This window comes from Elaeis guineensis, chromosome 1 (genome assembly GCF_000442705.2).
Source record: "Elaeis guineensis isolate ETL-2024a chromosome 1, EG11, whole genome shotgun sequence".
Classification (NCBI taxonomy): Eukaryota; Viridiplantae; Streptophyta; class Magnoliopsida; order Arecales; family Arecaceae; genus Elaeis; species Elaeis guineensis.
This window is the reverse complement of record NC_025993.2, coordinates 50,768,063-50,840,151: the sequence shown is the minus strand read 5'-3', so window position 1 is coordinate 50,840,151 and position 72,089 is coordinate 50,768,063.

Below are 72,089 nucleotides of genomic sequence, written 5' to 3'. Positions count from 1 at the left end.
AAACGGGACCAAACTGAGTCCCTTCAGCTAGCTGCCTTTGAAGGTGGGCAACCTCGTCAGTTGCCATCCTGAGCTTCCCCCTGTATTCGTCCACCTGCCTGCACCAGCCGACCCGATATGCATCATAGCTCACCTCAGCATCCTGGAGCTGTTGCTGAAGGTCGGAGAACTTCTTCGACCATTTTCGATCGCAGTCGGCCCGAGTCGGAAGTCGGGACGAGCTTCCTTCCAACTGGCTAATTCTCTCCTGTGCAGCCGACAACTCCACTCTGAGAGAACTGATCTTGGCAGCTTGAGCCCAAGATCGATCGCTGGCATGCTTCTTGTGTTCCTCGAGCTCCTTCTTGAAGTTTGCTTTCCTCTGACTGTACTTCATGATCTCCTTCACGTAGAGGTTTCGAAAGCGGGTGGCCTTCGCGATGGCTTCAGAGTGGTGCTCCCTCAACCTGCGAAGCTCGCTATCCATCTCCTTCAACCTTTTTGTTAAATGATGAACTTTCTTCTTCAGACGTTGGATCATGGACTTCAGCAGAATCCCCTGTGGTAGGGGAAGTGCTTTGGCAGGACACTGCCATCCGGAGATAAAAGCATCAAGGCGCATCTCATTGCATAAAGCAAAACAAAAAAAAAAGGGGGAGCAGAGTGGAGAAGCCCTCCAAAAGAAGAAACCCAATTTTATTAATTGAATGTTTCTTAAAGATAAGAGGAAAAAAAAATTACAATAAAAGAAAAATACAAAGTCAGAGGTCTCAGACCTCTGAAGTAGGAGTCGGAGAGCTCGGTGTTCTTGGAAGGGGTGCTACGGTGGCAGTGGCAGTGGGAGAGGGCCCGACTTCATCTTCAGATGCCTCGTCCAAGAAGCTGAGATCGAGCTCAGAAAATTTTTTGACCACCTTCTCCTGACAGAGCTCGAATCCTTTGATGAATGCTTCTTGGCCGAACTTGATGTTCAGGTCCCACATCTCCGCAGAGGCCTTGAACTCCTCCACCACTAGAACCCTGGCCTCCGAGACCAGGACCGGGATCTGCTCCGCCAAATTTGCGACCTCGGCCTCCGCCTTCCTCACCGTCTCCTCCGAGGTCTGCTTTCCTTTCTCTAGGGCCTGCTTTTCCTTCTTCAGGGCCTCTTGGAGGGTGGCTACCTTGGCTGCCTTTTCTTTGAGGTGAGCAACTTCAGTCCGACGACTCTCCTCCACCTGGATGGCATCCCTCCTCACCTGATTCATCGCCTCGATATTGGCAAGGAGCTGGTGCCCGATCTGCAAGGGCGGCTAGGAGGTCAGAACGAAGGTTGAGAATTAATAAAATGAAGGAGCGAGGAGAAGGGGAAAGGTGAATCTGTTTACCTCGAGAAAGGACCCTAGGGAGTCCCAAACCCGCTGTTCGAGATCGACGCGATCAATCCTCTGGACGACTTCGAGCAGGATGCAGTCGTCGATCAGTTGCTTTATCAGGTCTCTGTCATTAAAGGGATTCTCTCCCGGCTCTCCTTCAGAACCGAGGGACTCTTCGATGGCGGCTCGGTGGCTACTCACCCTGTGGGCCACCGACTTCCTTCTCCTCCCCCTCTCAACCCCTGGCACCTCCTCGAAGCAGACCCCCAAAGCGGGAGCCTCAGTGGGGGAACTCCTTGAAGAGGCTCGGGGAGCCAGAGGTTCGGCATCTGAAGGAACGTCGACCACGAGGGCCGCCTGGGCAGGCATGGCCGAGCTCGTCTCCTCCATTCTGGCCTTCTTTGCCGATCCGAAGGCCGCGGCGCCTTTTCTTTTGTGAGCCTTGAGGCCCCTGGCGAGCATCCGTGCTGCTTCGGCATCCATTCCTAAAAAAAAAAAAGAAAAAAGAAGAGAGAGGAGAAGAGATCAGTAATGAAAAAAAAAAAGAGAAGAAAAAAGAGAGAGAGAGAAGAAGAGCAGGAGAAAAGAAAAGGAAGGGAAAGATAGGATACTCGCAGGGTCCAGGGGGCTCAAGCCGATGTTGAACAAAAATTGCTCCTTCAGAAGGTTGGGAAGGGAAGGAGTTGCATAACTAAGAAGTTTTCGGATGGCCTGAAGGTCGTCCTCCCCCAAGCTAGGAGCCCTGCGGATAGAGTCCCTTAGGGAGCCTCAAGGGGGCAATCCCAGCCTCAAAGTCGGGCATTGGGCAAAGAGGTACTTCCCCTTCCAATTGTGGATTGAAGAGGGAGCACCTTTCAGCAACCCCTTCTTGCCAAACTGAGGGGAGAAATACCATCAGTCCTTCACCGAGGGGTGGCGCTTGAAGGTGTAAAAATACCTAAACAAAGAAAGAGCTGGCTGAACTTCGACTACATGGCAAAGGGAGAGGAACCCTATCAAAAACCTAAAGGAATTCGGCGCAATCGAAGCTAAAGAAATGTCTAAAAAATGGAAGAGGGCGACGACGAAGGGCGAAAGCGGAAGCCAGAGTCCAACGCGGAAAGCCTCCTATACAGGCAGAAACAGCCAGGTGGGGGGGTGCTAGTCTGGTCGGTGGGATCAGGAAGCTCCAGATCGTACTCCGGAGGAACTCCATACTGAACCCTTATCAGTAAAAGTTCATCCGGAGTCAGGAAACAGGGAATGGCACCCGGTGCAAAAATCGAGCGAGGCCTAGCCCTAGATGTGGGTTCATCTATAGTATGGGGGTTCTGGGGGGCTGAGGCGGACGAACTCCTGGAACCACTAGAGGCGGAGGAGCCGGAGGATATTTCAAACAAAGACCCTAAAGATCCTGGAGAAATCAGGTGGGACAAGAGGCGAAAGGTTTGCAGGGGATCAAACCAGAGGAATGCGGTAGAAGAAAAATGGAGGAGAAAGGGCACCTAGAAGGCAAGAAGAGAAATGAAAGTTTCGGGACTAACCTAGATCACTCCGAAGGATGCAGAGGGGCGAGGACAGGGATGACTTGAAGAATGCTTAGGGCCAAGGTGGACACCAAAGAGGGTCAGAGCTCTCGGAGAGAAGGCAGATACCGACAAAACTCTCAAGCGGAATGAGACTCCTGAAGGCGGAAAGGCGGGTTTAAATAGACCCTGGGATCCGGCGCTATAATGATCGCGGATCTTCCAAGGCTGACCCACGCTCGCCACGTGTCCCACTCGCCATCACAGGCGGCTAAAAGTGGCTGACAGCTGACAGAGCCATTACTACACCGTGCCTGGCCCAACGCTCCAGCGAGAATTCTGAAAGGTCCCTTCGGATCGCCCCGATTTGAAAAGACTCCAGCACGTGCGCATTAAATACCAGAATTCTGAGGGCGATCATGCACAGGATTCAAGGGGACAACTTCGGCTGTGAAAATTTCTCTGTACTTCTTCATTCGAAACTCGAACTCGAAAGTAGGGGGACTGGTGTTGGGTATAAAATACCCCTAGCCGAAGTTCATGACAGGAGTGACCCTTCGGGGATTCTACCAACTTCCGACCTTCGGCGACACCTCTCCAAACCTCTCTGGCGGTCGAGCCTCCGCAATACTCCCAAGTTTTGCCGACGGATAAGCCCCCACCAGCGTCGATCGGATTCTTTGCGACGGACGGACTCCACCCAAGTTTTCACGATGATCGACCACCTTCTAGATTTCATCCGGACTCCTACGGGAGTCGGACTTCATCCCCGACTTCGACTGCAGGTAGACTTCATCTGGACTCCTACGGGAGCCAGACTTCATCCCTGACTTCAACTGCAGGTGGACTTCATCCGGACTCCTACGGGAGCCAGACTTCATCCCCGACTTCTACTGAGGTAGACTTCATCCGGACTCCTATGAGAGCCGAACTTCATCCCACTTCAACGGAAGGAAGACTTCATCCGGACTCCTATGGGAGACGGACTTCATCTCCGACTTCAATTGAAGGAAGACTTCATCCGGACTCCTACGGGAGCCGAACTTCATCCCCAACTTCTACTGCAGGTAGACTTCATCCGGACTCCTACGGGAGCCGGACTTCGTCCCCGACTTCGATTGCAGGTAGACTTCATCCGGACTCTTATGGGAGCCAGACTTCATCCCCGACTTCAACTGCAGGTGGATTTCATCCGGACTCCTACGGGAGCCAGACTTCATCCCCGACTTCAACTGAAAGAAGATTTCATCCGGACTCCTACGGGAGTCAAACTTCATCCCCAACTTTGACTGCAGGTAGACTTCATCCGGACTCCTACGGGAGCCGGACTTCATCCCCGACTTCAACTGCAGGTGGACTTCATCCGAACTCCTACGGGAGCCAGACTTCGTCCCCGACTTCAACTGCACAGGTAGACTTCATCTGAACTCCTAAGGGAGCCAGACTTCGTCCCCGACTTCAACTGAAGGAAGACTTCATCTGGACTCCTATGGGAGCCGGACTTCATCCCCGACTCCTGCTGCAGGTAGACCTCACCCCGAACTCCTACGAGAGCCGGACTCCGAGCTCCTACCGCAAGCGACCCACTCCGAGCTTTCGCTACATAACGATCTACTTCAAGTTTCTACCATGAGCGGTCCATGCCGAATTCCCACCGTAGGTCTTCGTCCGAGCCTCCATTGCGGACGAACCTCCCCAGCACCATCCAACATCCACTGCCAGTCGGCCCTCTGTCGAAGTCTGTAAGAAATCAGACTGCGTCTGCAGAAAGCCTCTGACCGAACTCCTATGACAAGTAATCCTCGCCTGCCGCCTTAGCGCCCAAGGCACCCAACAGGATTTGCAGCATCCGAGCTCCTTTCAGATGGACAGCTACCTCTCTCCACCAGGCACCTTAACCGAACTTCGGCCGACAGGCCTGGACCCCTGGCAGGCCACAGTAACGGCCACGACTCTGCTCCACTTCCTGCGACGGATCCCGTGCGGCTCCATCACCCCCTGGCAGGCCACGATAATGGCCACTACTCTGCTCTAGTTCCTGTGATGGATCCTGCGTGGCTCCATTACTCCCTGGCAGGCCACAGTAACGGCCACGACTCTGCGCCACTTCCTGCAATGGATACCGTGTGGCTCCTCCACCCTCTGGCAAGTCACGACAACGGACGCTGCTTCACTCCGCGCAATAGACTCCACGTGGCAGATCGCAGTAATGGCCACGATTCCACTCCACTACATTTCATAACAAACTCCTCCTGGCCCCGAACAACCCACTGCCAGACGGTTACAAACGTCGCTATCATCTATTGCACCCTCCGCCTATAAAAAGGGGACCCCAGATACGTTATTCTCTAAGCTCTAATTTCTATCCCAAAAACTTTGCTAAAATTTTCGTTCGAGCACTCAATTCTTGTTGAGGCAGAGAACTGACTTGAGCGTCAAAGGGTCTTGCCGGAGAACCCCCACCTCCGATTTAGACTTCTATTGCAGGTCCCGACGACGACCGCGGCTCCCTCGACTCCAGCTTCTCCGACGCAGGCAGATTTTTGCACCAACAATAAGATACACAAATCCAAACCTACATAAATATTAGTGAATGTAATAAAATAAGAGTATCCTCCTCTGATTTTTATTGTCATATGATCATATACATCTGTATGTACAAGTCCTAATAACCTACTTGTCCTTTCTCCAAGTCCACTAAATAGAGTCTTGGTCATTTTTTCTATAAGACAAAACTCATAAGTTCCTAATGATTCATAATCATAAAGATCAAAGAACTCTTCTTTTTATAACTTATTAATCCTTGTCTCACTTATATGACCAAGTCGATAATACCAAAGTAAAGTATTATTTATTTTTTTTCTCTTTTACTTTTTGCTTTCATCAATATGAAAAATATTATCATTAGACAGAATCAGAAGATCATTATTAACAACATCATGATAAAAAATTTTATTAGAAAAAAAAATTGAGCAACTATTGCTCTTTCCATTAATTTCAAAATCTCGTTGCAATAGCAATGGTACAAAAATAAGATTTTTAATGATCTTAGGCATATAATAACTATTTTCTAGCTCTAAGATCTTTTCAGAAGGCAACTTCAACATATATCCTTACAGCCTCCGCCTGGATGGACTCTCCTCCAGCACCATAGAGTTCGAAGTCATCCTTCCTCAACACTTTAATATTCTATAGCCCCTGTAATGACTTGTATATATGAGAACTGTAGGCAATATCCAATATCCAAGAGTTTGAATTGAAAGAACTTAATGATAAAATTGTACGTATCTCATACATACCTTTTGGTGCGTCACTTGCACTAGCCTTTACAGTTGCAAGATATAACTTGTAATTTTTTTCCAGTGTCCTCCCTTGTCGCAGTGAAAGTAGGTATCTTGTTCGAAGACTTTCTTCCTCTTCTTCTTCATCTTGCTACCCTTAGGATTCAATGCTTTCTTTGAACCCTTAAAGTCTGATTTTTTCTTAGAGATTTTACCCATAAGAAGAAGTGGAGCTTTTTCTTTCTTTGTGTAGCTCTCTGCTGTTTTAAGCATGTTCAATAGCTCAGGCAAGGAGGTATTTAATTTGTTAATGTGATAATTCATGACAAACTAAGTGAATGAGTCAGAGAGAGGTTGCAGGATCAAATTCTGACTTAATTCTCCATCCATTACGAAATCCAATTGACCCAATTTGATGATCAGGTCAATGATCTTCTGGACATGGTTTTGTACAGATGACCCCTCAGTCATTCTAGCATGGAATAACTGCTTAGATATCTCATATCTAGCAGTCCTACTCTGTTCTCCATACAATTCTTTAAGATTAAGGGTATGGATTGAGTATCCATGCTCTCATGCTGCCTCTGCAATTCATTGCTCATAGAGGCCGTATGATATATTTGACAGTTAAACTGTCATTCTTTCACATTCTGTATGTGGATACTTTCTCCTCAGTGGCATCATCCCCAACCTCTTGTGGTTCAGAGACATCAAGAATATAGGAGAGCTTCTCCTGAGTGAGTATAATCTTTAAATTTTCCAATCAGTCTACATAATTGAGACTGGTCAACTTGTTAAAATCTAAGATTCCTCACAATGATAATGAAGATGCCATTTATTGAATTTAATCTACAATAAATAAAGAATATTACATAAGCAAACAACTCATATTGACTTACACAATTAAATAAGATCTTTAGATTTAACTGTGCCTCCCACTATTTTATCAAACATCATAACCCTCTACTATGATGAACAAGATATATTGCATATTTATCTTAGTGGGATTGAGACCCTAATTTCTCATAATGATCTTATGTTAACACAATAAACCCTTATGAGTTCATTGGTAGAAAACTCTTTCTAATTATATCTCATGCAATTCTCAATATTATATCTTAGCCTCTAAAATATTATTAGTCTTGTGGTAATACAACCAGCTATAATATTTTAGTTAAGTAAGACCTTTTATTTCAATATAGTCAAATTCGAATATAACTGCTCTTGTGATAACACAACAAAGCAATACATCTAAAATTACTGTAAGCATCTTTTATGCACAAGGATTATATTATATCAGTGTAGGAACCGGATCTAGGGTTTCAGGGTTAGATCTTGAAACTTTTTCAAGATCATACAGCGGAAGACTAAAATAAATCAAAATTTATTTTCTAAAATCAGAGAATCTCTAGATCTAAGATCCTATTACATGATTATTACATAGCATTAAATCAAAAATTAAAATATATAAATATAGCATGAACTACATGTTGATCATATCAATATGTTTCTATACCACATCTAATGTATGTATTAAACAATAGATCAGATCTATTACCTTGCAAGTTAGACACTCTAACCTTGCTGATCCGGGCTTAAGGATGATGTTGCAAGCCGCACATGCATCCGGCCTCTAGGAGTCATCCACACGAGCCCACAAATCTCGATCAGAAGTCCTGCTTCAGGAAATCAGCAAAGTATGCTAGTACTGCGCTGATCCTTCTTTGATGGTTGATCAGGTACCTCCTTCTTCTTGATTTGGACTCTTCCAAAGATGGAAAGTAAAAAGGAGGAGTTTCATATCTGAGACGCTCTCAGGAAACTCAAGATGGAAGGAGGAAAGATATAAAAACAAAAAACCCTAGAAGAAGACCCTCTTCTTCTTCATATTTTTCTCTCTAGACACCCTAACTTGCATCTTTTATATCTCCATGACCCAAAAGTATTTCTCCCTGATGTTTGGATGGCACAAAGGTCTCTCAAATCTCTATCTCCTCCTAAAATTTTATAAAGAAAATCATTTTATACAGAGAGATATGATAGAGTTCTTGTCTAGGTCAAATACCTAGTCAAGGCTTATCCAAACATGGCAAGTTAAGGGGCGCCCAACTCTTGAGCACCTCCTCCATATTTTCATACATAGATCACCAAAAAATAATGCACAATGTGTACCCTAAAATCCATAAAAATTCCAAAAAAAAATTTGGATAAATTCAGTATAAAATTGAAAGAGTTTTGGATTTCTAAAACTATATCTCATAGAATTCGAAATCCAAACTTATTCCTTTTTGATTTGATCCAAACCACCTTCCATGTAAGAAAGAAGAGAGGAAACCTTTTGTGAACGTGGGAGAGACCTGGGAGAGGGCTTTTGTCACACAAAATAAGTGGAGATTGGCGTTAAATAAGAGAGAGGGCGTGGGGAAGGCTTATGTGGCGCAAGGTGGAATCCTAGTCTTACTAGGGTTCTATCTTATGACTTGTTTTAATTTGGTTTCCCAAACTAAATCAAACCAAAATTAGATCAACCTAATTAAAATAGGTCTTAACCTAATTAAGAATCTAATTTAATCAGATTAAATTAGATTTAAATCTGATTTAATTTTTTAATCAAATTAAAAATTAGATTGATCCAAGTCCTAGTTGAACTAGGACTAGTTTTTTCTTGCACTTGGCTTATCCAATAAACCAATTGGACTGGATCCAATCAAGCCCAAACTAAATCTAATTAAATTATATTTAATTAGACTTAATCTCAGCCCATTGACTTAATCAAATTAAGCCCATTAGCAATCAAATTGCTAATCGATCCTCCTGCAACACTTGCATTGGGTTAAATGTCAATCGTATTGATCATTTAACCCTAGAATGATTTTTAATCGTTGATCAACCATCCGATCGGATCATGAACTCTAATGTATGTGACCTCATAGGTTCGAACCTAAATCGATAGTACAGAAATAAATTTTTGTACCAATCAAAGTGACCATCTAGCAATGGTACCCGATGATCGGATAGGTCGAATGTATAGAAAAACATCCTTAGAACCCATGCGGATATAGTTTTCATATAATTCATCCCCTTGACCAAAATGATCATAGGACACCCCAGAGTTCAACTGTCAACTCTGATCAAGTTGTCCACATTGTATTTCAAGATATCAAATCCATCTGATGGATTACCCTGGCCAAGGTTTTGCTAAATTGAAATACAGCGACTCATTCTTCTCCAACTCTTGGAGTGGTCAATCTCATCTCGATCACACTCTGACTTTGCAAGTACTTGACTGTGCCCAGAAGCCTTCCATCCCTAAATTAGAAATTCAGTTAGTCCAGTACCAAAGCACAGTGAGTTGTTTGCAAGTCACTGAGGTGATCTCAAGTCTAAGGGACACTTATACCTATATCCCATCAGAGACATTCTCGACAGCAGAATACTTTGGAGTTGGTCACGTTCAATGATGATGTACCCTTATATCTCACCTGTATGCCATACCAGTATCTCCACACTCCTTGGTTAAGAGGACAACCAACCCATATGGCCTACAGTGACCTATGCTCGATAGAAGCTGTCGTCCTTATTAACAGCTTATCATTTGGTCGTGAACAGTTTTAAGGACTAATCGATAAATCCTCTCTTTATCGAACTGAAATAGTCCTAAGGACTTTATCATAACAACGGAGTTCATTAGAAGATGAAAGCTTATGATGAAGATGCCAAATATTTTATTTATTAACAAATCAATTACAATACTTGGTTGCTCAACCGTCAACAGCTTGATGATTGGCTTTTTGGGACACATTTCCCAACAATCAGTCCTTATGACAAGCCTTGTGGTAACACAACAAGCTCACCATAATTCATGATGTAATACTAACCTAGCATGAAGGAAGGCCCATAGTAGTGTTTTCAACATTCGGGTTTTTCAATATCAAGATCGCTTAACCAAATTGGCAAGGTATGTAGGTGGGGGTCCTCCTTTTGCTTTTCCTAGACACCAATAAATTGGCCAAGCCAGTCAATGGAATTAATTAAAGAACCACCTTTAGCACTTTTCTAGACACCAATTGATCAATTGATCAAGAATTGGTTAATCAATTGTTACTTATCACTACCACTTAATATAATTTTTATGAAGACTTTTTTGATCTCATATATATTCTAACTATATAATACTAATTCATACTAATATATATCAGCATTAAAAAATTTTATATGTGCCAGTGTAACATATGGACATTCATCATCCAAGGATAATCTTGTAGCATAACCCCTGAAAGAATAATGCCCTACAAACCAATCGCATATGGGATGCGATAGGATGTTTATTATAATTTATCTTCCAAACTTACTGATATTTATATTATTAATAAAATAGATATTTTTAATTCATTATATGCTGCATCTTATTATTTTTAAGATTATAATGAACCCCATAGGTTCGGATAATGATTTTAGGGCCATGATGAGATCATGCCAGTGTGATCTAAATCTTTGATAGCCATGATCTAAAATATTTTTAATCGTTGGTTCATTGAGTCAGAGATCAATAATACCGGTAAGACTGGCATGTCTTATGTATGCTCAAAAATGAAGGTGGTTGATCTCACAACCACTTGTGTGGTGACACTAATACAAGGTTATGGGTGCTTATTAGAGAATGAGTTTACTGAATAGACCTATGAGAGAATATCAGATGGAGTCTTATTTATATGTCAACTGATGATTCTCTAATAGGAGTTGTGAAAGTGATCCTTTGACCTTAGATCACCATGGTACCTTGTGTACATGGATCCATATTTTGTTTCACTTCCTAACTTAATTTTTTGATCCTTGCATGGGGTGTTTTGGATGTGGTGAAGTGAGCATGAAGGTTGTGAGTGATCAATAGGGGATCAATCACTCCTAATGAGAGGAGCAAACATCCTATGTGATCTCATAGATTGATGATTTCAGAAGTCTTTGGCCAAAGTAGGATGATAATTAGAAAAGAGTTTTTAATGTATCATCAACTGAATCATCACCTTCAGATCAAGATACATAAAGATAAGTGATTAGGTTTGACATATTTTCATGCCCACAGCTCATCTGGGATGTTGTTTGACTGAAGGATTGAATTACATGGTAACTTACCACTGAAGGATATTTTGATAATTTTTTTTCAAAATTTTAAATCTTCTGGGTAGTCATAACACATTACTAGATATCAATCTTGACTTGTAGACTCATCAAAATTAAAAAAATTTAATTTTAAAATCAATTTGGAAGAGTCCAAATTGATTGAGACTCTTCGGGTGACCAAATCTAATCGGATTAGGGTTACATCGAAAGTCTTAATCCACTGCTTGCTAGATTTGGAACTAATGAGTCATACACTTTGAGATTTAACTTTGATCTAATTTAATTAGAGTTTAATATAAATTCTATGGGTTAATTTGATATGCTGACATATTGTATTAACCCAAGTTCCTAAATTGATTTAGATCAAAGTGTTTGAGCTAACCTAGACCAGTTATTTTTGACCTAATGGGATTGGGTCTATCTTAATTAGTTTCCTACCGAACATGAAATAGTTTCAAATAGAGAAGAACTCCTCTGTGCCCACTAGAAGCCACACCTAAAAATAAATGCCACCCCACTCATTTTACCATGTGAAGATGGAGAGTCCTTCTTCACGAAGACTCTTATCTTTATGCATTGCCTTAAATGATAAATCAGAAGTCCTTTGATTTGTCACCAAAATTAAATGGGATTTTCATGGGATCTAGAAGAGGGAGAGTCTTTCAATGTGAAGCTCTCTTGCACCATAATTCCACATGGTGAATTTATTCACTGCATGAGATGTTGGAGCACCAAAGGTTGGCACCCCTTGGTCCCTTGACACATCCCTTGGTTCCTTATTTAAGGGGATGTCCCACATTGTTTTGCTACTATGTTTTTGGGTTGAAACTAGAGATAAGGGGTGTAGAAATCATAAAAAAAAAATTTGAAAAAAAATTGAGAAAAAGGCAAGGGAAAATTGAGTGGCAAAAGTTGCAAGAAGGGTGGTGAGATTTTTAGCAAGTGTTGCTAGTGTGCCCTAGGGTTTGGTTTTTCCATATGTTGAAGCCAAAAATCAAATCCTAAGTTCTAAGATATCTGAAGAGTATCATCTTGGCATGATTCTAGTGGTAAGCTCAGAAGCTACTGGACTTTGATGCGATCATTCCTAGAGTTCGAAGCTGACAATCTTCTTGAGAAGAAAAGACTGCGGCAGCACACCGGTTAGGAAGGACCTTGGCTAACTTCCATGTGGATCACCGTTGAAGGGCTTCTACTTTGGAGTCTCATGGAGAACACCAACATGCTACTTCATCTTTTTTGATGAAAGTAAAAATTATATTCCTTTTTGCATGCTTGTTTTGTTTGATCGATATTGGCAAGGTGATTCTAGGGTTTTGGGTTCAGCTCAATAGTTTTCATAGTTGAAGCTATTGACTTGATTGATTTTAAAAATTTTAAAAATTACTTTCCACTACATGATCGAAATTCAGCAGAGGTATTAGAGCCATCCTTGTCTGATTCGATCAAACAAGTACAAAATAGTTGCATAGAATTGTTATTGATCATATATTGCCAAAAATATTGCATTGATTTTTAGCATTGATCTTTAATCTCAAAAAATATTTTTGACTTTATATGTATAATGATTTTAAATTTTAATTATTAGAATTATAAATTTTTGATAATTTAAAATTTATTTTATCATGGTAGCTTCATGCTTAAATCGATGTATGGTTAAGGGTGTTATGCATGCCTAATATGATTAGGGGTTGCTTTATTTTTCAATATGCTTGTCATATGTTATGACATCAATTGCACCCTTATATAAATTTTTGGCATGATTATATGATTGCTATTGTGATTTGCGTTTACATGCTATATTGTATAATATGTAAAGTATATTTTATGTAATCATAGCTAGGATGTATCGAGATCAGTTAAAAATCTCTCTTAAAAATTATATTAAGTTGTAATGTCAGGATTTACTTTCAATTCAAAAGTTGAATTCTTTAGATCAATTAGTGTCGAGGATAGTGTGATAGGTGATTTTTTAATTAGGTCCATATGCTGGCTTGGCAAACTATGTTGGTGTCTAAAAAAAGCTATGGGGGGCCTCCCACCTACTGACTTAGCCAATTTGATCTTATTGAATTTCGGACTTAGATTGATTAGTGATGTAGACACTACAAGGGCCTTCCTTCGAACTTGGTCAATAAAGTATATCAAGATCTTAGTGAGCTTGTTATGCTATCCACAAGGCTTACTATAAAAATTGATATGATGTTGATCAAGTGCATATTGATGGTTATGGCATATTTTGAATAGTGTTTCTTTGTTATGCTATCCACAAGGACAGCATTATTTAAGTATGACCATATGGGATTGAAGGGTCAACTTAACTAGAACACTATAGTTTGTTGTGCTATCCACAAGGATATATGTGATCTAGAGGCCAAATAGAAAAATATTAAAAATTATAAAGGTACAATTGATAAAGAGTTACCTACTCTTGAATTCATGAATACTTGTTGTGCTATCGACAAGGTGTTTGTGATGAATAGGGATCTCAACCTCACTAAAAAACATTAGTATGTTTCTTAATTTTCATAGATGAGGGCTATGAAGTCCGATAAAATAATGAAAGACATAATTAGACAAGTCCTAATCTAGTTGTGAATGTCATCATGAGTCATCCGCTTATATTGTATTCTTGTTATTGTAGATTAACTACACACATGGCATCCTCACTATCACTTAGAGGCATCTTAGATGGAAACAAATTGACCGGACCTAATTATGTGGACTAGTTAAGAAACTTGAAAATTATTCTCGCTCAGGAGAAAGTCTCCTACATTCTGGACACACCTGCACCAGATTTTCTTGGGGAAGATGCTTTCGAGAAGGAAAGGGCTACATACACGATGTGGAAAGATGATAGTATGACTGTCAAATGCATCATACTTTCCTCCATGAGCAACGAGCTTCAAGGGCAGCATGAGGACATGGATGTTCCCTTTATACTCTTTAATTTTAAGGAGTTATATGGAGAACAAAGTCGAACTACTTGATATGAGATATCAAAGTAGTTGTTCCATGCCCGTATGACTGAAGGCATCTTCGTGCAAATGCATGTCCTGAAGATGATTGATTTGATCACTCATTTGGGACAGCTGGGTTTTGCCATGGATGGTGAACTGAGCCAGGAATTGATCCTGCAGTCTCTTCCAGACTCTTTTTCTTAGTTTGTTATAAATTATCATATGAACAAACTGAACATCAGCCTAACAGAGCTACTGAACATGTTGAAAATAGCAGAGAGCCATTTTAAGGATGAAAAGGCTTCGATTCTTCTTGTCGATAAGATTAATAAGAAGAAAGGAAAGAAGGGTTCTAAAAAAAAGATGAATCCTAAGACTGGCATCTCCAAGAAGAAGACAAAGAAGGTCTCTGCCTAAGTTACTTGCTATCACTATGGCAAGAAGGGCCACTGGAAGAGGAATTGCAAGGAGTACCTTGCAACCATGAAATCGATAAATGTTGTCAAAGGTTTGTATATGATACAAACTAACTTATCATTAGGTACTTTATTTTTAGATTCTTGAGTACTAGATACTACCTGTGGCTCACACCTTTGTAAATCATTACAGGGTCTACTTGAAATAAAGAGTCTGAATAAAGATGACTTCGACCTGTTCGGCACTGGTGGAGAGTCCATTCAGACCAAATCCATAGGAACCAGGGTTTTGAAGTTACCTTCGAATAAAGTTTTGGAACTAAAGACCTGTTATTATATCCCTAATATTGTTAAAAATATTATTTGTGTATCATTATTATTGGAACAAGATTTTAAAATAAATGTGAAGAATAATAATTATTCTATATATTTTTTTAATAAATATTATGAAAGTACTTTTATTGATAATAGTCTTTTATTTCTTTCACTTAATGATAATGTATTTCATATTGATAATATGAAGAAATGAAAGAGAGAGGATGTGAATGTCACATACCTCTGGAACTACCAACTTGACCATATAAATGAGTCAAGAATTAACAAGTTATTGAAAGATAAATTCTTTGATCCTTATGATTATGAATTATATAGAACTTGTGAATCTTGCCTCATCAGAAAAATGACCAAGACTCTATTTACTGGACATGGAGAAAGGGCAAGTGACATTTTGGACCTTGTACATACTAATTTTTGTAGTCCAATATCGACTCAGACCAGAGGTGGATACTCTTATTTTATCACATTTACTGATAATAGATCTGTAGGAACCAGATCTAGGGTTTCAGGGTTAGATCTTGAAACTTTTTCAAGATCATACAGCGGAAGACTAAAATAAATCAAAATTTATTTTTTAAAACTAGAGAATCTTTAGATCTAAGATCCTATTACATGATTATTACATAGCATTAAATCAAAAATTAAAATATTTAAATATAGCATGAGCTACATGTTGATCATATCAACATATTTCTATACTACATCTAATGTATGTATTAAATAATAGATCAGATCTATTACCTTGCAAGTTAGATGTTCTAACCTTGCTGATCCAGGCTTGAGGATGATGTTGCAAGCCGCATATGCATCCGGTCTCTAGGAGTCATCCACACGAGCCCACGAATCTCGATCAGAAGTCCTGCTTCAGGAAATCAGCACAGTATGCTAGTACTGCGCTGATCCTTCTTTGATGGTTGATCAGGTGCCTCCTTCTTCTTGATTTGGAATCTTCTAAAGATAGAAAGTAGAAGGAGGAGTTTTAGATCTGAGACACTCTCAGAAAATTCAAGATGGAGGGAATAAAGATATGAAAACAAACAACCCTAGAAGAAGACCCTCTTCTTCTTCCCGTTTCTCTCTCTAGATACCCTAACTTGTGTCTTTTATATCTCCACGACTCAAATATCTTCATCTCTTATTTTTGGATGGCTCAAAGGGCTCTCAAATCTCTATCTTTTTCAAAAATTTCATGAAGAAACTCATTTTATACAGAGAGATATGATAGAGTCCTTGTCTAGGTCAAATACCTAGTCAAGGCTTATCCAAACATGGCAAGATAAGGGGTGCCCAACTCTTGAGCACCTTCTCCTTATTTTTTTACATGGATCATCAAAAAAGGGTGCACAATATGTACCCTAAAAGCCACAAAAATTTCAAAAAAAAATTGAATAAATTCGGTGCAAAATTGAAATAGTTTTGGATTTCTAAAACTCTATCTCATAGAATTCGAAATCCAAACTTATTCCTTTTTGATTTGATCCAAACCACCTTCCATGTAAGAAAGAAAAGAGGAGACCTTTTGTGAATGTGGGAGATACCTGGGAGAGGGCTTTTGTCACACAAAATAAGAGGAGATTGGCATTGAATGAGAGAGAGGGCGTGGGGAAGGCTTATGTGGTGCAAGGTGGAATCCTAGTCTTACTAGGATTCTATCTTATGACTTGTTTTAATTTGGTTTCTCAAACCAAATCAAACCAAAATTAGATCAATCCAATTAAAATAGGTCTTAACCCAATTAAAAACCTAATTTAATTAGATTAAATTAGATTTAAATCTGATTTAATTTTTTAATCAAATTAGAAATTAGATTGACCCAAGTCCTAGTTGAACTAGGACTAGTTTTTCCTTGCACTTGGCTTATCCAATAAACTAATTGGACATGATCCAATCAAGCCCAAACCAAATCTAATTAAATTATATTTAATTATACTTAATCTCAGCCCATTGACTTAATCAAATTAAGCCAATTAGGAATCAAATTGCTAATCGATCCTCCTGCAACACTTGCACTGGATTAAATGTCAATCGTATTGATCATTTAACCCTAGAACGATTCTTAATCATTGATCAACCATCCGATCGGATCATGAACTCTAATGTGTGTGACCTCATAGGTCCGAACCTAAATCGATAGAATAGGAACAAATTCCTGTACCAATCGAAGTGACCATCTAGCAATGGTACCCGACGATCGGATAGGTCGAATGTGTAGAACAATATCCTTAGAACCCATGCGGATATAGTTTTCATATAATTCATCCCCTTGACCAAAATGATCATAGGACACTCCAGAGTTCAACTATCAACTCTAATCAGGTTGTCCACATTGTATTTCAAAATATCAAATCTATCTGATGGATTACCCTGGCCAAGGTTTTGCTAAATTGAAATACAGTGACTCATTCTTCTCCAACTCTTGGAGTGGTCAATCCCATCTCGATCATACTCTGACTTCGTAAGTACTTGATTGTGCCCAGAAGCCTTCCGTCCCTGAATTAAAAATTCAGTTAGTCCAATACCAAAGCACAGTGAGTTGCTTGCAAGTCACTGAGGCGATCTCAGGTCTAAGGGACACTTATACCTATATCCCATCAGAGACATTCTCGATAGCAGAATACTCTGGAGTTGGCACGTTCAATGATGATGTACCAGTATATCTCATCTGTATGCCATACCAGTGTCTCCACACTCTTTGGTTAAGAGGACAACCAACCCATATGGCCTACAGCGACCTATGCTCGATAGAAGCTGTCGTCCTTATTAACAGCCTATCATTTGGTCGTGAGCTGTTTTAAGGACTAATCGATAAATCCTCTCTTTATCGAATCTAAATAGTCCTAAGGACTTCATCATAACAACGGAGTTCATTAGAAGATGAAAGCTTATGATGAAAATACCAAATATATTTTATTTATTAACAAATCAATTACAATACTTGGTTGCTCAACCGTCAACAGCTTGACGATTGGCTTTTTGGGACACATTTCCCAATAACTCCCACTTGTCCTAAAGCCACTCGGCACAGTATCTAATACCCATCTTTGACTTGTGATTGTCGAACTCCTTTATCGCCAGGGCTTTAGTGAAGGGGTCGGTCAGGTTCTCCTTTCTGTCGATCTTCTGAAGGTCGATGTCACCTCGATCCACGATCTCTTGGACCAGGTGGAAGCGGTGCAAGATGTGCTTCGTTCGCTGATGTGCTTTGGGTTCCTTCGCCTGAGCTATGGCACCAGTGCTGTCGCAGTAGAGCAGGACTGGACCATCGAGGGAAGGTGCTACTCCAAGCTCGTTGATGAATTTTCTCAACCACACAGCTTCCTTCGTGGCATCCGATGCTGCGATGTACTCTGCTTCACAAATAGAGTCTGCCACAGTATGCTACTTGAAACTTTTTCAGTAGATGGCTCCACCATTCAGAGTAAAGATATAACCCGACACGCTCCTGCTGTCATCATGGTCAGATTGGAAGCTAGAGTCTGTGAACCCCATAAGTTTCAGATCTGACTCACCATAAACCAACCATTGGTCCTTAGTATTTTTCAAATACTTAAGGATGGCTTTAACCACTTTCCAGTGATTTTCTCTAGGATCAGATTGGTATCTACTCACTACTCCTAGTGAGTATGCCACATCTGGTCTTGTACATGTCATGGCGTACATGATAGATCCCATGGCTGAAGCATATGGGACTCTACTTATACGCTCTCTCTCTTCAAGGGTTGTTGGACAATCCTTCTTAGAGAGAGAAATTCTTTAGCCTATCGGTAGATAGCCCTTCTTGGAATTCTCCATGCTGAACCTCTTCAGCACAGTGTCTATGTACATGGACTGGGATAATGCAAGCATCTTTTTAGATCTATCCCTATAGATCTTCATCCCTAAAATGTAGGATGCTTCACCCAAGTCCTTCATGGAGAACTGTGATGACAACCAAACTTTTATTTCTTGTAGTGCGGGGATGTCATTTTCAATTAAGAGAATGTCATCCACGTACAAGATAAGGAATACCACAACTGGACCATTTGCCCATTTATAGATGCAGGGCTCTTCTCCATTCTTAATGAAGCCATACATTTTGATCACTTTATCAAAATATATATTACAACTCCGAGAAGCTTGCTTCAATCCATAAATGGATCTCTGAAGCTTGCACACCTTGGACTCATCTGTGGATGTAAACCCCTCAGGTTGTATCATATACACCTCTTCGATCAGCTCTCCATTCAGGAAAGCTATCTTTACATCCATCTGCCAGATCTCATAATCCAGATGGGCAGCTATTGCAAGCATTATCCGAATGGATTTGAGCATTGCCACAGGGGAAAATGTCTCGTCATAGTCAATACCATAACGTTGACGATACCCTTTGGCGACCAAACGGGCTTTATAGGTCTCCACCTTTCCGTCTGTGCCCCTCTTCCTTTTGAAGACCCATTTACATCCAATGGGTTTAACCCTTTCAGGTGGGTCAACCAATGTCCATACATCATTGACCTTCATGGACTCCATTTCGGATTTCATGGCTTCAAGCCATTTCTCAAAATCAGGTCTCTGCATTGCATCCATATAGGTGATCGGATCCTCATTATTCTCATCAAGTTCGATGGGATCACCATCCCGGACCAAGAAACCATAGTATCTGTCCGACTGATGCGGTACTCTACCAAATCGCCTTAATGGTGCAGGTACATTGAGCTCCAGATTTGATCTAATCATATCCGACTCAGGTTCAGCTATTGGTGTCGGTCCTTCTACCTGCTGAACTTCATCAAGTTCAACCTTAGAGGCAATGGTTCCTTCACCAAGGAACTCTTTTTCTAAAAAGATTGCCTTAAGGCTGACGAACACCTTTTGTTCATCAGTATAGTAGAAAAAATATCCTTTTGTCTCTTTGGGGTACCCTATGAATGAGCATTTGTCAGACCTAGGTCCAAGTTTGTCTGTGACTAATCGTTTGACATAGGCCGGGCACCCCCAGACCCTAAGGTGTGAAAGTGCTGGCTTACGTCCCATCCATATCTCATATGGAGTCTTAATTACAGACTTACTTGAAATCCTATTTAATAGATAACAGGCCGATTCAAGTGCATATCCCCAGAAGGATATCGGCAAGCTAGCAAAACCCATCATGGATCGGACCATGTCTAACAGAGTCCGATTCCTCCTTTCAGACACACCATTATGCTGTGGTGTTCCTGGAGGAGTCCATTGGGAGAGAATCCCATTCTCTCCTAGATATGTGAGAAATTCACTAGAAAGGTATTCTCCTCCTCGATCAGATTGAAGAGTTTTAATACTCTTTCCAGTTTATTTTTCTACTTCACTTTGGAATCGTTTGAACATTTCAAATGAATCTGACTTATGTTTCATCAGATAGACATATTCATATCGGGATAGGTCATCCGTGAAAGTTATGAAGTAGAAATATCCACCTCTAGCACTAGTGCTCATGGGCCCGCATATATCAGTATGTACTAGGCCCAAGAGCTCAGTAGCTCTCTCACCTTTTCTAGTAAAAGGTGACTTGGTCATTTTACCAAGTAGACAGGACTCACAGGTTGGAAGTGATTCACAATCACTGACTTCGAGGATTCCCTCTTGAGTCAACCTGTTTATTCTGTTCTTATTTATATGACCTAGCCTACAGTGCCATAAGTAGATATCTGACACACTATCTAATCTAGGGTGCTTGCCAATAGAATAGACTCTTATCAGGTTTGACCTTTTTGGTCTGGCTCTGCACAGATGTCCCAGCCTGAACTTGCACCTTCTTGACTTTCTTCTTCTTGTTCTTCTTCCCTTTCTTGAAAGGTCGAGAACCAGTAGACGAACCTCCCACTAAGTTCACCGACTCCTTATGAAGTTGGTGATCCTTCTCAAAGTTCTGAAGCAACCCCAGTAACCCATGGTAGTTCTCTTCAGGCTTTGTCATTCTATAATGAGTGAAGAATGGGAGATAAGACTTGGGCAGCGAGTTCAGTATTGCATCTTTCCCAAGCTGCTCATGCAAGGGAAAGCCGAGCTTGCTCAATTGTTCCATCAGCTCGATCATGTACAATACATGATCAGTGATAGAGGCACCATCTGGTATTTTGGCGTTGAAGATGGCACAACTAGTCTTGTGCCTCTCCACGTCATCGGGTGTGCCAAAGGCATCCTCCAACACTTGAAGCATGTCTTTTGGCTGAGCAGTCTCGAATCTGTGACTGAACTCGTCGCTCATGGCAGCCAGCTTGATACAGCACACCGTGGTCCGGTCATTGAGCCACTTCTGGTAAGTGTCTCTGACTGTTCCACGTGCATTGACAGCTGGCTCCTCAGGTGTAGCATCTATATAGGATCCATTCATGCTCCAGGACTATCTTCAACTTTCGGTACCAGCTACCGAAGTTGGATCCCACCAACTTATCATTGTCCAACAATGATCGGAGCGATAGGGAAGTGGCCATATTTGCACAAAGGAGAACCATAACCTAATTAGTAATTGATTCATTAAACCTAAAGATTTGGACTTTAATCAAAAGGTTTCTCTCATTATTTTATTCGAATTGGTAGCCTCTACCTCCAATTCGAGGAATTATCCTAATTCCTTAGTGGGTACTAGAATCCACTTAGACTGCACACAAGCCCAACTTTGGTTGGCCAACCCATGTACATCTAAGGGTAGGTTCATAACCAATTATTTCTCTAAATAATTTCTAGTAATTTTAATTTTGCCCCAGAAACCTAATCAGTAGGCTTTGGCCTCCACTGTAAGGATCCGGTTAGGTCCAACCATTAACATGATCATACTTGGTGTATCTAACCAACGAATGATTAAGCCCAACTTTGGTTGGCTCACCTAACCACCATTAGAGAGACACTTGCAAGTCATCATATGATGAGTGATAATTCCATTAGTCAACAAGCACCAGGCCTTTGGGTCTGCAATGATTATTGAGTTAATGGACTCATTATCAAACACCTTAATGGGAGGCTATGACTCAGTTATCTCCATAACTTTATCATTTTAAGGACCTAATAATTTTAGAGGATTTAAATAATATAGAGGATGAGGTCAGATGAACCATCTTATCGTGATCCTCCCACTGGCTTCACCAAGTCAGCTTAAGGGAGACCATTAAAAGGGCTGGTCTATGAGCACCTAAATCAGTCACACTGATTTACCTAGCTGACATGGGTCAGCTCGAATAGTCAAGTGATCCGATCAAAACATAATTTCACCAAGAGGTCAGGTAAGTTCGATTAGTGGGAGGGTCTGCCAAAGCTTGCCTTAGACACCATCAGAAATGGCCAGGTAAGCAGGCTCCCAATTAAAAACCATCAGTCTGGTTTACCTTAGATACCAACTAGTTTAATTAGTTTCGATTAGATCAATCTAACAGTTCGTGCTAGACCGCTTAGCCAAGAATCAAATCCATTTGGTTCTCGTTAAAGACATGGACTTGATCAACTACAACTATTGTAATTGATCTAGAGAATCCTTGACCTAATCTAAGACAACAATTGATTAGATTTAGTCAATTCCTTAATTAAGTCCATCTTCAATCTAACCATAGGTCTAACCCAATTAATGGACCTAATTCCCACTAACCCATTAACCCAATGTGTTATGGTTTGTGTCTTAGGTTCTTCAATTCACAATCCTAGAACCTAATCAAACAACTTCTTAATTCTTAATTAAGTTTTGGGCTGACGGTTGGGTTCGGCTTTTCAAAAAATATTTTTCATATTTGTAAAAAAATTTTATAATATGATTCTACCAACTATATTGCATGTTTGATTCATAATCAAGATACAAGTGAAATAAACATGAAACTACTTTAGATCTAATCTAAACAGGTTCATGTAATTGAAATAATTTTAACTTTAAATAATTTTTTTGTACAAAAATTATTAACAAAGAGATTTTATTTCAAATTTAAATATCTTTTAAATCTAATAAATCATAAATTTAATCTAGATCATATCTAACAAATTTATGATTAAAGATAGATCTACACAAACTAGGACAACTTTTGCACTGTAAGGGGTAAACCTTACAGCAGGACAACCTAGCAGTTCGTGATTGATCTAAAATTTTAATTTTAGATTTAATAATTAGATTATAAATTAGATCTAATCTAAAAAATAATCTAAGCATATATAAATAATCATGTAATAAAGAACCTAAGCTCTGATACCAATTGTAGGAACCAGATCTAGGGTTTCAGGGTTAGATCTTGAAACTTTTTCAAGATCATACAGTGGAAGACTAAAATAAATCAAAATTTATTTTTTAAAACTAGAAAATCCTTAGATATAAGATCCTATTATATGATTATTATATAGCATTAAATCAAAAATTAAAATATATAAATATAGCATGAACTATATGTTGATCATATCAACATGTTTCTATACTACATCTAATGTATGTATTAAACAATAGATCAGATCTATTACCTTGCAAGTTAGACATTCTAACCTTACTGATCCAGGCTTGAGGATGATGTTGCAAGCCGCACATGCATCCAGCCTCTAGGAGTCAACCACACGAGCCCACGAATCTCGATCAGAAGTCCTGCTTCAGGAAATCAGCACAGTATGCTAGTACTGCGCTGATCCTTCTTTGATGGTTGATCAGGTGCCTCCTTCTTCTTGATTTGGACTCTTTCGAAGATAGAAAGTAGAAGGAGGAGTTTTAGATCTGAGACACTCTCAGGAAACTCAAGATGGAGGAAAGAAAGATATGAAAACAAACAACCCTAGAAGAAGACCCTCTTCTTCTTCTCGTTTCTTTCTCTAGACACCCTAACTTGTATCTTTTATATCTCCACGACCCAAAAGTCTTTCTCTCTAATTTTTGGATAGCTCAAAGGTCTCTCAAATCTATATTTTCTTCAAAAATTTTATGAAGAAACTCATTTTATATAGAGAGATATGATGGAGTCCTTGTCTAGGTCAAATACCTAGTCAAGGCTTATCCAAACATGGCAAGATAAGGGGAGCCCAACTCTTGAGCATATTCACCTTATTTTCATACATGGATCACTAGCAAAGGGTGCATAATATGTACCATAAAAGCCACAAAAATTCTAAAAAAAAATTGGATAAATTCAGTACAAAATTGAAAGAGTTTTGGATTTCTAAAACTCTATCTCATAGAATTCGAAATCCAAACTTATTCCTTTTTGATTTGATCCAAACCACCTTCCATGTAAGAAAGAAGAGAGGAGACCTTTTGTGAATGTGGGAGAGATCTAGGAGAGGACTTTTGTCACACAAAATAAGAGGAGATTGGCGTTGAATGAGAGAGAGGGTGTGGGGAAGGCTTATGTGGTGCAAGGTGGAATCCTAGTCTTACTAGGATTCTATCTTATAACTTGTTTTAATTTAGTTTCTCAAACCAAATCAAATCAAAATTAGATCAACCTAATTAAAATAGGTCTTAATCTAATTAAAAATCTAATTTAATCAGATTAAATTAGATTTAAATCTGATTTAATTTTTTAATCAAATTAGAAATTAGATTGACCCAAGTCCTAGTTGAACTAGGACTAGTTTTTCCTTGCACTTGGCTTATCCAATAAACCAATTGGACTTGATCCAATCAACAATTGGACTTGATCCAATCAAGCCCAAATCAAATCTAATTATATCATATTTAATTAGACTTAATCTCAACCCATTGACTTAATCAAATTAAGCCAATTAGCAATTGAATTGCTAATCGATCCTCCTGCAACACTTGCACTAGGTTAAATGTCAATCGTATTGATCATTTAACTCTAGAACGATTCTTAATCGTTGATCAACTAGCTGATCGGATCATGAACTCTAATATGTGTGACCTCATAGGTCTGAATCTAAATCGGTAGCACAGGAACAAATTTCTATACCAATCAAAGTGACATCTAGCAATGGTACCCGATGATCGGATAGGTCGAATGTGTAGAACAACATCCTTAGAACCCATGCGGATATAGTTTTCATATAATTCATCTCCTTGACCAAAATGATCATAGGACACCCCAGAGTTCAACTGTCAACTCTGATCAGGTTGTCCACATTGTATTTCAAAATATCAAATCCATCTGATGGATTATCCTGGCCAAGGTTTTGCTAAATTGAAATACAGTGACTCATTCTTCTCCAACTCTTGGAGTGGTCAATCCCATCTCGATCACACTCTGACTTTGCAAGTACTTGATTGTGCCCAAAAGCCTTCCATCTCTGAATTAAAAATTCAGTTAGTCCAGTACCAAAGCACAGTGAGTTGCTTGCAAGTCACTGAGGCGATCTCAGGTCTAAGGGACACTTATACCTATATCCCATCAAAGACATTCTCGACAGCAGAATACTCTGGAGTTGGTCACGTTCAATGATGATGTACTAGTGCATCTCACCTGTATGCCATACCAGTATCTCCACACTCTTTGGTTAAGAGGACAACCAACCCATATGGCCTACAGCGACCTATGCTCGATAGAAGCTATCGTCCTTATTAACAGCCTATCATTTGGTTGTTGTTGCTCCTAGATTGATTTTGATGATTACAAAGCAGATTGAAGGGATACAAATAATTTTAAAATGAAAAAGTCCTTATGCTCTTCAAGGGCAAAATCATAATTTCACTAAAATCCTGATTTGATAGTATCATTTGATAAAACAAATGATTTGAAAACTATTGGTGAAAATTTCATTATTTTTGGACTTATATTTTGAAAGTTATGCATGTTTGAAAATCATGAGTCAACCCGTGAGTCAACTCATGGCACTGTGAGCTGATTGGCACGCAAAAATTCTCCTTGGCACGCTAATTTTCTGGCTTGGCACGACCTGTGAGTCGACTCATGAGTCGACCCACAAGGCATGAGTCGACTCATGAGTCGACCCCTGCTGATTTGAGCCAAGAATTTCCAGAAATGCATTCTCTGGTAAATGCAACAGAAGTCGACTCATGAGTCGACTCCTGATGCATGAGTCGACTCATGAGTCGACCCCTACGATGGAAAATGTCAGCAACAGCTATTTTTTTGCCTGTTTTAATTGCCTTTTATGCTTCCTAAAATTGCTCTAACGGCTCTTTATCTGCTTAAATTATTTTCTCTTGCTTCTAATGTTGTAAAATGCTTAAAATGGTGAAAGAAATTGTAGATTAAATAGAGATCAAACGTGAGATCAAATACAATAGAGAGGATCCAAAATCTGCACGAAAAAGCCTGAGATCAACGAGATATTTGAAAGAAAAAGAAAAGAGGATCCAAAATCCACACATGAGATTGTGAAAGAGATTCAAGAGTTTTCAAAGAGAGGATTTGTCACGCTTATTGTTTCAACCTTGATCTAGAGATCGTTCAAAGCCTTCAAGGGATCTTCAATCAACGATCATCCTCTTCTCAAGCATTCGTTCAAGCGTTCATCCATCTTGAGAAAATTCAAAAAGGGTTTCTTTATTTGAGTAAAGTGATTTTATTGTTATATTCGCTCATTTAAGGAGCTGTTATTGTATTAATTTGTGCTTTAAATTCTCTTACTCTTGTAAGTAATTGTTCTTATTTTTGGGAGGATTTCCAAAACAAGAAAAGGTTGATCCGAACCTGAAATCGGAGTGTTTTGGGTTTACTTGTACCCAAAAAATAAGTGATCTAGCTTGGGATAGCTAGAGTCGGAGTTTTTGACGTTTTGTATTCGGGTTGAATACAAAGTATAGTGGATTGAAATTCCCAAGTAGGATCTTGGGGAGTGGATGTAGGTGCAAGGTTAGCACCGAACCACTATAAATCCTTGTGTTTGTGGTGTGCTTTATCGCTTCACTTTATTTCTTTATTATATTCTTGCATTCCTGCTTTAGGTAATTAATATTGAATTAAAGTCTTTGTTTTGTTCTTCATAAGTAATCAGTCGGGCTTAAAATTTTTAGAAACCCAATTCACCCCCCCCTCTTGGGTTGCATAGCTGGGCAACAAGTGGTATCAGAGCCTGGTGCTCTAGCCCTTCTTTGATCTAACAATCAAAGAGCCAAAAGATCTATGGCAACCCATGTTGGTACTTCTCTAGCCGAGGGGCAATCAACAAACCGACCTCCACTTTTCAATGGGTCTAATTACACCTATTGGAAAGCTCGGATGAAGATTTTCATACAAGCACTCGACTATGATATGTGGAGTATCATAGTGAATGGTCCTCACACACCCACCAAGATTATAGATGGTGAGGAGTCAACCAAACCCGAGAAAGAATGGGATGAGGTTGACAAGAAATTGGCACAATTAAATGCCAAAGCCATGAATGTTCTTTATTGTGCACTAGATGCAAGTGAATTCAATCGTATTTCTACTTGTGCATCTGCTAAAAAAATATGGGATAGGTTAGAAGTAACCCATGAGGGAACAAATCAAGTAAAAGAGTCTAAAATAAACATGCTTGTACATAAATATGAATTATTCAAAATAGAGCATGATGAGTCCATAACTGCTATGTTTACTCGTTTTACTGATATAATTAATAGTTTGAAGAGTCTTGGCAAATCTTATACTAACAGTGAACTTGTAAGGAAGATTCTCAGGTCACTGCCAAGAACTTGGGAAGCCAAGGTGACTGCCATCCAAGAAGCAAAGGACTTGAACACTCTACCTCTAGAAGAGCTTCTTGGATCCTTGATGACTCATGAACTTAGCATGAAGCAACATCAAGAGGATGAAGTCAAAAAGAAAAGAACCATTGCCCTCAAATCCACAACTTTGCCTGATTATGAAATGGATGACTCTGAAGATGAAGAACAGGATGAAGAGATGGCACTCATCACCCGAAAATTTAAGAAGTTTCTAAGAAAAAGGAAACAGAGGATGAGAAAGAAATTCACAAAAGGGGAATAAAGCAAAGAAAAAGAGAAAGATCAACCCCTTACATGCTACGAGTGCAAGAAGCCGGGATATTTCAGATCCGAATGTCCACAACTGAAGAAAGGTCCCAAAAAGTTCAAAAAGAAGGCAATGATGGCGACTTGGAGTGCGAGTGATGATTCAAGCTCCGACGAGGAAACCTCAACAGAACAAGCCAACCTGTGCCTAATGGCACACGAAAATGAGGTAACTTCTGAATCCACTAGTGAATTTACTTTTGAAGAATTGCATGAAGCATTCTATGATTCAATTGATGAATTAAAGAAACTAGGGAAGAAAAACAAAGAACTGAAATTGGAAAATCAGTCCTTAGTGAAACAAGCTGAAATTCTTTCAATTGAAAAATTCACCTTGAGTCAAGAAAATCAAAACTTAAAGGATGAAATTAACAAGCTGAAATCTATAGTAGATAAGTTCACCTTAAGTTCAAACAAACTAAATATGATCCTTAAAAATCAGAAAGCTATATATGATAAGGCTGGACTTGGGTATAAACCTCTGAAGAAATAAAAGTTTCTGAAGGATATTTATGTAAATTATTCAAGTAACAAGTCTACAAATATTACTTGTTTCAAATGTGGTAGAATAGGACATAAATCATACACATGCCTCAAATCTACAAATACAACTATAAAGAAAATATGGGTTCCAAAAGGAACCATTCTGACTAACCCAAAAGGACCCAAGAAAGCTTGGGTACCTAAGACAGAGACTTGACCTTTGCTTGCAGGTGTGTCTAGCATCCCAAGAAGGAAACAGGAAATGGTATCTTGACAGTGGATGCTCAAGACACATGACTGGTGATGAATCACAATTCATCACGCTTGATGCTAAGGATGGAGGGATGGTCACCTTTGGAGATAATGGCAAAGGAAAGATCATCAGGATAGATAATGTTGGTGCAAAAATCCGCTAGCGTCGGAGCTGCACTTGCTGTCGGCGGTGGAGCCCGGCTCCCGTAGGAGTCCGGGCGGAGCTACACTTGCTGTCGGCGGTGGAGCCCGGCTCCTGTAGGAGTCCGGGCGAAGCTGCACCTGCTGTCGGCGGTGGAGCCCGGCTCCCGTAGGAGTCCGGGCGGAGCTGCAGTTGATGTCGACGGTGGAGCCCAGCTCCCGTAGGAGTCCGGGCGGAGCTGCACTTGCTGTCGGCGGTGGAGCCCGGCTCCCGTAGGAGTCCAGGCAGAGCTGCACTTGTTGTCGGTGGTGGAGCCCGGCTCCCGTAGGAGTCCGGGCGGAGCTGCAGTTGATGTCGATTCCGTTGAGGGTTTTGGCTGTGGGTATTTTATACCCAACAGAATTCATCATGCTTTTCTATATTGTTTGATGGCATGCAAAGTAGAGGGTCTGCACTTCCAGATCTTCGCAAAAGTTTATTTCAAATTATTAGAGATTTGATCTCTAGTTTCACTGCTATCCAGGTAAGGATTTGATCCTTAATCATATAGATTTATAAAAAAATTTTAGATGCAACCTGGGCTATCCGAAGAGAAACAATTTTTCTTTCCTTTAGAACCGTCTTTGAATCTGGAGCATCGATTCCTCGGATCCATGGAATTCCTACTTCGACCAATCATCAGGCAACACTTGTCGAACATTGGTTAGAGGAGTTAAATTGTCAGTAGATCAGAGCTATTCTACGGTTCTATAAATAGGGCTGTTGGTGCAAAAATCCGCTAGCGCCGGAGAAGCTGGAGTCGGGGAAGCCGCGGTCGCCGTCGGGACCTGCAAGGGAAGTCTAAACCGGAGGTGGGGTTGCTCCGGCAAGACCCTCCGATGCTCAAGTCAGTTCTCTGCCTCAACAAGAATGGAGTGCTCGAATGGAGAATTTAGCAGAGTTTTGAGATAGGGAAAAGGAGCTTAGAGAATAACGTATCTGGGTCTCCCTTTTATAGGCGGAGGAGGCAAATGGATTGATGGCGACGTTTGTAACCGCTTGGTAGTGGGCCGCCCATGGTCAGGGAAATTGATTGCGGAAGATAGTGGGGTAGACCCGTGGCCATCGCCCCAGCCCGCTACATAGGGCCTACTGCAGGTAGTGGAGCGGCGTCCGTTGCTGCTAGTTGTCAGCGAGTAGTGGGATCGTGCAGCACCTGCCGCAGGGAGCGGAGCAGCATCATAGTTATTGACACAGTCTGTCAGAGAGTAATGGGTCCGCCGCAGGGGGTGATGGAGCCGCACGAAATCCGCTATAGGAAGTGGAACAGGATCATGGTTGTTATCATGATCTGCCAAGGGAAGCGGATCTGTTGATCGAGGCTCGACAGTGGTCGGAGTTCGGCCTTTGTAGGAGTCTGGGAGGAGTCCCCCTTTCGGTCGAGGTCGTGGGTGGAGTCCGACTCCAGCAGCCGATACTGAGGTCGGAGATTGAGGACGGAGCTTGGCTCCCGTAGAGATCCGGATGGAGCCGCCCCGCTGTTGATGGAGGAGCCCGTCTCCCATAGGAGTCCGGGCGGAGCCGTTCTGCTGTCGATGGAGAAGCCCGGCTCCCATAGGAGTCCGGGCGGAGCCGTTCCGCTGTCGATGGAGGAGCCCGGCTCCCGTAGGAGTCCGGGCGGAGTCGTTCCGCTGTCGTTGGAGGAGCCCGGCTCCCATAGGAGTCCGGGCGGAGCCGTTCTGCTGTTGATGGAGGAGCCCGGCTCCCATAGGAGTCCGGGCGGAGCCATTCTGCTGTTGATGGAGAAGCCCGGCTCCCATAGGAGTCCGGGCGGAGCCGTTCCACTGTCGATGGAGGAGCCCGGCTCCCATAGGAGTCCGGGCGGAGCCGTTCTGCTGTTGATGGAGGAGCCCGGCTCCCGTAGGAGTCCGGGCGGAGCCGTTCCGCTGTCGATGGAGGAGCCCGGCTCCCATAGGAGTCCGGGCAGAGCCGTTCTGCTGTTGATGGAGGAGCCCGGCTCCCATAGGAGTCCGGGCGGAGCCGTTCTGCTGTTGATGGAGAAGCCCGGCTCCCATAGGAGTCCGGGCGGAGCCGTTCCGCTGTCGATGGAGGAGCCCGGCTCCCATAGGAGTCCGGGCGGAGCGGTTCTGCTGTTGATGGAGGAGCCCGGCTCCCATAGGAGTCTGGGCGGAGCCGTTCCGCTGTTGATAGAGGAGCCCGGCTCCCATAGGAGTTCGGGCGGAGCCGTTTCGCTGTCGATTTCGGCTGCGGGTATTTTATACCCAACACCAGTCCCCCTACTTCCGAGTTTGAATTTCAAGCGAAGGAAGTACACAGGGAGAGAGATGTGCGCAGCCGGAATTGTCCCTTCGAACCTTGCGCACTGTCGCCCCTATTTAATGCGCGCACGTCAGAGTCCATTTTTCGGTGAAGGTGACTTGAAAAGTCTTTTCAGAACCCCCGTTGAAACACGATCCCAAGCATCGCTTTGCGAGAATTCGTGAGCGGTCAACCCTCGATGGCGGTGAAGGGGATAAGCGCGCCACGCGGCACACATCAGTTGGCCCAGGAATACCCGCCGCCATAACTGCGCCAGGATCCGTCGGCTATTTAAACTCCTCAGCCCCTTCGTGGCCTCATTCTGGCGCTGTTCTTTCGTCTGAGAGTCCTGCTTCTCTCGCCCCAGTCCCTGTCTCCTTCCCTTATACCATGTTCTCTACTCGGGAGGCTATTTTTGAGGGGATTTTTAGGGTTTGGAGGAAGGTGAGGAGGAGAATGGCGGCCGGTGAGAATCTCCGTCGCTCTAAAGGGAGCCCAAGGAAGAATTCTTTCAACAACAAAAGTTTAATAACGAGGGCTGTCGGTGAAGTTATTCTGCCCGCGAATCTCGGAGCAGCAAGGCGAGGTGATACCGGTCAAGAGGGCAGAATAGACGCCATAAGCCATGACGGGATCCTTGACGCCTCGGGGCCGAGAGACCAGAGGCGGTCGGCATCGACGGTGAGGCAGTAGAACTTGTTGCGGGGATGGTGGAAGTAACGCATGCCGACCTTGCCGGAGCGTCTCGGGTGGCGGTCGTCGTGGTGCATCCAGAGATGAGGCATATCTTTGGTGTCCCGACCGCTCCTGAAGTGGCTACGGTTCTTCTTGAAACAGGTCTTCGCTACTGCCGCCGTTACCCCCACCGCCTCCGGAGATCTATCCCACCCCTTTCCCGCTAAGGTTGGGACTTCGGGAACAGAATGAGGCAAGATGGGGCGAGAGCTGTTACACGCACTGGAGAAGGATAGAGACGGAGTTCGTAGCTCGGAGCGACATCCGATTCGTCCTGCCCGGACCGTGCTCGTGATACTCGCGATGATGTGTATCTTCTCTTTTTTTTCCTGACCCACCGGGTCTTGTAACATGTACTTCTGTTAAATGAAAAAGCAATTTCAGTACCTTGTTTGCATCTTGTGTTAAATAGTTGCCTGCCGAACTTCTTCATTTTCCTTTCCTTCTCTTTGCCTGTGTTACGTCGTTCCAGGGTCGTCGGCGACCTTTTCAGTTCATGTGGGGTCGTCATTCGCCGATCTCCTTTTCGGCTTTTGTGCCATTCGGGGATACCCACTTGTCAGGTTCGCTCGGATTTTTCTCCGCTGAAGTCGGGGCTAAGTTCGGCTCCCTTGATAGTCCGAACGGAGAAGCCCTCCGAGAGTTGGAGTAGCTCGATTCTCGTAAGGGCCAGGGCAAAGTTTTTCTGCAATCAAAGCCATAAGTAAAGTCCGACTTCCGTAGAAGTCCGGGCGGAGTTGTCCTGTAGCTGACGTTGGCGGTGGAGCCCGGCTCCCGTAGGAGTCCGGGTGAAGTCTGGGTGAAGTCTTTTTTGCGGCGGAACCCGGTTCCCGTAGGAGTCCGAAGTCTTCTTTGGCGTAGGGGCCCGGCTCCCATAGGAGTCTGGGTGAAGTTTTCTTGGCGACGGGACCCGGCTCCCGTAGGAGTCCGAAGTCTTCTTTGGCGTAGGGGCCCGACTCCCGTAGGAGTCCGGGTGAAGTCTTCTCGGCGGCGGAACCCGGCTCCCGCAGGAGTCCGGGCGAAGTTTTCTTGGCGGCGGAACCCAGCTCCCGTAGGAGTCCGGGCGAAGTCTGCTTGGCGGCGGAACCCGGCTCCCGTGGGAGTCCGGGCGAAGTCTTCTTGGCGTAGGGACCCGGCTCCCGTAGGAGTCCGGGTGAAGTTTTCTTGGCGGCGGGACCCGGCTCCCGTAGGAGTCCGAAGTCTTCTTTAGCGTAGGGGCCCGGCTCCCGTAGGAGTCCGAGTGAAGTTTTCTTGGCGGCGGGACCCGGCTCCCGTAGGAGTCCGGGCGAAGTCTTCTTGGCGGCGGAACCCGGCTCCCGTAGGAGTCCGGGCGAAGTCTTCTTGGCGTAGGGACCCGGCTCCCGTAGGAGTCCGAGCCTTCCACTTTGCTCATGTCAGGACGAGGTTCTCCTCCTGTTCCTGACAGGGCTGTGGGGGCACATTAGGGCGTTGCGAGGCCTCTCCCCCCATCCGATCTAAAAGAACCGGGCCTTCGACTTTGCTCGAGTTAGGGCGAGGTTCTCCTCCTGTCCCTAACAGGGCTGTGGGGGCACATATGGGCGTTGCAAGGCCTCTCCCCCCATCCGGTCTAAAAGAACCGGGCCTTCGACTTTGCTCAAGTTAGGGCGAGGTTCTCCTCCTGTCCCTAACAGGACTGTGGGGGCACATATGGGCGTTGCAAGGCCTCTCCCCCCATCCGGTCTAAAAGAACCGGGCCTTCGACTTTGCTCAAGTTAGGGCGAGGTTCTCCTCCTGTCCCTAACAGGGCTGTGGGGGCACATATGGGCATTGCAAGGCCTCTCCCCCCATCCGGTCTAAAAGAACCGGGCCTTCGACTTTGCTCAAGTTAGGGCGAGGTTATCCTCCTGTCCCTAACAGGGCTGTGGGGGCACATATGGGCGTAGCAAGGCCTCTCCCCCCATCCGGTCTAAAAGAACCGGGCCTTCGACTTTTATAAGGTTGACCTCTCATTTTTTATACCGTCTGCTTGAATTGTCCTAAGACAAATGAGCACGCATTTTTTGATTAGGACGAAATCACTGGTAGTACATCCATAAGTTTTCTGAGCTCCACGATCGTGGGAGGTCGGCTCCTCCGAGTTTCTTGAGATAATAAGTTCCAGGTCGGACTACTTCTTTGACCTCATAAGGTCCCTCCCAGTTTGGGGCAAGCTTCCCCTGGCCCTGTGGTTGTGAGACAGCAGCTCGCCGGAGCACTAGATCCCCTGCTTTGAATACCTTGTTCTTGACTCGGGCGTTGTAATATCGGGCAACTTTCTGTCTGTAGGCTGCCATTCGAACCTGAGCAATCTCCCGCCTTTCTTCCAGTAGGTCAAGGTTGGCTCTGAGACTTTGCGCATTTTGGGGTTCGTCGAATACCGCGACTCGTGCCGACGGGAGTTTAAGCTCGATCGGGATGACAGCTTCCGTACCAAAGGCTAAAGCAAAGGGAGTCTCTCCTGTAGGCAACCTCTGGGTGGTCCGATAAGCCCATAGCACATGATAAAGTTCGTCCGCCCAAGTTCCTTTTGCTTTTTCGAGCCTGGTCCTGATCCCCTGCAAAAGGGTTCTGTTTGTTACCTCGGCTTCGCCGTTCGCCTGGGGATGGGCCACTGATGTGAATTTGTGGGAGATGTTTAGGTCTTCACAGAATTCAGCAAATCTGGCTCCCGCGAATTGCCGGCCATTATCAGTGATGAGGGTTCTAGGCAAACCGAACCTGCACACGATCGATTTCCAGACGAAATCCTGCACTTTCGCTTCTGTGATTTTGGCTAGTGGCTCGGCCTCGACCCATTTGGTGAAGTAGTCGATTGCTACAAGGAGGAATTTCCTTTGACCAGACGCCATGGGAAAGGGGCCAAGAATATCCATTCCCCATTGCGCAAAAGGCCATGGGGCACTCAAGGGTGTAAGCTCGGTAGCAGGTTGTCTCTGGACGTTGGCGTATCTCTGGCATCGATCACACTTTTTGACATATTCAATTGAATCATGGTGCATTGTTGGCCAGTAATACCCTTGGCGGAGTAGCTTGTGGGATAGAGACCTGGCACCTAAATGGCTTCCGCAAGCTCCCTTGTGCACTTCCCATAAAGCGTAGTCAGCTTCTGAGGGTCGGAGGCATCTCAAGAGAGGCAAGGAGTACGATCTTTTGTACAATTTGCCCTCATAAAGGATGTACCGGGAGGCTTGATTTCAGAATTTCCGGGCTTTTTTTGCATCCTGGGGGAGAATCCCATCTCTAAGATAGGTTATTAGCGGGTCGACCCAGCTGGGCTCGTGGTCGATCTCCATTACGAGTCGCGGTTCTTCCATACTCGATCGTTTCAAAACTTCAAAGAGGATGCCTTTTGGAAATTCGGTCGGAGCCGATGTCGCCAGCTTGGAGAGAAGATCGGCTCTGGTGTTCTCCGATCTTGGAATTTGCCTGATGTCGAAATCGCCAAAGGCAGGGATGAACTCCTTCACCTTCTCAAGATATTTGGCCATACTGTCCTCCCGCGCTTCAAAGCTCCCGCTGACTTGCCCCACCACAAGTTGGGAATCACTGTGCACCCGGAGTTGACCTATTCAGAGCTCCCTGGCGATCCTCAATCCTGCGATCAGAGCTTCATACTCCGCTCCATTGTTTGTTGCGGGGAATTTGAAATGCAGAGCGTACTCCGCAACGACTCCCTCCGGGCTGGTCAAGATCAGGCCTGCACCCGCGCCTGCCATGTTGGACGATCCGTCCACATGGAGGGTCCAAAAGCTATCGGACGAACTGGCTTCTTCGTCGGGGGAGTTCGGTTGAGTCCTCAGGTCATCAATTTTGTTTTGCTCAGGTTCGGCCTCCTCGGGGATGGTGCATTCTATTGTGAAATCCGCCAACACCTGAGCTTTTATCGCCGGTCTAGGCTTGTAGTTGATGTCGAATTCTGTGAGCTCGATGGCCCATTTCGCCATTCTTCCGGAGATATCAGCTCGGTGCAAAACCGCCTTGATCGGTTGGTCGGTGAGTAACGTCACCGTGTGCCCTTGAAAGTAAGGCCGGAGTCTCCGAGCTGCAATCAACAAGGCGTAGGTCAGTTTTTCTAATTTAGTATACCTGATCTCGGCATCCCTCAACACGCGACTAATGTAGTAGACTGGTCGCTGGACTTTCATTTCCTCTTTAACAAGGACAGCTGCAAGGGCTGTGGGAGAGACCGCCAGATACAAAAATAATTCCTCTTTAGGCTCGGGCTTCGCCAGTAGTGGGGGCGAGCTAAGGTAGCTTTTCAATTCTTCGAATGCCTGTTGGCATTCAGGGGTCCAATAGAAGTTCTTCGGCTGTTTGAGGGTTTGAAAGAAGGGCAGACATCGTTCGACCGACCTCGCGACGAAGTGATTAAGAGCCGCGACTCTTCCCGTGAGGCATTGAACCTCCTTGATCGACCTTGGGGCAGTCATATTTTGGATGGTGCAATTTTTCTTCGGATTGGCCTCGATCCCGCATCCCGACACCATGAAGCCCAGGAACTTTCCTGAGGTTCCCCCAAAGGCGCATTTGGTCGGGTTCAGCTTCATTCTATACTTTCGAAGAGCGCCAAAGGTTTCCTCGAGGTCGGCTACATGATTTTTGGAAGACCTGCTTTTCACGAGCATATCGTCCACATAAACCTCCATGTTTCGGCCGATCTGCTCCTTGAAGATCTTGTTCACCAGTCGTTGAGAGGTTGCACCCGCGTTCTTGAGGCCGAACGGCATAACCCTGTAGCAGTAAAGGCCACGATTAGTGATAAAAGCGATCTTTTCTTCATCTTCCGATGCCATTCTAATCTGGTTATAGCTGGAGAATGCATCCATGAAAGTGAGAAGCTCATGACCCGAGGTAGCGTCCACCAGTTGGTCGATCCTGGGAAGGGGGTAGCTGTCCTTTGGGCAAGCTTTATTCAGCTTTTTGAAGTCGATACACATCCTCCACTTGCCGTTTGCTTTCTTGACCAAGACAACATTGGAGATCCACTCTGGATAATTGACCTCCTTGATGAATCCGGCCTTGAGAAGTTTATCCACTTCCTCGGCTATCGCCTTCTGCCTCTCCGGGGCATGACTCCGGATTTTTTTCTTTTGTTGGCCGATGTTTAGGGTCGACCGCCAGATGATGTTCCATGACTTCTGTCTCAATCCCCGGCATATCCGTCGGGACCCATGCGAAAACGTCCGCATTCCTTCGGAGAAAATCCACGAGATGCGTCCGCACCTCCTCCTCCAGGTTGGAGCCAATTAACACAACATGCTCCGCATTCCCATCATTCAAAGGAATTGGTATTAGGTCCTCGATCGGGCCGCCCCTCTCTTCAGTGAGGTCATCGCGCGCATCCAACCCGTCGACTGGACAGAGGTCCGCTTGATCGCTTCTTTGCAGGGCAATATTGTAGCAGTGCCTGGCCAGCGCTTGGTCTCCCCGAACTTCTCCAATCCCCTTGTCAGTGGGGAACTTCAACTTCAAATGGTAGGTTGAAACAACGGCTCTAAGGGCATTGAGGCTGGGTCGGCCAAGAATTGCATTGTAGGCAGACGGCGCCTTTACCACCAGGAAATTCACCAGGGCTCTGGACTGCTTTGGATGCTGACCCGCGGTCACAGTTAGAGCTATCATTCCTTCCGTCGGAACGGCGTCACCAGTAAACCCTATCAAGGGGGAGCACATCGGCCTTAGATGACCTCCAAGAGTGGCCATTCTCGAATAGGCACTGTAGAATAAGATGTCGGCCGAACTTCCGTTGTCGACGAGAATGCGACGGACGTCATAATTTGCTATGTTCAAGGAAACTACGACCGCGTCGTTATGAGGGAATTAGACTCCCTGGGTGTCTTCTTCAGTGAAGGCTATGGGCTCTTCGACTTTTTGCCGCTTGAGGGGTGCAGCTGCCTCCGGCCGGGATTCTCCCGAGATGACGTTGACGGAATCCGGCGAAGGCCGATCCTCCGGCCACCCTTTATCAGCAACCATAGCCGGAGGTAGTTGTGCAGAAACCTCGCGGGAGGGCATCGGATGGGGAAAAGAGGATTGGATGCCGGAAAAGATGGCCGGAAGTGGGTCCGTTGAGTGCTCCTTCAAGAACAAGGGTGCTGCGAAGACACAGCCCCTTCCTCTAGCGCCAATCCTGTTGGTGCAAAAATCCGCTAGCGCCGGAGAAGCTGGAGTCGGGGAAGCCGCGTTCGCCGTCGGGACCTGCAAGGAAAGTCTAAACCGGAGGTGGGGTTGCTCCGACAAGACCCTCCGACGCTCAAGTCAGTTCTCTGCCTCAACAAGAATGGAGTGCTCGAATGGAGAATTTAGCAGAGTTTTGAGATAGGGAAAAGGAGCTTAGAGAATAACGTATCTGGATCCCCCTTTTATAGACGGAGGAGGCAACGGATTGATGGCGATGTTTGTAACCGTCTGGTAGTGGGCCGCCCATGGTCAGGGGAATTGATTGCGGAAGATAGTGGAGTGGACACATGGCCATCACCTCGGCCCGCCACGTGGAATCTGTTATGAGGGGTGGAGCAGCGTCCGTTGTCAGCGGATAGGAGAATCGCCTGGTATCCGTCGCAGGAGGTGGAGCAGGTTCATGGCCGCCACTGTGGCCTGCCAGAGGATAGTGGAGCTGTGCGGAATCTGCCACAAGAAGTGGAGCAGGGCGACGATGGCTACTGCAGCCTGTCAGGGAACGATGGAACTGCACGGAGTCTGCCACAGGAAGTGGAGCAGGGTCGTGGGTGGAGCCCGACTTCTGGGGGAGTCCGGGCGGAACCCCCTCGGAGCTGACGTTGGGGGTGGAGCTCGGCTCTCGTAGGAGTTCGGGCGAAGTCTGCTTGCGGTTGCAGTCATTGGCGTCGAGGACGTAGCCCGGCTCCCTTAAGAGCCCGGTCGGAGCTGTGCTGATGTCGGTGCTGGGGGCGGAGCCCGGCTCCCGTAGGAGTCCGGGCGGAGCTGTGCTGCAACCAAAGTTAGAGGTGAAGTCCGACTCCCGTAGGAGTCCGGTCGGAGCTTACCAGCAATTGATGTCGGAGGCGGAGCCCGGCTCCCGTAGGAGTCCGGGTGGAGCTGCACTTGCTGTCGGCGGTGGAGCCCGGCTCCCGTAGGAGTCCGGGCGGAGCTGCACTTGCTGTCGGCGGTGGAGCCCGGCTCCCGTAAGAGTCCGGGCGGAGCTGCACTTGCTGTTGGCGGTGGAGCCCGGCTCCCGTAGGAGTCCGGGCGGAGCTGCACTTGCTGTCGGCGGTGGAGCCCGACTCCCGTAGGGGTCCGAGCGGAGCTGCACTTGCTGTCGGCAGTGGAGCCCGGCTCCCGTAGGAGTCCGGGTGGAGCTGCACTTGCTGTCGGCGGTGGAGCCCGGCTCCCGTAGGAGTCCGGGCGGAGCTACACTTGCTGTCGGCGGTGGAGCCCGGCTCCCGTAGGGGTCCGGGCGGAGCTGCACTTGCTGTCGGCGGTGGAGCCCGGCTCCCGTAGGAGTTCGGGCGGAGCTGCACTTGCTGTCGGCGGTGGAGCCCGGCTCCCGTAGGGGTCCGGGCGGAGCTGCACTTGCTGTCGGCAGTGGAGCCCGGCTCCCGTAGGAGTCCGGGCGGAGCTGCACTTGCTGTCGGCGGTGGAGCCCGGCTCCCGTAGGAGTCCGGGCGGAGCTGCACTTGCTGTCGGCGGTGGAGCCCGACTCCCGTAGGAGTCCGGGCGGAGCTGCACTTGCTGTCGGCGGTGGAGCCCGGCTCCCGTAGGGGTCCGGGCGGAGCTGCACTTGCTGTCGGCGGTGGAGCCCGGCTCCCGTAGGAGTCCGGGCGGAGCTGCACTTGCTGTCGGTGGTGGAGCCCGGCTCCCGTAGGGGTCCGGGCGGAGTTGCACTTGCTGTCGGCGGTGGAGCCCGGCTCCCGTAGGAGTCCGGGCGGAGCTGCACTTGCTGTCGGCGGTGGAGCCCGGCTCCCGTAGGAGTCCGGGCGGAGCTGCACTTGCTGTCGGCGGTGGAGCCCGGCTCCCGTAGGAGTTCGGGCGGAGGTGCACTTGTTGTCGGCGGTGGAGCCCGGCTCCCGTAGGAGTCCGGGCGGAGCTGCAGTTGATGTCGATTCCATTGAGGATTTCGGCTGTGGGTATTTTTTACCCAACAGGTAACATTGGTATCACTCCCTCCAAATACATTGAGAATGTTTTATTAATTAAAGGTTTAAAGCATAACTTACTTAGCGTTAGTCAATTCTGTGATAAAGGGTATAAAGTAGTTTTTGAATCATCTGTTTGCATTGTGACTAGTCCTATTAACGATGGCATTAAATTTATAGGACATAGGCATGGCAATGTTTATATGGTAGATTTGAATGATTTAGCCAAATTAGACATGCAATGCCTAGTATCTTTGAATGCTAAAATTAATGAGACTAGTTGGCTGTGGCATCGTAGACTTGCACATATTAGCATGCATTCTCTTTCAAAATTAATTAAAAAGGACTTAGTTCTCGGTTTGCCAAAATTGAATTTTGAAAAGGATAAAATCTGTGATGCATGCCAATTAAGTAAACAAACTAGAGTTTCATTTAAATCCAAAAACACTGTTTCAACTTCTAGACCTTTAGAGCTCTTACATATGGACTTATTTGGATCAACTAGAACCACGAGTCTAGGAGGAAAATGATATGGCTTTGTAATTATAGATGATTACTCTCGTTTTACTTGGATTTTCTTTTTGGCTCACAAAAATGAAAATTTTCATATTTTCACTAAATTTTATCGAAAAGTCTCTAATGAAAAAGGGTTTTCAATTCAAAATATTAGAAGTGATCATGGAATTGAATTTAAAAATCAAGATTTTGAAAATTTTTGTGATGAAAATGGAATTGGCCATAACTTCTCTGCTCCTAGGACACCCCAACAAAATGGGGTAGTTGAAAGGAAAAATAGAACCTTAGAAGAAATGGTCCGTACCATGCTTTGTGAAAGCAACCTTCAAAGATATTTTTGGGCGGAAGCTATTAACACAGCATGTTACATTTTAAATCGTGCTTTAATTAGACAATTTTTAAAGAAAACCCCCTATGAACTTTGGAAAGGAAGAAAACCAAATATTGCATATTTTCATGTCTTTGGTTGCCGATGTTTTGTATTAAATAATGGAAAAGAAAAACTTGGTAAATTTGATGCAAAATCAGATGAAGCAATCTTTTTAGGTTACTCCTCCACTAGTAAAGCATTTAGAGTTTTCAACAAAAGAACTTTAGTAGTTGAGGAGTCCATACATGTTGTTTTTGATGAATCTAACGATCTTTCTTCAAGGGAGAATGAGGGTGTTGATGATGCAGATCCACTAATAGAAGGTATGAAGGAGATCACTCTGAAAGATTCAGCAACTCCAAAAGACAAGGATCAAGAAGACGAACAAAATGAGAGAGGTGAAGAAATTCAAGAACAACCTCAAGGTACAAATGACCTACCCAAGGAATGGAGGTATGTTCACAACCACCCTAAGGAGTTAATTATTGGTGACCCTATGCATGGGGTAAAAACTCGTTCTTCACTTAGAGATGTACTTAATCATTGTGCTTTTGTATCTCAACTTGAACCTAAAACTTTTGAAGAAGCTGAAAATGATCATAACTGGATTAATGCTATGCAAGAAGAACTTAATCAATTTGAAAGAAATAATGTTTGGACCTTAGTGACAAGACCTAAAGATTATTCAATAATTGGCACAAAATGGGTCTTTAGAAACAAATTAGATGAGCATGGAAATGTAATTAGAAATAAAGCAAGACTGGTTGCTACGGGATATAATCAAGAAGAAGGAATTGATTTTGATGAAACCTTTGCACCTGTTGCTAGATTAGAAGCTATTAGACTTCTACTTGCATATGCTTGCTTTATGAAATTCAAATTATTTCAAATGGATGTTAAAAGTGCATTTTTAAATTGTTATATCTTTGAAGAAGTATATGTAGAACAATCCCCTGGATTTGAAAATCATACTTTTCCTAATCATGTCTTTAGATTAAATAAAGCTTTATATGGATTAAAACAAGTACCTAGAGCATGGTATGAAAGGCTAAGTAAATTTCTACTAAATAATGGTTTTACAAGAGGTAATGTAGATACAACCCTATTTATTAAAAGAAATCAAAATGATATGCTAATTATACAAATTTATGTTGATGACATAATTTTTGGGTCTACTAATGAATCCCTTTGTCAAGACTTTGCTAAGCTTATGCAGGGAGAGTTCGAGATGAGCATGATGGGAGAACTCACCTTCTTCCTCGGACTCCAAATCAAACAATCAAAAGAGGGAATCTCCATCACCCAAAGCAAGTACACCAAGGAACTACTCAAAAAATTTGGAATGGAGAACTGCAAACCAATTGGCACACCAATGAGTCCCTCATGTAAGCTTGACAAGGATGATGAAGGTAAAAGCGTAGACTTAAAATACTATAGAGGTATAATTGGTTCATTACTATATTTAACTGCAAGTAGGCCTGATATCATGTTTAGTGTTTGTTTATGTGCTAGATATCAATCTAATCCTAAGGAATCTCATTTGAATGCTGTTAAAAGAATCTTTAGATACTTAAATGGTACTCAAACTCTAGGGTTATGGTACTCTAAGGACTCATAAATTAATTTATTAGGATATTCAGATGCTGATTTTGCTGGATGTAAATTAGATAGAAAAAGCACAAGTGGAACTTGCCAATTTCTTGGAGTTAACCTAATCTCATGGTTTAGCAAGAAACAAAATTCGGTGGCACTGTCTACGGCTGAGGCCGAATACATTGCAGCCGGTAGTTGTTGTGCTCAAATCTTGTGGATTAAGCAACAACTCGAAGATTTTGGAATCAAACTTAATGAAACACCAATAAGATGTGACAACACAAGTGCCATAAATCTATCGAAAAATCCTATTCAACACTCAAGATCTAAACATATTGAAATAAGACATCATTTCATAAGAGAACATGTTCAAAACAAAAATGTAATTCTTGAATATGTTTGCACTGAAAATCAATTAGTTGATATCTTTACAAAGGCTCTTAGTGAGGATAGATTCTGTGAAATTAGGAGAAATCTAAGAATTCTAGATCCATATGCCTAAACTTCTCTTAATTGATATCAAATATTCTTGGAGCCCAATTTCCAACAACTATCCTGGTCTCAAAAGCTCAAATTTATCATTCTAAAAACTTATCATTAAGCAAAATTCCTTCACCCAAAAATTCGAATTTTTTTGGAATTTATTTGCATTTTTTCTGAATTTCTGAACTTCATGAGTCGACCACCATGAGTCGACTCAATGGCAAACTTGTAAATCCCACCAACTTTCAACGGGTTCATTGTTTTTATAAGGGTTACTGTTTGTGAGACGACTCATCTTCCCATCGTCCTTCTTCCAAAAGCCGTCTTCTCCAACTCTTTTTGCTCCAAATCCAAGGATTAATTTCAAGGCAATTCTCCCTCCTCCTCTCCACCAAAAATTGCCTCCTTGAAAAGGATTTTCTGTGCTTTCTCGCATTGCTTGGCGCGGTTGGAACGTGCCCTAGCACTTTACCGATCTTCCAAAATCCACTTCTTTTCTCCTCCAAAATCTCTCTTTATTCTCTTGTGATCCCTCCTCCACTGAATTCAAGTCTCCTTGCCTGCTACTATAGTGGATATGGCTCCAAAGATGAAGCTTCCTCAAAGAAGAAAATCAATCCGTGAGCCTGAAGAAATTGTCAGAAAGAAAAGGCAAGCCGCTCAATCTTCAACTGCTCCCACTCCAGTTTCAGTACCTACTCAAGGTCCCTCTCAATTCTCCATAAGCCCCAGTGTAAATTCTCTTTCTGATAGAAAAGTAGAAACCGGGAAAAATATAGATTTTTGTTTCTTTGAGAAAGAAGGTTTTACTTTTGCTACCAAAATTAAAAATCAAGGATGGGAACTCTACTGCTCCCTTAAGGAAGTCACCTATGTTGACCTAGTTAGAGAATTCTACCAGAACCTACTTTATGAAAGTGGGTCAGTGACTTCAACTGTAAAGGGAATTGATATCTGCCTGGATTCTAGGATATTGGGAGAAATACTTCAGTTGCCTAGTGAAGGATATTCATATATGGAACTCCCAATTAAAGAAGAGGGGATCAGAATTATTTTAGGAGAAACCTATTCAGGAAGTTTAAACAAATTGGAAGCAAAGATTTTGTCCATTGAGATGAGGGTCCTGCATCAGATTGTAACAAAGCTCTTCTTTCCTAGGAGTGGTAGACATGACTTACTTTCCAGCAGAGATGTATGTGTCATGTTTCATGTCATCACTCAGACCCCCCTGAACCTCCCTGCACTTATGATAGAGGCCATGAGAGAAACTTTGAACAGATTCAAGGCACACTTGCCTTATGGTATGGCCCTTACTAGAATATTTAGGAGGTTTGGAGTTAGCTGTGAGGGGGAGGCTGCTACTAAGCTCTCTCATGTGGACACTTTCAACCAACACAGCCTGCACCGAATGGGAATTACAAAGACTGATGGTGGTTGGATCAAGGGCTCTGAAGAAAGAGCTGAGGCTAGAGCTGAAATAAGAGCTGAGGACAGAACTGAAGGCAGAGTAGAAGAAGAAGGTCCATCTTCTCCTGTACATGACTTCAGGGCAGCTTCACCAAATACCCAGTTCTTTCCTGATAATGAGGCTGGCCCTTCAGAGTTTACTAGGATGCCCACACCAGTGTATCAGCCAGAGAGTAGAGCACCTCATTCAGAGTTCAGACTGGCTGACGATCAGATCGAGCATATATCACAGCATGTGGCTTCTTTGCTATCTAGTCAGTGGGGTAGTACTTCTTTTGCACCTGAAGCCACCTCTTCTGATCAGACCATTACTCCCCACATCTCCACTGTGTTTCAGATGATTTCAGATCAGTCCATCAGGATACAGCAGCTTGAGGACACAGTCTGGAGACTGACTGGCAGAGTTCTTGACTTGCAGGGGCAAGTCCTTGCCTTGGCCCATCCCAAGCCACAGGAGTCAACTATTGAGGTCACAGACCTCACTGCAGAGGCTGGCAGACTCAGAGGAGCACTAGAAGGTGGATATGAGCTACTGAGGAAAGAGATCCGAGGATCGAGTGAGCATGCTACCACTCAGTTCACTGCTCTACTTCAATCTGTTTCCAGAGCACTGAACGTACTTGATTCTATCAGACTCACCCTTTCTGTTCAGTCTTTGGCCTCTCAGCGTTCTCAGCCACCCAGTTCATCTCGCTCTCCTGCTCGTGGCAGAGGCAGACGGGGTAGAGGACGCACTTCTGATCCATCAGCTTCTCATACCATATCTGATGACTCCGATCCATGATTTGTCTTGATCATTACTAGGTCCTAGGAGTTAGTATTTTGTTCTAGGATCTATACCTTGGGGCTATGTATTGACAATTAGCTGGTTGATTTTTATAATATGAGCTATGTATTGAAACAATTATGATTTTAATGGAATCATCTTTTACTTATATTTCTACCTTTTTGTAATGATATCGATCATATTTTGGTTATATATTTTCTTCTTGTTGAAATATTGTCTTCTCCTTGTTGTTGTTTGCTGTTGATAATTGCTATATTAAGGGGGAGCAAACATCTGTGAAAAACTCTAAAGGGGAAGAAATTAAAGAATGTTTCAGAAAAAGAAAGAGTTAACCATGTTTGATGATGTCAAAAAGGGGGAGAAATTAAACAAAAATGGTATTTTGAGAAATTAAACAAAAATTTAAGAAATTAAATATTTGGAGAAATTAAACAAAACAAAATTAGAGATATTAAACAAAAATTGGAGAAATTAAACAAAAAATTTCAGAAATTAAATATTTGGAGAAATTAAACAAAAATTTGAGAAATTTGATATCAGACAGAAATTAAACAAAAAGCCATCCATCAAAAGCAAAATCATAAGTACAATGCAAATAAGTAATTTTTTATATGCTCTGATATATTTCAAAATTCAAACTTGCTCTGATATATCTTTTGAAATTTACCTTGATACATCTTAAGAAATTTGATTTACTCTGATACACCCTAAAATTTCTTTTAACTTGCTCTGATACATGATAAAATTTAATCTGATACAGTGTGAAAGTTTCTCTGATATATTATAACATTTGCTCTGATACAGTGTGAAATTTTCTCTGATATATTATAACATTTACTCTGATACATTATAAAATTTGCTCTGATACAGTGTAAAATTTTCTCTGATACATTATCTGATAACATTGTAAAAATTATTTTTCTTGCTCTGATACATTGCAAAATTTATTTCTTTTCTCTTGCTCCGATATATCTTAAACTCAAAATGATCTAATACCCTTTTCAAATCTTTAAGAAAATGGACAAACTATTTTTGCATAAATATTACATGCCAAAAGAATCATACTCTTTTCAAGCATATACACCTATAATGCATTCTTTTGAAATTAGTGATTCACATAAATATTTTTGTTCAAATGTTTTGTCATCATCAAAAAGGGGGAGATTGTTGCTCCTAGATTGATTTTGATGATTACAAAGCAGATTGAAGGGATACAAATAATTTTAAAATGAAAAAGTCCTTATGCTCTTCAAGGGCAAAATCATAATTTCACTAAAATCCTGATTTGATAGTATCATTTGATAAAACAAATGATTTGAAAACTATTGGTAAAAATTTCATTGTTTTTAGACTTATATTTTGAAAGTTATGCATGTTTGAAAATCATGAGTCAACCCGTGAGTCAACTCATGGCACTGTGAGCTGATTGGCATGCAAAAATTCTTCTTGGCACGCTAGTTTTCTGGCTTGGCACGACCTGTGAGTCGACTCATGAGTCGACCCACAAGGCATGAGTCGACTCATGAGTCGACCCCTGCTGATTTGAGCCAAGAATTTCCAGAAATGCATCTCTGGTAAATGCAACAGAAGTCGACTCATGAGTCGACTCCTGATGCATGAGTCGACTCATGAGTCGACCCCTGCGACGGAAAATGTCAGCAACGGCTATTTTTTTGCCCGTTTTAATTGCCTTTTATGCTTCCTAAAATTGCTCTAACGGCTCTTTATCTGCCTAAATTATTTTCTCTTGCTTCTAATGCTGTAAAATGCTTAAAATGGTGAAAGAAATTGCAGATTAAATAGAGATCAAACGTGAGATCAAATACAATAGAGAGGATCCGAAATCTGCACGAAAAAGCTTGAGATCAATGAGATATTTGAAAGAAAAAGAAAAGAGGATCCAAAATCCACACGTGAGATTGTGAAAGAGATTCAAGAGTTTTCAAAGAGAGGATTTATCACGCTTATTGTTTCAACCTTGATCTAGAGATCGTTTAAAGCCTTCAAGGGATCTTCAATCAACGATCATCCTCCTCTCAAGCATTCGTTCAAGCGTTCATCCATCTTGAGAAAATTCAAAAAGGGTTTCTTCATTTGAGTAAAGTGATTTTATTGTTATATTCGCTCATTTAAGGAGCTGTTATTGTATTAATTTGTGCTTTAAATTCTCTTACTCTTGTAAGTAATTGTTCTTGTTTTTGGGAGGATTTCCAAAACAAGGAAAGGTTGATCCGAACCTGAAATCGAAGTGTTTTGGGTTTACTTGTACCCGGAAAACAAGTGATCTAGCTTGGGATAGCTAGTGTCGGAGTTTTCGATGTTTTGTATTCGGGTTGAATACAAAGTATAGTGGATTGAAATTCCCAAGTAGGATCTTGGGGAGTGGATGTAGGTGCAAGGTTAGCACCGAACCACTATAAATCCTTGTGTTTGTGGTGTGCTTTATCGCTTCACTTTATTTCTTTATTATATTCTTGCATTCCTGCTTTAGGTAATTAATATTGAATTAAAGTCTTTGTTTTGTTCTTCATAAGTAATCAGTTGGTCTTAAAATTTTTAGAAATCCAATTCACCCCCCCTCTTGGGTTGCATAGCTGGGCAATAGTTGTGAACTGTTTTAAGGACTAATCGATAAATCCTCTCTTTATCGAATCTAAATAGTCCTAAGGACTTCATCATAACAACAGAGTTCATTAGAAGATGAAAGCTTATGATGAAAATGCCAAATATTTTTTATTTATTAACAAATCAATTACAATACTTGGTTGCTCAACCGTCAATAGCTTGACGATTGGCTTTTTGAGACACATTTTCCAACAAGATCTAGGTTTGAATATGTATATTTAATGAAAAATAAATCTGAAGCCTTTGATAAATTTAAAGAGTATCAAAGAATGGTTGAAAAATAAACTGGTAGAAGTATTAAAACTCTTCGATCTGATCAAGGAGAAGAATACTTATCTAGTGAGTTTCTCGATTATTTAAAATAAAATAAAATACTCTCTCAGTGGATACCTTCTTATACTCCACAATTAAATGAAATTGTGAAAAGGAAGAATTGCACCTTATTAGATATGGTGCGGTCGATGATGTGTTTCACGGATCTTCCAAAATCCTTCTTGGGATATGCTCTCGAGGCCGCAGCATATGTCCTAAATAAAGTACCTTCTAAATCTATTTCTAGCACTCCGTATAAAATATAAAAAGAAAAAAGATCCAATTTTAAGCATCTTAAGATTTAGGGTTGCCCGACTTATGTGAAAAATATTGATGGACATAAACTTGATGCAAGATCAGAAAAATATAAGTTTGTAGGTTATCCTAGGAAGAATATAGGATACTACTTCTACAACCCTAATCAACAAATGGTGTTTGTTGGTAGGCATACCATTTTCTTGGAGAAAGAGTTTATCCAAGAAGGTGGTAGTGGGAGGTCTGTTGAATTTGAGGAAGTTCAAAACCTACAATCCTTCCAGGATTCATAAAATATTTTTTAACCAGATGTACCCATTATTGAGGTACAGTCACTACACACACCTCCTTTTTGAAGGTCAAGTAGAGTACATAATGTCCACTCAGGTATGGATTTATCATTGAGAATGACAATACATCTCACATCATTAAGAATGATGAACCCATGACCTATTCAAAAGCTATCATGAGCAGTGACTCTGACAAATGGCTCAATGCCATAAAATCCAAAATAGATTCCATGTATACCAACCAAGTTTGGACTTTGGTTGATACGTCTGAAGGTGTGACCCCAATAGGCTATAAATGGGTCTTCAAAAAGAAGATTGGAGTAGATGGCCAGGGAGAGACCTATAAGGCCAAGCTAGTGGCAAAAGGTTTCAGACAAAAAAAAATATTGATTATGAAGAAACCTTTTCATCAGTAGCTATGCTCAAGTCTATTTAGATAATGCTTGCTATTGTAGCATACCATGACTATGAGATCTGGCAGATGGATGTCAAGACTACCTTCCTCAATGAAAACCTTGAAGAAGAAGTCTATATGACTCAGTCAGAGGGATTTGTCTCTAATGGGAGAGCAAATCAGGTATGCAAGCTGAATAAATCCATTTATGGATTAAAGCAAGCATCGAGGAGCTGAAACATCCATTTTGATGAGACAATCAAATAGTTTGGCTTCATCAAAAATATGGATGAACCTTATGTGACAAGAAGACTAGTGGGAGTGCTATTATCTTCTTGGTCTTGTATGTGGATGACATACTATTCATTGGGAATGATATCCTGTTGTTGCAATCAGTCAAGACTTGGGTATCACAAAAAATTTCCATGAAAGACTTGGGTGAAGCATCCTATGTACTTAGTATAAAGATCTATAGGATAGATCAAAAAGAATTAGACTTATCCTAGTCTAGGTACATTGACCTTATGTTGAAGAGGTTCAACATAGAGGAAAGTAAAAGAGGTTACTTACCCATAGGTCATGGCATACAACTCTCTAAGAAGATGTCTCCTAAGACACCTGAAGAGAGAAATAGAATGAGTTCTATTCCTTATACTTCGACTATAGGATCAATTATGTATGCTATATTATGTACCAGACCTAATGTGGCTTATACCTTGGGCATTGTAAGTAGATTTTAGGCTAATCCTGGAGAGGATCATTGAAAAGCTGTAAAAAATATACTCTAGTACTTGAGAAGGACTAGAGATATTTTTCTAATATATAGTAGATCTAATTTAAAACTAGAAGATTATACTGATTCTAGTTTTTAATCTGATCCGGATGATAGTAGATCTATATCTGGATATGCATTCATTCTGTATGATGGTGCAGTAAGTTGGAACAGTTCCAAACAGCAAACTGTTACTGACTCGATCACTGAGGCTGAGTATATGGTTGCTAGTGAGGCTACTAAAGAGGCCATCTGGATGAAAAAATTTATCATAGAATTGGATGTGATTTCAGGAATTGAACAATCAGTACCCCTTTATTGTGATAATACTGGGGCAGTTGCTCAAGCCAAAGAACCAAGATCTCATCATAAATCCAAATACATCCTAAGACAGTTCCACCTTGTTCGAGAGATAGTCGAAAGACGCAATGTGATCATGGAGTGAGTTGACACCAAGAATAATATAGTAGATCTGTTCACTAAGACTTTATCAATGCAGTAGTTTGACCGCCACCTTGATAGCATGGGTATCAAGTATAGGGGTGATTGGCTTTAGTGCAAGTGAGAGATTGAAAGAATAATATCCCACAAACCAATCGCATATGGGATGTGATAGGGTGTTTATTATAATTTATTTTTCAGACTCATTGATATTTATATTATTAATGAAATAGATATTTTTGATTCATTATATGCTGCACCTTATTATTTTTAAGATTATAATGAACCCCATAGGTCTGAAAAATAATTTTAAAGTCGTGATGAGATCACATCAGTGAGATCTAAATCATTGATAGCCATGACCTAAAATATTCCTAGTCGTTGGTTCATTGAGTCGGAGATCAATGATACCGGTAAGTCTGGCATGTCCTATGTATGCTCAGAAATGAGGGTGGTTGATCTCACAACCACTTGTATGGTGATACTAATATAAGGATATGAGTGCTCATTAGAGAATGAGTCCACTGAATAGACCTACGAGAGAATATCAGATGGTATTTTATTTACATGTCAACTGATGATTCTCTAGTAAGAGTTGTGTAAGTGATCCTTTGACCTGAGATCACCACGGTACTTTATGTACATGGATCCATATTTTGGTTCACATCCTAACTTGATTCTTTGATCTTTATATAGGATATTCTAGATGTGGTGAAGTGAGCATGGAGGTTGTGAGTAATCAATAAGAGATTAGTCACTCTTAATAAGGGGAGCGAACATCCTATGTGATCTCATAGGTCGGTGATTTTGAAAGTCTTTGGCCAAAACAGGATGATAATTAGAAAAAAAATTTTAATATATCATCAACTAAATCATCACTTTCAGATCGAGATACATAAAGATAAGTGATTAGATTCAACATATTTTTATGCCCACAGCTCATCTGGGATGTTGTTTGATTAAAGGATTGAATTACATGGTAACTTACCACTGAAGGATATTTTATTAATTTTTTATCAAAATTTTAAATCTTTTAAATAATTATTATACATTGCTAAATATCAATCATAATTTGTAAACTCATCAAAATTAAAAGAATTTAATTTTGAAATCAATTTAAAAGTGTCCAAGTTGATTGGGACTCTTCGGGTGACCTAATCTAATCGGATTAGGATTACGTCAAAAGTCTTGATCCACTGCTGGCTAGATTTGGAACCCAGTGGATCACATATTTTGGGACTTAGTCTTGATCTAATTTAATTAGAGTTTAACATAAATTTTATAGGTTAATTTGATATGCTAGCACATTGTATTAACCCAAGTTCCTAAATTGGTTTAGATCAGAGTGTTTGAGCTAACCTAGACCAGTTGTCTTTGACCTAATGAGATTGGGTCTATCTTAATTGGTTTCCTACCCAACTTGAAACGGTTTCAAGTGGAGAAGGACTCCTCTGCACCCACTAGAAGCCATGCCAAAAAATAAATACTGCCCCACTCAATTTATCATGTGAAGATGGAGAGTCCTTCTTCATGAAGACTCGTGCTTTACGCGTTGCCTTAAATGATAAACCAGAAGTCCTTTGATTTGTCACCCAAATTAAATGGGATTTTTATGGCGCATAGAAGAGGGAGGGTCCTTCTTTGTGCAGGCTCTCTTGCACCATAATTCTACATGGTTATTTTATTCATTGTGCTAGAACTTGGAGTGCCAAAGGTTGGGGCCCTTTGGTCCCATGACACATCCCTTGGTCCCTTATTTAAAGGGGACATCCCACATGGTTTTCCTACTATATTTTTGGGTTGAAACCAAAGATAAGGGACATGGAAATCATAAGAAAAATTTTGAAAAAAATTTAAGAAAAAGGCAAGGGAAAATTGAGTGGTAAAAGTTGTAAGAAGGGTGGTGAGATTTTTAGCAAGTGTTGCTAGTATACCCTAGGGTTTGATTTTTCCATGTGTTGGAGCCAAAAATCAAATCTTAGGTTGTGAGACATCTAAAGACTGTCTTCTTTTCTGATGGCAAGCTCGAAAGCAACTAAGTTTTGGTATGATCGTTCCTAGAGTTTGAAACTGATAGTGTTCTTGAGAAGAAAAAGCTGCGGTAGCGCACCGATTAGGAAGGACCTTGGCTAACTTTCATGTGGATCACCATTGGAGGACTTCTACTTTGGAGTCTCATGGAGAACACCAACATGCCACTTCATCTTTTTGGGTAAAAGTAAAAATTCTATTCCTTTTTGCATGCTTGTTTTATTTGATCGACATCGGCAAGATGATTCTAGGGTTTTGGGTTTGATTCAATAGTTTTAATAGTTGAAGCTATTGACTTGTTTAATTTCAAAAATTTTAAAAATTACTTTTCGTTACATGGCCGAAACCCAACAATCCCATTATGCTAGGACAACCTTATGTCAGGATTATAAAGTGGTGGATCAGATATGCATCAATTCATATCATCATATGAAAGCATAATTTATAGCATATTTAATTTTATAGTATGAATCATAATAAACATCACATAAACATTATGTATATATGATTGAACCAAATAAGGCTGGTTTTGATACCACTGTAGGGTTTCAAGGTGGACATGCATAGCGAAAGTATAATGGATTTCAAAAATTTTAATTAAAAAATTTTGAATATTAAACCCATAAACAAGCACCTTCTTGATGATTAACAATCATATATAATATATTCATAGTAAAATTCAAGCTATAGAAGAATACCTGCAATGTTTATTCCAAAATCCGATAGAACCTCTACTAGGCACCTAAGTGTTCGCCCTCCAATGGTGATTTACACAGGGCTATGATCAGGATACTAACTCTTTAGGATGATTTTTCCTCCAAAATTCTCACTCTGAAAATTTTCTTAGGTAGCAGAACCTCAAGACCTTCTTCCTCTCCTCCAAGCCTTCCTATCCTTACCTTTCTTCTCTCTTTGTCTTTCTTATATCTCTTCCTAGGCTCTTGTCCAAAAATTAGACTTGTCTTTACTATTTTTGGACTTGTCCTAACAAGAAAAGAAAGAGACTAATTGGACAATAGGAAGAGGATCTATGAAAGAAGAGATAAGAGAGAATTTCTGAAAGAAACAAATCTCCGATGCAGCCCCCTTTGAATAGTTAGCGATGGGATGCTCTCAAAAATGTCTCACACCCTCTCTGCACACCATCTCATGTCCATCCAAAATATCTCACACTCCAAGTTAAATTCTGATGCCTATGTGGAAGGATTTGACATATGGCAATTATCGAAAAAAATCCATGAGACGCTTCGCACAAAAAGACTCTTCGAAATATTTTTCACGATGTTTCTCTGATGCATCGTGAGGCTTCTCTTGGTGCATTTTTCCTCCACCATACATCAGTGCATTTTGGCCATCCAAGAGACCAAAATTGAAGTGCTAACCTAGAGATGGCATGAAAAAAAAATTGAGATTAGATGAGGTGTGACAATTAGCTAAGAGTCCTTAACATCATGGATTTTAGGTTAGGCGCATTGATAGATTTGGCTAGGTTTCAAATTTTAACCAATTTTATTGATTAAACCATGAAGTGTTTCAGCCACAGAAGGACTCCTCTATGCCCAGAATAAACTCATGATTCTTCGAGAATTTTTTCAGCATAGAAACAATGGATAAGGATGAGGCTTGGTCTTTTGCACACAAAACACATGCCATGTGCAAGAAAAAATTCTTGATTTGTGGAGACCTAGTTATATGATGTCAAATCCCTAGTTCAACTAGCCATGGGTTGACCCAACTCAAACCCAAAATTGGTTTGAATTAATTTGGATTTAATTAGCCCAATCTGAAATCAATTTTGAACCTGATTTGAAACAAAGAGCTAGGATTTGCAACGTATGCTAGCATATCTATTTTACAAACATGATCTAATCTAATTAGACCTCTGATCAATTTTCTTTATATGTGATCCATTGGGTTTCATGTTGGATGTATGCCCTAGAAGCCAATCTTGGCTGACACATTTTGTATTTCTAGGACATAGTTTTATACTTATTGGGTATTTATATTACCATTCATATTTTATGTGTCCATGAATCATCCAAGATATTAACAAGATGATGACATATATTCTCAAAGAGTTGAGAATTTGAGACATGTGTCATTGATGGTTGATTTCTAAATTACTCCTGATCATAGGATCATCATGGGGATGGTGATTGATCTGGATAGACCAGTGCATGGATCCTTCCTTCAGACAGATGGGTCTCGAGTCTGTGGTGTAGTGATACTGGAGCGAGAGTGCAAGTGGTTGTTCAGGAATAACTAGCACTGAGTGTGACCAACATGAGAAGTCACAAGGATGTCAGCTCACTCATTAGTGACTTTCTTGATACTACAGTTGTATGACTGATCTCTTGACCTGAGATGGTACTACTACTTGTAGTGAGGCTGCTGGAGTTTGACTGACACATCCATATGGGTCTCAATGAGCCCTTTTAGTGGATGTTGGCGATAGTTAGACTACTATAGGAGTGGGGTGTGCATCAAGATGGAATCTATCGATCCTAGCAGAAGGGAGTAGTCCTATGAGATTTAAAAAGCTGAGTCTTTAAGTCTATGGCCATAGTGGTGTGATTAAAGAAAAAAAATTTTCATAAAAATCACATATGAACATGAGCTGATTGAATCGATCATATGATCGATGATGAGGTTTGACGATTTATCCATGACCTACCATCCGATCAAGATTTAAGACAGAGGGACTATATCATGCGTTAACTACACCTAGAGGTTCATCAGCTTTTATTCTACTGAGTTACCACTATATACTGCTAGGTGTCACTGGTGGATTGTGAGGCCCACGAGCATCATCTTGATGATCAAAATGATCCTTGGTGGGCAAAGTTGAAACTGTTCTAATTCATTGAAAAGAGTTTCAATGATATTGTGATAGAGATCATAATATATCTCACTACCAGATAGAATAAAACTTATGGGATCACACATAAAAGAGACTTTTAACTTATCAGATGGTTGAATTATGATTTTGAATCATAACAAGATTGATTGATGATTGATCAAATGCAAAAGTTGCATTATGTAACTCGCTAAAGAGTTAGTGAGTTAAAGGAGAATTAATTAGCAATTAGATTGCTAGTTAGCTCAATTTGATTGAGCTATGGGACTTGCATCAAGTCTAATTAAATTGAATTTAATTTAACTTGACATGGGTTTGATTTGATCAAACCTAATTGGGTTATAAGATAACCTAGATTGCATGGGAGAATGATTCCTATTTGAATTAGGATTTGGGTTTGACTCAATTCTTAATTAGACTAGAATATATAAGTTTCTATTTAGACTAAAAATTCTTATTTTTATGGGTGCATCAAATCCTAATTGGATTAGGATTAAATTAAGTTTGACTCAAGCAATAAGCAAGAGTCCAAAATGACTAGGACTCCTTCACCAATTAGGTGACATCTAATCTAAATAATTTGGACTCCTAATTAGATTTAGTTTTTTATCTATTTGGGTTTAATCTGGTTCTAATATGATTAGGATTGATTGGTGTTTTATTTTATTTAAAATAACCATCTAATCTAAGAGTCCTATGGGATTAAACTTCTTCCTTTCATGCGCCAAACAAAACCCACGCCTACCTGATTTTTGATGCCACCTCTCCTCCTCTTTTTAACATGTAAGAAGCCTTTTAAAACCCCCTTTTACCATATAAAAATTTGGGTGAAACCTGATTGGGATGGGCGGCACAAAATAATCAAGAGTCTATGGTTATTTGGACTCTCATCTCCTATCCAAATTAGAACTCTATCTTCTCTCTATTTAAACCCAGCACCTTGGACGTTGGATACGAGATTAAGATCAGATTTGATGCCCAAAAGAGAGGTCTTTGTGTGCATGAAAAATATGGGAGAAAAGAGGGACGGCATGAAGAAGGATGGCATGAGGTAAGTTGGTGATATCTTTTCTTTCTTACACACAACCAAGTGTTGGTTGTTTGAACATCTCCTCTCCCACCTTTTGTTCATATTTAGACATGAATGTCTCCTCTCCTCTTTATCCAAAAGTTAAAAAAAAAAATTATACCTCTATTGTAGAGATTTGGTGCATGGATTTTAGGAAGAAAAGAGAAGAAAGGGTTCTTCTCATGATCTCTAGCATAGAGATCAAGGTCCTCCTACCTCTTCTTCTTCTCTAAGAGTATCTTGACAGAAAAGAAGATTTTCAACCATCAAGATGTAATTTTTGCAAGGGAGCTAGCATCCTAGTGAGATCAAAAGACTTCTGATCAGATCAGAGTCTTGTGTGGATACCCGTAGAGATCGGATACTTGTGTGGCTATAAGGGATCTTCAGAAGACATCCATGATCATCAGTTCATAGTGAAGATTGATCCATGATAAGGTATGTTCTTAATTTATTTTTTTCTATTTGATTTCTGTATCTAAATCCTATTTCACATATGATGATCCTGTTTATGGTTTGAAGATTTGATCTTATGTGTTGGTGCAAAAATCCGCTTGCGCTAGAGAAGCTGGAGTCGCGGTCGCCGCCGGGACCTGCAAAAGAAGTCTAAACTGGAGGTGGGGTTGCTCCGGCAAGACCCTCCGACGCTCAAGTCAGTTCTCTACCTCAACAAGAATGGAGTGCTCGAACGAAAATTTTAGCAGAGTTTCTAGGTAAAAAATGAGAGCTTAGAGAATAACGTATCTAGGGTCCCCCTTTTATAGGCGGAGGGGGCAACAAACTGATGGCGATGTCTGTAACCGTCTGGCAGTGGGCCGCCCAGAGTCAGGAGGAGTTTGTTGCGGAGAGTAGTGAAGTGGACCCATGGCTATCACCGGGGCGAGCCACGTGGAGTCTGCCACGGGGAGCGAAGCGGCATCCGTTGTCGCAACTTGCCAGAGAATGGGAGAATCATGCGGTATCCATCGCAGAAAGTGGAGCAGGATCGTGGCCATTATTAGGGCCTGCCAGGGAGTGATGGAGCCGCATGGAATCCATCGCAGGAGGTGGAACAGGATCGTGGCTGTTGCTGCAGCCTGCCAGGGGGTCCAGGTCCATCGATCGGAGTTCAGCTAGGGTGTCTGGCGGAGAGAGGCGGCTAGCTACCCATCTGAGAAGAGCTTGGAGTCCGGCTCTCGTAGGAGCCCGAACGGAGTCTTCTTTCAGTTGAAGTCGGAGATGAAGTTCGGCTCCCACAGGAGCTTGGATGGAGTTTTCCCGCAGTTGGGGCTGGAGATGAGCGAAATCTGGCTCCCATAGGAGCTCGGGCGAAGTCTACCTGCAATTGGAGTTGGGGACGAAGTCCGGCTCCTGTAGGAGTCTGGATGAAGTTTACCTGCAGCTGGAGTCATGGGCGGAGTTTGGCTCCCGTAGGAGCCCGGGCGGAGCCCGCAGATCAAGTCATGGGCAAGGTCCGCCTCCTATAGGAGTCCAGACAAAGTTTACCTACAGCTGGAGTCGTGGGCGGAGTCCGGCTCTCATAGGAGTCCGGGCGAAGTCTACAGGTGAAGTCGTGGGTGAGGTCCGGCTACCGTAGGAGTCCGGATGAAGTTTACCTACAATTAGAGTCAGGGATGAAGTCTGGCTCCCGTAGGAGTCCGATCGAAGTTTACCTGCAGCTGAAGCCGTGGATGAGGTCCAGCTCCTGTAGGAGTCCGAACGGAGTCTGCAGGTGAAGTCGTGGGCGAGGTCTGGCTCCTGTAGGAGTTCGGATGAAGTTTACCTGCAATTAGAGTTGGGGACGAAGTCCGGCTCCCGTAGGAGTCCGGACGAAGTTTACCTACAACTGGAGTCGTGGGCGGAGTCTAGCTCCCGTAGAAGCCCGAGCAGAGCCTGTAGATGAAGTCATGTGCGAGGTCCGGCTCCTGTAGGAGTCCAGACAAAGTTTACCTGTAGCTGGAGTTATGGGTGGAGTCCGGCTCCCGTAGGATTCCGGGCGGAGTCTGCAGGTGAAGTCGTGGGCGAGGTCCAGCTCCCATAGGAGTCCGGACGAAGTTTACCTGCAACTGGAGTCTTGGGCAGAGTCCGGCTCTCGTAGGAGTCCGGGCGGAGTCTGCAGGTGAAGTCGTGGGCGAGGTCCGACTCCCGTAGGAGTCCGAATGAAGTTTAACTGCAATTAGAGTCAGGGATGAAGTTTGACTCCCGTAGGAGTCCGGTCGGAGTTTGCCTGCAGCTGAAGCCGTGGATGAGGTCCGGCTCCCGTAGGAGTCCGGACGGAGTCTGTAGGTGAAGTCGTGGGTGAGGTCCGGCTCCCTTAAGAGTCTGGACGATGTTTACCTGCAGCTGGAGTCGTGGGCGGAGTCCGGCTCCCATAGGAGTCCGGGCGGAGTCTGCAGGTGAAGTCGTGGGCGAGGTCCGGCTCCCGTAGGAGTCCGAACGAAGTTTACCAGCAGCTGAAGCCGTGGATGAGGTCTGGCTCCCGTAGGAGTCCGGATGGAGTCTGCAGGTGAAGTCGTGGGCGCGGTCCGGCTCCCGTAGGAGTCCGGACGAAGTTTACCTGCAATTAGAGTCAGGGATGAAGTCTGGCTCCCGTAGGAGTCCGGACGAAGCTTACTTGCAGCTGGAGTCATGGGCGGGATCCGGCTCCCGTAGGAGTTCGGGCGGAGTCTGCAGGTGAAGTCGTGGGCGAGGTCTGGCTCCCGTAGGAGTCTAGACGAAGTTTACCTGCAGCTGGAGTCGTGGGCGGAGTCCGGCTCCCGTAGGAGTCTGGGCGGAGTCTGCAGGTGAAGTCATGGGTGAGCTCCGGCACCCGTAGGAGTCCGGACGAAGTTTACCTGTAATTAGAGTCAGCGATGAAGTCTGGCTCCCGTAGGAGTCCGGTAGGAGTTTACCTGCAGCTGAAGCCGTGGACGAGGTCCGGCTCCCGTAGGAGTCTGGATGAAATCTGCAGGAGAAGTCATGGGCGAGGTTTGGCTCCCGAAGGAGTCCGGACGAAGTTTACCTGCAGCTGGAGTCGTGGGCAGGTCCGGCACCCATAGGAGTCCAGGCGGAGTCTGCAGGTCAAGTCGTGGGTGAGGTCTGGCTCCCGTAGGAGTCCGGATGAAGTTTACCTGCAATTAGAGTCAGGGACGAAGTCCGGCTCCCGTAGGAGTCCGGTCGGAGTTTACCTGTAGCTGCAGCTGTGGATGAGGTCCAGCTCCCGTAGGAGTCCGATCAGAGTTTACCTACAGCTGAAGCCATGGACGAGGTCCGGCTCCTGTAGGAGTCCGGACGGAGTCTGCAGGTGAAGTCATAGGCGAGGTCCGGCTCCCGTAGGAGTCCGGACGAAGTTTACCTGCAATTAAAGTCAGGGACGAAGTCCAGCTCCTGTAGGAGTCCGGACGAAGTTTACCTGCAGCTAGAGTCGTGGGCGGGATCCGGCTCCCGTAGGAGTCCGGACAGAGTTTACCTGCAATTAGAGTCAGGGACGAAGTCCGACTCCCGTAGGAGTCCTGATGAAGTTTACCTGCAGCGGGAGTCGTGGGCGGAGTCTGGCTCCTGTAAGAGCCTGTGCGGAGTCTGCAGGTGAAGTTGTGGGCGAGGTCCAGCTGCCGTAGGAGTCTGGATGTCGTGAAGAATCCGATCGACGTTGGCGGGGTCCTGCCCGTCGGCAAAACTTGGGAGTGTGGCGGAGGCTCGGCCGCCCGGGAGGTTTGAAGAGACGTTGCCGGAGGTCGAAAGTCAGTTGGATCCCCGGAGGGTCACTCCCATCACGAACTTCAGCTGGGGGGTATTTTATTCCCAACACCAGTACCCCTACTTTCGAGTTCGAATTTTGAATGAAGTACAGAGAAATTTTTGCAGCCGAAGTTATCCTTTTGAATCCTGTGCATGATCGCCCCAAGATATTTTGTCATTAAATGCGCACGTGCTGTAGTCTTTTCGAATCAGGGCGATTCGAAGGGACCCTTCGGAATTCCCGCTGGTATGCTGGCCCAGGTACGGTGCAGTAATGGCTCCGTCAGCTATCAGCCGCTTTTAGCCGCCCGCCGTGGCGAGTGGGACATGTGTCGAGTGCGGGTCAGCCTGGGGGATTCGCGATCATTATGGCGCCGGATCCCAGGGTCTATTTAAACCCGCCTTTCCGTCTGAAAGTTCTATCGGCATCCACCTTTTCTCCGAGAGTCCTGACCCTCCTTGGCATCTTCTTTGGCCCTAGGCATCTTTCGAGTCATCCCTGTCCTCGCCCCTCTGCATCCTTCAGAGCGGTCTAGGTTAGTCCCAGAACCTTCATTTTTCTTCTTGCCATTTAGGGGCCTTTTCTCCTCCATTTTCTTCTGTTGCATTCCTCTAATTTGGTCTCCCGTGACCTCTCGTCCTTTGTCCCACCTGATTTCTCCGGGATCTTTAGGGTCTTCGTTTGAAGTCATTCGAAATGTCTTCCGGCACCTCCGCCTCTATCGGTTCTGAGAGTTCTTCCACCTCAGCCCCTCAGGAGCCCCATCCTGTAGACAAACCCACTCCTGAGATCGGGCTTCGCCCAGTTTTTGCATCGGGTGCTATTCCCTGTTCCCTGACTTCGGATGAACTCTTACTGATAAGGGTTCAGTATGGAGTTCCTCCAGAGTATGACCTGGAGCTTCCTGGTCCCTCCGACCGGGCTAGCACCCCCCCACCCGATTATTTTTGCCTGTATCAGGAGGCATTCCGTGCCGGACTCCAGCTTCCGCTCTTTGTTGTCGCCCTCTTCCACTTCTTAGATATCTCTTTGGCTTCAGTTGCTCCGAATTTCTTTAGGTTTCTGATAGGGTTTCTTTCTCTTTGCCACGTAGTCGAGGTCCAGCCGTCCCTCTCTCTATTTAGGCATTTCTATACCTTCAAGCGTCACCCTTCGGTGAAGGACTGGTGGTATTTCTTCCCTCAGTTTGGCAAGAAGGGGTTGCTGAAAGGTGCCCCCTCTTCAATCCACAATTGGAAGGGGAAATACCTCTTCATCCATTGCTCGACCTTGAGGCTGGGCCTGCCCCCTTGGGGCTCTCTGAGGGACTCTGTCCGTCGGGCTCCCAGCTTGGGGGAGGATGACCTCCAGGCCGCCCGAAAGCTTCTTGACTATTCCGCTCCTTCCCTTCCCAACCTTCTGAGGGAGCAATTTTTGTTCAACATCGGCTTGAGCCCCCAGGATCCTGCGAGTACTCCATCTTTTCTTTTCTCTTCTTTTCTTCCGTCCTTCTTCTTTTTCTTTCTTTCTCTTCTCTCTTCTTTTCTTCTCTCTTTTTTTTTTTTTTTGCGTGTCACTTCTTCCTTTTTCACCCCATTATTGATTTTCAATTTTTTTTTTTTTTTAGGAATGGACATCGAAGCAGCACAGATGCTCGCCAGGGGCCTCAAGGCCCACAAAAGAAAAGGTGCCGTGGCCTCCGGGTCAGCAAAGAAGGCCAGGGTGGAGGAGACGAGCTCGACCGCACTTGTCCAGGTGGCTCTCACAATCGACATTTTTTCGGACACCGAACCAACGACCCCCCGGACCTCTTTAAGGAGTCCGCTGACTGGGGCTCCCATTTTGGGGGTCCATTCCACGGAGGCATCTGGAGTCGAGAGGGGGATGAGGAGGAAGTCGGTGGCCCGTAGGGGGAGTAGCCGCCGAGCCACCGTTGAAGAGTCCCTTGGTTTCGAAGAAGAGCTGGAGAATCTCTTTAATGACAGGGACTTGATCAAGCAGCTGATCGATGGCTGCATTCTGCCCGAAGACCGCGCTGATCCTGAGCAGCGGGTTTGGGACTCCCTGGGGTCCTTTCTCGAGGTAAGCAAATCTTCATTTAATTGGCTTTTCAACCCTTGTTCTGACCCCCTAGCCGCCCTTATAGATTGGGCACCAACTCTTTGCCAACATCGAGGCGACGAACCGAGTGAGGAGGGACGTCATCCAGGTGGAGGAGCGTCGCCGGGTCGAAGTCGCTCGTCTCAAAGAAAAGGCCGCCGAGGTAGTTACCCTCCAAGAGGCCCTGGAGAAAGAAAAGCAGGCCCGGGAGGAAGAGAAGCAGACCTCAGAGGAGGTGGTGAGAAAGGCGGAGGTCGAGGTAGCCAATTTGGTGGAGCAGATTCCAGTCCTGGTCTCGGAGGTCAGGGTTCTTGCGGTAGAGGAGTTCAAGGCCTCCGCGGAGATGAGAGACCTGAATGTTCGATTCGGCCAGGAAGCATTCATCAAGGGGTTCGAGCTCTGCCAGGAGAAGGTGGCCAAGAAATTTCTCGAGCTCGACCTCAGCTTCTTGGGCGAGGAGTCTGAAGATGAGGCCGGTCCCTCTCCTACTGCTACTGCTGCCGCAGCCCCCCTTCCAGGGACATCGAGCTCCCCAACTCCTACCGCAGAGGTCTGAGACTTCCGACCTTATATATATATATATATATTCTTTTTACTACAATTTTTTCTTTTCTTTTTGTCTTTAAGAAATATTCACTCAATAAAGTCGAATTTCTCATCGTGGATGGCTTCTCCTTTCTTCCTTCCCCCTTTTTTGGTTTTCTCTCTGCAATGAGACGCGCCTTGACGCTTTTGTCTCTCGATGGCAGTGTCCTATTGAAGTACTTCCCCTACCTCAGGGGATTTCACTGAAGTCCATGATCCAGTAGCTAAAGAAGAAAGTTCTTCATTTGACAAAAGGGTCGAAGAAGATGGAAGGCGAGCTTCGCAGGTTAAGGGAGGGTTACTCTGAAGCCACCTCAGAGGCCACCCACTTTCGAAATCTCCACGTGAAGGGGATCATGGAGTACAGTCGGAGGAAGGCGAAATTCGCGAAGGAGCTTGAGGAACACAAGAAGAGCACCAGCGATCAAATTTGGGCTCAAGCTGTCAAGATCAGTTCTCTCAGGGTGGAACTGTCAGCTGCACAGGAGAGAATTGGCCAGCTGGAGGGAAGTTCGTCCCGGCTCTTGGCTCGGGCCGACGGTGATCGGGAGTGGTCGAAGAAGGTCTCCGACCTTCAGCAGCAGCTTCAGGATGCCGAGGTGAGGTATGACGTGCATTGGGCCAGCTGGCGCAGGCAGGTGGATGAATATAAAGGGGGACTCAGGGTGGCGACCGATGAAGTCGCCCGTCTTCAAGGGCAGCTGGCTGACAGGGCTCAGCTCGCTTCTTCTCGGGATTCCAATGAACTCCAGTCCCTAAGAAGAACTGTCGAAGGGCTTTCTGTCACCCTTGGGGAGAGGACGGCTGAGCTGCAGCAATTGAAGATCTAGCTGGCCTGCGAGCAGTAGGCCGTCAAGGACACGGAGGCAGAATCTAAGGTCCTGAGAAAGAGGCATCGAAAGGCAGAGAACGAAAGCCAGTGACTCCGTCGGGTGCTCCAGGATGCACTGCTGAAAAAGAGAGAGCTAGAAGAAGAAGTTGAAAATCTGAGGCAGTCCTAGATAAGGGGTGAAGCAGATAATTCGAGGTCGGAAGGAGCAGAGCTTCCCTAGGGCTCTTTTTGGCCTTCCATCTTTCCATGCATACATTTTCTCTTTTGTTGTTTTGTCTTGCTTTTGTCATTTTGCTTTTCTTCCTTTGGCCTTTTGGGCTTCGTGGTGTATATTTCGCAAATGGAATGAAAAGGAGATTTTGTGTTACCTCATCCGCGTATTGTATTAAATTATCGTCCGCCGAACTTCTTTTGTCTTTTGACTTGTCCGACATTGACGTCGTTTGGAGGTGCCCAGTCGTCACCACGCTGATTTGCTTTTCTCATCGTCCATGGCCGTAGGCTCGAGCTTGGTGGCCTGAACTCTGCATTACCTCGAAGGTGTCGCTATTTTCTTGACCTGTGTCGAGAGCCTTCTTAGAGGTCGGGGATGTTTGGTAGAAACTTTCCATCTTTGTTGAGACGAGGTTCCTTAGGTCTTTGGTGTGGTTTGTTTTTTGTCTGTTGTTGGCGTAATTCATTGCTTTCCTTTTTAATTTTCTTCCTCTTTTCGAGTGAGGGTCCCCCCTTGCTTTTTGGGGGGTCGTGCAGAAGTGTAGAGGTGCCATTGAGGGGACTTTTCCCTTTATCCAATTTGGTTGGGCGGCTGAGTTTTTGTCATCGTCGGGATGAGGTTCTCCTTCTGTTCTTGATGTAGTCGATCTCAGCTCAGGTCAGGATGAGATTCCCATCCTGTTTCCAATGGGGCTGTGGGGCCACATAAGGGTCATCGCGAGGGCCTCTCCCCCCATCCGGTCTAAAAGAATCGGGCCTTCGACTTTGCTCATGTTAGGGCGAGGTTCTCCTCCTGTTTCTAACAAGGCTGTGGGGGCACATGTGGGCGTTGTTTGGCCTCTCCCCCCATCTAGTCTAAGAGGAACCAGGCCTTCAACTTTGCTCACGTTAGGGCGAGGTCCTCCTCCTGTCCCTGACGTGACCGTGGGGGCGCATAAGGGCGTTGTAGGGCCTCTCCCCCCATTCGGTCTAAAAGAATCAGGCCTTTGACTTTGCTCATGTTAGGGCGAGGTTCTCCTCCTGTCCCTAACATGGCTGTGGGGGCGCGTAAGGGCGTTGAAGGGCCTCTCCCCCCATCCAGTCTAAGAGAATCGGGCCTTTGACTTTGCTCATGTTAGGGCGAGGTTCTCCTCCTGTCCCTAACATGGCTGTGGGGGCACTCAAGGGCTGTTATATGGGCCTCTCCCTCGGTCCGACCTTAAAATAATCGAACTTTTATTTTGCTCATGTTAGGACGAGGTTCTCCTCCTGTTCCTAATATGACCTTATTTTAATTATTTGAAGGGGTCGCCCCCAATCATAACAAGTCCATGCCGAAAGGGAAACACATGCAAAGTCGAAAGGAATTTTGATTCAAAGCAAAGTCATGAGTAGTATATTTACAGGTTTTTCGAGTTCCATGATCGTGGAAGGTCTGCTCCTCCTTGAGGCCCTCCGGTGATGGAGTCGATGGTCTCGATTGGAGGCCGATCTCTGGGCTGCTCCTCCCTCCTTGGCGGTTCAGGTTGCGGCAGGGCCCTTGGCCGATCTTCTCTACCCTCAGGCCGACGTCGAATGAACCTGTCGAGTCGACCTCGCCGGATGAGCTCCTCGATCTCGTCTCGAAGCTGGATGCATTCCTCCGTGTCGTGGCCGTGGTCGCGGTGGTAGAGATAGAACTTGTTGGGGTTGCACTCCCTGGGGTGTGTGCGCATCCTTTCTGGCCTAGGGAGCTGCTCCCTGACCTCCATCAGTACCTGGGTCTTCGAGGCATTGAGGGGGGTGTAGTTACGGAATCTTCTCGATGGAGAACCCCTCCGAACCCCACGATTCGAACTTCTCTACCTACGTACCCGAGGAGGAGTGTGGACACACTTGTGCCCAGGAGGGGATCGAGAATAAGGCCAAGCTTCTCTCAGCCTTTTTTCGACTGCGGGCTTACTCGAGTCTCCCGCCTGCCGCTCTCTCACAGTCTCCTCATCCTTCATTTTGAAGGCTTTCTCCGCTCGAGTGTACCCTTCAGCTCGAGCCTACAAATCGGCAAAATCCCTGGGGTACTTCTTCTCCAGGGAGAACAAAAGGTCATTCTTCTAGAGGCCGCCCTTCAGAGCGGCCATTGCTACCGATTGGTCCAAATTTTGGACCTCCAGCGCTGCGACATTGAAACGGTTGATGTAGGCCCGAATGGACTTCCCCTCCCTCTGCATGATATTAATGAGGAACTCCGAACCCTTCCGGGGGCGCCGACTGCTGACAAAATGGGCCATAAATTGGTGGCTCATCTGATTGAAGGAAAAGATGGTACCCGGCTTCAGCATCGAGTACCAGTTTTCACCGCTCCCTTCAAGGTGGATGGGAAGGCTCGGCATAGAATGGCGTCGGGTGTACCATGAAGCAGCATCATCGTCTGGAAGGCCTCCAGATGATCAACCAGGTCCGAAGTCCCGTCGTAGCTTTCGAACTGGGGGAGTTTGAAGTTTGGTGGGATCGGTTCCTGCATGATCATTTGAGAAAAGGGAGGGTCAGTGCAAATATCCTCACCATAAGCGGGGGGAGCGTGGCGGAGTTCTTCGATCCACCGGTTCATCTCGTAGAGTCTTCGATCTAGGAAATCCTCTCAACATCGGATCTCGAGGATCCTCTGGCAGAATGGGGGCAGGGATCTTCCAGGGGTGGAGTCGTGATCCGATTGAGGGCTCTCCACCCTCAGGTTCGTCTTCCCAGGAAAAATGGGGTGGCTGGCCCAAGTGGCCCGCCCCACCATCGGATTCTGGTATTTTGGTGACACTCTTTCCAGACGCACTGATGCCTGCGGCTGCTGCTGCTGCTGCATGGCCTGCACAGCTTCAGTGAGGCCTTTGACCTACTATGCCAGTAGATCAAATTGCTCCATGCCGATCGCTGTTGCTGGAGGAGGAGGAGGCTGGGAAACTAGAGGTGAGGCCGGAGTCTGAGATCTGGCCGCGGAGGCCGTGGATCGCCGTGTGGATGCCTTACGGGGAGGCATCGGGCAAAGACCAAGTGGAGGAAGGAGGGGAGGGCGTCGGAAAAGATGCCCGGGGGCAATCCCGTTGAGCGCTCCTTTAAGAACAAGGGTACTGCGAAGATTCAGCCCTTCCTCTAGCACCAATCCTGTTGGTGCAAAAATCCACTTGCATCGGAGAAGCTGGAGTCGCGGTCGCCGTCGGGACCTGCAAAAGAAGTCTAAACCGGAGGTGGGGTTGCTCCGGCAAGATCCTCCGATGCTCAAGTCAGTTCTCCGCCTCAACAAGAATGGAGTGCTCGAACGAAAATTTTAGCAGAGTTTCTAGGTAAAAAATGAGAGCTTAGAGAATAACGTATCTGGGGTCCCCCTTTTATAGGCGGAGGGGGCAACAAACTGATGGCGATGTCTGTAACTGTCTGGCAGTGGGCCGCCCAAAGTCAGGAGGAGTTTGTTGCGGAGAGTAGTGGAGTGGACCCGTGGCTATCACCGGGGCGAGCCACGTGGAGTCTGCCACGGGGAGCGGAGCAGCGTCTGTTGTCGCGACTTGCCAGAGAATGGGATAATCGTGTGGTATTCATCGCAGGAAGTGGAGCAGGATCGTGGCCATTATTAGGGCCTGCCAGGGAGTGATGGAGCCACATGGAATCCATCGCAGGAGGTGGAACAGGATCATGGCCGTTGCTGCGGCCTGCTAGGGGGTCCAGGTCCATCGGCCGGAGTTCGGCTGGGGTGTTTGGCGGAGAGAGGCGGCTAGCTACCCTTCTGAGAGGAGGTTGGAGTCCTGCTCTCGCAGGAGTCCGGACGGAGTCTTCTTTCAGTTGAACTCGGAGACGAAGTCTGGTTCCCACAGGAGCTCGGATGGAGTTTTTTCGTAGTTGGGGCTGGAGACGAGCGAAGTCTGGCTCCCACAGGAGTTCGGGCGAAGTCTACCTACAATTGGAGTTGGGGATGAAGTCCAGCTCCCGTAGGAGTCTGAGCGAAGTTTACCTACAGTTGGAGTCATGGACGGAGTCTGACTCCCGTAGGAGCTTGGGCGGAGCCCGCAGATGAAGTCGTGGGCGAGGTCCGGCTCCTGTAGGAGTCCAAAAAAAGTTTACCTGCAATTGAAGTCATGGGCAGAGTCCGGCACCCGTAGGAGTCCGGGCGAAGTCTGCAGGTGAAGTCGTGGATGAGGTCCGGCTCCCGTAGGAGTCCGAACGAAGTTTACCAGCAATTAGAGTCAGGGATGAAGTCCGGCTCCCATAGGAGTCCGGTCAGAGTTTACCTGCAGCTGAAGCCATGGATGAGGTCCGGCTCTCGTAGGAGTCCGGATGGAGTCTGCAGGTGAAGTCGTGGGCGAGGTCTGGCTCTCGTAGGAGTCCGAATGAAGTTTATCTACAATTAGAGTTAGGGATGAAGTCTGGCTCCCGAAGGAGTCCGGATGAAGTTTACTTGCAACTGGAGTCATGGGCGGAGTCCAGCTCCCGTAGGAGCCTGGGCGGAGCCTGTAGATGAAGTCGTGGGCGAGGTCCGACTCCTGTAGGAGTCTGGACAAAGTTTACCTACAGCTGGAGTTGTGGGCGGAGTCCGGCTCCCGTAGGAGTCTGGGCAGAGTCTGCAGGTGAAGTCGTGGGTGAGGTCCGGCTCCCGTAGGAGTTCGAACGAAGTTTACCTGCAGCTGGAGTCATGGACGGAGTCCAGCTCCCATAGGAGTTCGGGCGGAGTTTGCAGGTGAAGTCGTGGGCGAGGTCTGGCTCCCGTAGTAGTCCGGATGAAGTTTACCTGTAATTAGAGTCAGGGATGAAGTTCAGCTCCCATAGGAGTCCGGTCGGAGTTTACCTGCAGCTGAAGCCATGGATGAGGTCCGGCTCCCGTAGGAGTCCGGACGGAGTCTGCAGGTGAAGACATGGGTGAGGTCCGGCTCTCGTAGGAGTCCGGATGAAGTTTACCTGCAGCTGGAGTCGTGGGCGGTGTCTGGCTCTCGTAGGAGTCCGGGTGGAGTTTGCAGGTGAAGTCGTGGGCGAGGTCTGGCTCCCGTAGGAGTCCGGACGAAGTTTACCTACAGCTAAAGCTATGGACAAGGTCCGGCTCCCATAGGAGTCCAGACGGAGTCTGCAGGTGAAGTCATGGGCGAGGTCCGGCTCCCGTAGGAGTCCGGACGAAGTTTACCTGCAATTAGAGTCAGGGATGAAGTCCGACTCCCGTAGGAGTCCGGACGAAGTTTACCTACAGCTGGAGTCATGGGCGGGATCCGGCTCCCGTAGGAGTCCGGGCGGAGTCTGCAGGTGAAGTCGTGGGCGAGGTCCGGCTCCCGTAGGAGTCCCGACGAAGTTTACCTGCAGCTGGAGTCATGGGCGGAGTCTGGCTCCCATAAGAGTCCGGACGGAGTCTGCAAGTAAAGTCATGGGCGAGGTCTGGCTCCCGTAGGAGTCTGGATGAAGTTTACCTGCAATTAGAGTCAGGGACGATGTCCGACTCCCGTAGGAGTCCGATCGGAGTTTACCTGCAGCTGAAGCCGTGGACGAGGTCCGACTCCCGTAGGAGTCCGGATGGAGTCTACAGGTGAAGTCGTGGGCGAGGTCTGGCTCCCGTAGGAGTTCAGATGAAGTTTACTTGCAGCTGGAGTCGTGGGTGGAGTCCGGCTCCCGTAGGAGTCCGGGCGGAGTCTGCAGGTGAAGTCGTGGGCGAGGTCCGGCTCCCGTAGGAGTCCAGACGAAGTTGACCTGCAATTAGAGTCAGGGATGAAGTCCGGCTCCCGTAGGAGTCCGATCGGAGTTTACCTGCAGCTGAAGCTGTGGACAAGGTCTGGCTCCCGTAGGAGTCCGATCGGTGTTTACCTGCAGCTGAAGCCGTGGACGAGGTCCGGCTCCCGTAGGAGTCCGAACGGAGTCTGCAGGTGAAGTCGTGGGTGAGGTCCGGCTCCCATAGGAGTCCGGACGAAGTTTACCTACAATTAGAGTCAGGGACGAAGTCTGGCTCCCGTAGAAGTTCAGACGAAGTTTACCTGCAGCTGGAGTCGTGGGCGGGATCCAGCTCCCGTAGGAGTCCGGACAGAGTTTACCTGCAATTAGAGTCAGGGATGAAGTCCGGCTCCCGTAGGAGTCCGGACGAAGTTTACCTACAGCGGGAGTCGTGGGTGGAGTCTGGCTCCCATAAGAGCATGTGCGGAGTCTGCAGGTGAAGTCGTGGGCGAGGTCCGGCTCCGGTAGGAGTTCGGACATCGCGAAGAATTCGATCGACGTTGGCGGGGTCCTGCCCGTCGGCAAAACTTGGGAGTGTGGCGGAGGCTCGACCGCCCGGGAGGTTTGAAGAGATGTTGCCGGTGGTCGAATGTCAGTTGGATCCCCGGAGGGTTACTCCCATCACGAACTTCGACTGGGGGTATTTTATACCCAACATTATGCATGCTTAGATTAAATTAGATTTAATCTGAAAAGTTTTAAAATTTCACTGCATACTCGTTTTAAAAAATTTATATGCATGAAATCATGAAACTCCAATAGTGGTACCAAAACTACATCATATGCATGAGACTAAAATTTAGATCTGAAATCTGTAGAAAAAAATTTCAGATCTGAAAGGTTTTGATATTGTTCTGACATAAGGTTGCCCTAACATAACTTGTTATGTTGTATGATTGTCCTAGAATGATGTTAAAATTTTTAATTAAAATTAAATTTTTAGATCTAATTTTTTCAGCATATATATGATATATGTTTTGTTGTTTAGATCTGAAAAGAATTTTGAGATCTATCTTGATTCATATATGTGATTTATGAAAGCATGTTTAGGGCTAAAATTTATTTCTATGACCTGAACTTGTTTATGTATGTGATACATATTAGTATGCATGATCTAAAATTATTTTGAGATCAAAATTTACTTTTCATGTAAAGATTTTAGATCTAAAAATTTAGATTTAAGATCTAAAATTAGTGTTTATGCATGATGGATTGGCCATGGGTAGATCAAATTAGGTCATGTAATTGGATTACAACATAAGATTTCTGATTTGATCATATTGGGTCTAAATCGATTTAGCAGTTGATCAAAGCGAGTCAAGTGCTGATTAGGATGAGGTCAATAGAGCTTAAGATCATACAATTATTGTTGATTGAATCGATTGACACCCATATGTAGAATCCATTAACCTAAGGACCTAATTCAGCTCTGTGGATCCAATCTTGTTCACCTAAGCTAACCTATTCGGATCAATTGTCCAATTAGTGTCTAAAGTAAGTAATTGAAAGATGATTATTTAATTAGTTTCGTTCGCTTATCTGATCAATTTATTGATATTTAAGGAAAGCAATGGGGAGACCTCCACTAATCTCCACTTACCTGATCAATTTAGAAGATTGAGTCTCGAATATGGCTGCTTGGTGGTTTGATTTAGCCCATGTCAATTACATCAGTCATGTGATGATTGATTAGATAAGATCTAAATCCAAATCTCTCCACAAATATTAAGTCCATGGTCTTCCACCGTTGTAGATGTGCGGGCGTGCTACCGATGTTGATTGTTCTCGGTTGGTCATGGTGGTTTAGTTGCATCAGGAACATGCAACTACTCTATTAGCAAAGAGTTACTCTGGGGTAAAGATGGGGTTGGGCCCAATAACTATTAGATGAGGGATCCAATGATAGCTTTGCACCTACTTGTGAACGTTGGGTCAGACTTAACTAAGGAGTGTGGGCAATAACTGTTAGGTGAGCTCACATAACTTAGAAACCAAGGGGCTGCAACATACTTAGAGAAGTATCTGGACAAAGAGTTGTCCACGCATCGATATTTATATGTGTTACTAATAACTGTTAGGTGAGGTGCACGATATCGGTGGAACCATAGCATCTACTAGAAATCCAATTATCACATTAGGATTTTTATTTCTCCATCCAGAGATTGTGGGAGATCTGATAAAATAGTGGGAGTCTCTTTTTACTTCTAAAAATCTCTAGAGTAAATTTTAAAAAAGTATAAATATCCAATTAGAATCTTTACTCTCTGTTATTTATTATGTCAGCTTCCAACCCTCTAGCTTGAATCTTAGATATTAATCGATTGACCAAAATTGATTACATAGATTGGCTCACAAACTTAAGAATTATTCTTAATTTTAAAAAATTAAGCAATGTTCTCTACCAGATTGTTCTAATGTTAACAACTCATCCAACCTATAGTCAACAAGCTATACTTGATGAGTGGATGGACAATGTCAATAATGATAGATGCTATATGTTGAAGTCCATGTTAGATGAACTCCAACGCATGCATGAGTATATGTTCACTGCCAACGACATAGTCATTCATCTACAAGTGTTATGAGGTGATCAGAGTCATATAGAGCATCTGATGCGTGATGGGCAGTCAGTCTATGATCATTATTTGATAATGATCAAGGATATTAAGGAGCTTGAAAGGCTCAACATGATCATGCACAAAGAATTGCTTATGGATTTGATCCTGCGATCTCTGATTAGTTTATATGGGTAGTTTATTATGAACTACCATATAAAAGACCATCATGGCACCTTATCTGAATTGATCATAGTGTTGATAACAAAGAAACCTTGAAAGAGTTTTGTGGTAAATACCTGAAGAGCCTAAAAAAATAAT